This window comes from Glycine max, chromosome 15, assembly GCF_000004515.6.
Source record: "Glycine max cultivar Williams 82 chromosome 15, Glycine_max_v4.0, whole genome shotgun sequence".
Taxonomy (NCBI): Eukaryota; Viridiplantae; Streptophyta; class Magnoliopsida; order Fabales; family Fabaceae; genus Glycine; species Glycine max.
In genome coordinates, this window is record NC_038251.2 from 35,189,652 (window position 1) to 35,261,740 (window position 72,089).

General features: G+C 38.3%; 1 protein-coding gene, 1 long non-coding RNA gene and 1 other non-coding gene across 3 annotated transcripts; 1 reads left to right on the forward strand and 2 right to left on the reverse strand.

The window, feature by feature from the left end:
* The first annotated feature begins 18,580 nt into the window (after positions 1-18,580).
* Positions 18,581-19,838, forward strand: LOC100306358 (uncharacterized). Its single transcript, XR_005888702.1, has 2 exons — positions 18,581-18,720; positions 18,802-19,838. It is a non-coding gene; the product is annotated as an uncharacterized lncRNA (long non-coding RNA).
* Positions 19,839-23,990: 4,152 nt separating this feature from the next.
* On the reverse strand, positions 23,991-24,335 carry LOC102668179 (uncharacterized). The gene has a single exon (XM_006598445.1). It carries the CDS (start codon positions 24,333-24,335, stop codon positions 23,991-23,993), a length of 345 nt encoding a protein of 114 aa, XP_006598508.1.
* Positions 24,336-49,151: 24,816 nt separating this feature from the next.
* Positions 49,152-49,258, reverse strand: LOC112999700 (small nucleolar RNA R71). The gene has a single exon (XR_003264909.1). It is a non-coding gene; the product is annotated as a small nucleolar RNA R71 (small nucleolar RNA).
* Positions 49,259-72,089: the final 22,831 nt, after the last annotated feature.

Sequence of the window (72,089 nt, forward strand, 5' to 3'; positions counted from 1 at the left end):
TTGGGTACCGTTGTGCTGGACGAGAGAACAACCATGTTGGTTTTAAGCACAGCGCATGCTACATGGACGATAGTTGTGGGTTTTGTTTATATTATAATTAAAATCATTTTATAATTCTCATAGTGGTGCCTTGGTTGTGACCTTAGTTTATTTTTATTTTAGATATAGAATATGTGCTATGATTTATTTTATTCCCTTTTGCAGCCTACATGTCGTAGTTTAATTTTGGGCGACCTGTAAGTTGTATTGGGTTGCAATTTTAAATACATCCTAGATGTCATGATTTGGCTTTATTTGTTAGAGGTGATAACCATATCATTGCTACTTGTATGTTTTATATATATGCGATGTATGGGTTATATGTTTTATATATATGATGTATGAAACATATGGGTTATGTTCTATGTTTTATATATGTAATGTATGAAATATATAAGTTGTACGTCTTATGTACGAGAGGAGAGTAATGCGTGTATTGGGAGTCGTGGGGTTCTCAGTCTCTGAGTATGCGATCATTTGCTTTGTTGAAGCTTGCCCAGTCTGTTATACTCTTTTTTCACCGTGATCCCTTCGGTTCTAATCTAGTTCTTGTGCTTACTGTATTCTTCCATCTGGACGGTGACTAGGTGATGCATGGCAACTACCGGGTCTAGATTACAGATGTTCGAAGACACCTTGCCAAACCTTTCCATGAAGGTTCGAAGAGGTTCTTTATTCTCTGGCCTAATATTTACCAATGCCCCTGAAGTTAGATGGTGAGGTCAACTGGTAGCGAGTGGCTAAGGTTTCAAAGGAATCAATTGTATTTGTCCTTTTACTAAAGTAGGGAAAACGTGATCTAAGACCACATTATTCATGGTATATAGGGTGATTTGGGTGACGTACACGTTGATGTGTTCATCCAGATTGGTGGTTCTATCATATTTCTCGATAGTTAGATTCTTCCAATTAGAGGGTAATGTGGCTTCCATGATGTCAAGGACAAAAAGGTTTTTTTATACTATTGCAATTGTTTGCCTAGGGTGGTAGCAGATAAACATTGTGTTTCTTGTCAAATGTTGATGTTTAGTGGCTCGAGGGCCAAAATATGTTGTAGACTCGTTGTCATTATGATCTTGATTCACGTCCCTTAGTCTCCAAGATCTGTTGAAGCTTCAGAGTTCAACATTTTCTTGTCGAAGGGTTGAAATCTCTTGAGCGTGTTGGCGACGCATCTCGAAAAGTTGTTCTTGCAACTGCCACACAAACGAGGACAAATTGGTCTCAACATGTACTTCATCATCGTTATCTTGTTGCTGCGTTGGTTGGGTTGAGGTTGTTGTGTTCATTCCGATTTGAGTAATTGCCATAACAATTGGGATCAGCAAATGGTGACACTGGGACACCACGGTGGGTGTCAAATTGTTCTTTATCTTGCAATCTGTTGAAGGGTGGGATATCTACAAAAGTTACTCCAATGCTCAAATAAGACTTCAGCTCAAAATAATAAACATCAGTAATAAATAAAAATAAACAGTATCCTTTTATCTGGAGAATCTAACTGATATTTATACAAACCTTATTGGACTTTGAACCTATGGACTTTTAGGATGATTACCATCTTAGATAATCTAATCCTAAAAGTAATTAGGAAGCTTAATCCACATTACTCTTTCAAGTGTACCATCTTAGTATCTGGCGACCTAGGTATTTGGCATATATATGGTTAATTTTTTTTATAGCTAGGATAAATCTAAAATATTATTTTAATAGTGTTCTATTTTAAATTTTAACTTTCTAAAACCAGATGATAACATGAGTATGATTGTCATTCATTATGGACTACAATTTAGTGTAGGGTCTGCATTGTACATTGATCAACATTTTATTATCATTTTAATATATTTATGATATTTTAAATATTTATTATAATATTCCTTTACCTATCATTAATAGATAATTATTTTGTTTTATATATGGATAATTTATTCTCTGGTGTAGGGTCTGCATTGTATATTGCAAAGTTCAACGCTTAAAATATCCCAATCCTAAACCCATGGCAAGAATCAGTAACAAATTCACCGTCTTAGACTATTTGAATTCCACCCAACTGGTTCCTAATTAGAGACTGAACCGTCATTGCTACAATATTATTCTGAATGCTTCACGATAATTAAGGACTGTAGTAGTTCAAAATTCCATTATTGAAAACTAATGTTTCTTTTTGTTAGACAAATGTTAGTTTATTAAAAAAAATTTAGAGGAGGATTCGAACACCTATCCCTCTCTCCCCCACTTTTTTTTATTATCATGTCAATCTTATATTTTCTAAGAATTTCTCACAGTAACAACCAGGCTATGTTTGGAATTTTGATCATAAAAACAAAATATTGATGAGGAAAATGAAACAAAAGGTAGCTTATGACACTTAAAGCTTTGTCGGCCATTATTTAAAGAAACATTCAATTAGTTAAATTCGATGGCTTTCTGCTGTTAATGCGCTACCCTTTATAGCCCTGTAGTTTGGAGCTATACCCAATAAGTTGTTTCCAAGTTTTGTTGTGTGTTGGTGAATTTCTTTCAAGTTTCAACTTCATCTTTCAATCGTGTAAGCAACTGATCTTATCATCAATGGAACAACGAGTAATCAACTTTTGTCTACTCTTCCCTCAATTATTGGGATAAAGAGAACTGATCTTTAGCTTTTCTTCAAAAAGAAAAGGTTAGCTAAAATTACAGACTACCTGGAACACGTATGGTGTTAGGGAAAGGAAATCTGAAACTTTAAAAAGTAAAAAGTTAGCAATAATTTAACTCCTGCACTTGACGTTGACTCTGGTCAATGGCCATAACTCTCTTACATTGCTGAAATAACGACAAAGCTTTGCTTGAAATTGGATTGTTATGTTACCAGTGGTGTTGCATATTTTCTAGCCAACGTTAGCGAGTGTTCTTGCAGTTTACTGTTTTCATATTTTGCGTATTCTAATAATAATATGCATTACGTGGTAAAAATAATAATGATATCTTTACATTATTAAATTCATAAACTAGTTATTTGATACACAATCTATCATAAATTAAATTAAATTTGATAGTCGCTTTCCACCTCCTAGACACCAGCCTTACATGATAGTAACAAATTCTAGGAAGTCTAGCAATAATCTGAAGGGATAAGTCATCAGGGAGATTAGGAATAAGTCTTGGACATTCTTCAACAGAGGCAGGTGACATTCTTTGCCTCTTGCTGGTCTCATTTGGAGAGATTTCACTAGACTCACTTTGATTGGCCTTGGTATTAGCCATATTAAACAAAGAACCCATAAGCTCAATATCTGCATCAAATACATGTTAGAAAATTGACTTCAGCCCCTAGCTGCTGTAAAACTAAAGGCATAGGAAGCATCTAGCATGTGTAGGATAACAAGCATGCTCGGTGAGAACTAGAAGTTAACATAAATACACTATCTAATGAGCATAACAATTAAGTCAATAACTGCAAAAACAACTCAGAATAGGAAAATTAGAAACATTCATCCACCAAATATCTTTAACACTGAGAGAAAGCATGATAACAACAAAAGAGCCAGAAAGTCATATATAAAAGCATGCAACAACCCCATTGCTTGATACAATAAAATAACAAAACATCAAATAGTCCCTCCTTGACATGGCTTTAAATTGCAGAATTTCCTTCCTAAGGCTAAGAAAATACATACAATTGCAAGAAAACATAGTTGAAGAACACAATATAATCTTTCGTGAAAAATAAATAAATAAAAACACCCTCCAATTAAAATGACACCTGCACACCTCAAAATGACAAAAGCAGAGATAACCAAATTACATGGGTGTTAGGTACACTCCAGCCCCTCCCTCTTTCACATGAACCACGTTTTTCACCTTTTTATGGCTTCATGAGTGTGTTTTTCCCTCTCTTTCTTGATTAGTTAATTCAATTTTAAAATATCAGATATGTTGATGTAAGCTCCATTGGAGCTTGTAGGCCTAGGATCTTCTTCATCAATGGATTTCTTTGCTTCTTGGAAGATGAATGGCAGCGGAATGGAGAGGGAAGAGAGAGAGGAGACGCCTCTTCAAGGAGAAGATGAGTCTAGAAGAAGCTCACCACCATAGGAGACCATGGATAATAGCTTGGAGGAAGAAGGAGATGAATGAAGGGAGAGGAAGAGAAGAGCACAAAATTTTATGCTCTAAAAGAGCTCTTAAATCTGAAGTTTAATTTTCAAATGATCAAAGTTCAAAAAATGCACACACATGACCTCTATTTATAGCCTAAGTATCACACAAAATTGGAGGGAAATTTGAATTTCAATTCAAATTTCACTTGAATTTGAAATTGAATTTGTGGAGCCAAACTTTGGAGCCAAAATTTCACTAATTATGATTAGTGAATTTTAGTTATGGTTCAGCCCACTAATCCAAGATCAATTCCAAGATTCTCCACTAAGTGTGCTTAGATGTCATGAGGCATGTAAAGCATGAACGACATGCACAAAGTGTGACTATATGATGTGGCAATGAGGTATAGTAAGCAAATGCTCACCTCCCCCTCTAAAATTTAATTGGATTGGGCTTCTACCAATTCAATTTAATTTATTTCCCAACACACACATCAAATATTCACTTAGTGCATGTGAAATTACAAAACTACCCCTAATACAAAAACTAGTCTAAGTGCCCTAAAATACAAGGGCTAAAAAATCCTATATTTCTAGGGTACCCTACCTACATTATGAAACCCTAAATACAAGGACCAAATATAATGACTTCCTATTCTAATATGTACAAAGATAATTGGACCCAACCTTGGCCCATGGGCTCAGAAATCTACCCTGAGGTTCATGAGAACCCTAGGACCTTCTTCAGCAGCTTTAGCTCAATCCTCTTGGAGCCTCTTGCTCATAGTTCTAGTGATTGGTCCCTTCCTAGGGAGGATTGCATCATCCCTTCCCCATTGAAGAGGATTTGACCTTAAATCTGTTAGTTCCTCCTCCTCAATATCAGCTCCACTTGCAAAAGGAATTATATCAGAAATGTTAAAAGTGGTGCTGACTCCATACTCTTCTGGGAGGTCCAACCTATAGGCATTGTTATTGATCCTCTCCAAAACCTGAAAAGGTCCATCCCCTCTAGACCTAAGCTTGGATTTCCTTTTAGTAGTGAATCTATCCTTCCTAAGATGGAGCCAAACCCAGTCACCCTCATTAAGAACTAGCTCTTTTCTTCCTCTATTGCCTTTAGTTTAATACACCTTTGTTTGGTTCTGTATTTGGTTCTTAACCCTCTCATGCAACTTCTTTACAAACTCTGACCTAGATTCCCCTTCTTTATGTATAAAAGAAGTGTCCAGTGGGAGGGGAATAAGGTCTAACGTTGTTAGGGGATTAAACCCATAGACAACCTCAAAAGGGGACTGCTTGGTGGTTCTATGAACCCCCCTGTTGTAGGCAAATTCTACATGAGGAAGATACTCATCCAAAGAATTATGGTTGCCTTTCAGAAGAGCCCTTAAAAGGGTGGATAAAGACCTATTTACTACCTCTATTTGCCCATCAGTTTGTGGATGACAAGTGGTAGAGAAAAGAAGTTTAGTTCCTAGCTTAGCCCATAAGGTTTTCCAGAAGTGGCTAAGGAACTTAGCATCTCTATCTGACACAATGGTCCCAGGCAAACCATGGAGTCTCACAACTTCCCTGAAAACGAGTTTTGAGATGTGGGAAGCATCATCCACCTTGTGGCATGGTATAAAGTGTGCCATCTTGCTAAACCTATCCACCACCACAAAGATAGAGTCTACACCTCTTTGGGTTCTAGGAAGCCTAAGGATAAAGTCCATACTAATGTCTATCCAAGATGCAGAGGGGATGGGTAAGGGTGTGTATAGCCCATGAGGCATCACCCTAGACTTGGCTTGTAAACAAGCCACACACCTAGTGCAATGCTTATGGACATCTTTCTTCATATGGGGCCAATAAAACTTTTCTTTGAGTAAGACAAGGGTCTTGTCTATCCCAAAGTGGCCCATGAGCCCACCCTCATGGCTCTATTTCACAAGTAATTTCCTAATGGATCCTTGGGGTATGCAAAGCTTTCCCTCTTTGAACAAATACCCCTCAGCCAAATAGAATCCATCTTGGGCCTTTTTCCCACAATTCTCGTAAATGGGAGAGAAATGTTCATCTAAAGCATACAAGTCCCTAATATTATCAAATCCTAAAATTTGATCTCCTAGGAAGCAAAACAATGTGTGTCTCCTAGAGAGGGCATCAGCTACCACATTTGTTTTTCCCTTTTCGTATTTGATAACATATGGAAATTTCTCTAGGTACTCTACCCACTTTGCATGCCTTTTGTTTAACTTGCTTTGCCCTCTAATGTACTTAAGTGATTGATGATCACTATGAATGAAAAATTCCTTGGAAACAAGGTAATGTTCCCAAGTTTGGAGGGCTCTTATTAAGGCATAAAGCTCTTTATCATAGGTGGGGTAGTTGAGGGTGGCACTAGGAAGTTTTTCACCAAAATAAGCAATAGGGTGCCCACCTTGTAACAATACAGCTCCAACACCTACTCCAGAGGCATCACATTCTAGTTCAAAAGTTTTAGAAAAGTCAAGAAGAGCTAGAACAAGTGCCTTAGTAAGCTTTTCTTTGAGCAAAGCAAAGGCTTGCTCTTGTTTTTCACCCCAGGTAAATGCCACATTCTTCTTCACTAGCTCATTGAGAGGTGATGCAATTGTAGAGAAATTAGGAACGAACCTTCTATAGAATTTTGCTAACCCATGGAAGCTCCTAATATCTCCCACACTTTTTGGGGTGGGCCATTCTTGGATTTTCTCAGGGTCCACTTGGACCCCATTTCTACCAACTACAAACCCTAAGAAAACTATATTATCTACACAAAAAGTACACTTTTCTATATTTGCATAGAGGGTGTTTTTCCTAAGGACTGAAAGAACTTGCCTGAGATATCCTAAGTGATCATCTAGGCTCCTACTGTACACTAAAATATAATCAAAATAAACAACTACAAATCTACCTATGAAATACCTTAAGACATGATGCATAAGCCTCATAAAGGTGCTTGGTGCATTAGTGAACCCAAAAGGCATCACTAGTCATTCATACAAACCAAACTTGGTCTTGAAAGCGGTTTTCCACTCATCACCCTTTTTCATCCTGATTTGGTGATAACCATTTTAAGATCAATTTTTGAAAAGATATTGGCACCATGCAACTCATCAAGCAAATCATCAAGTCTAGGAATGGGGTTCCTATACTTTACAGTGATGTTGTTGATGGCCCTGCAATCTGTACACATTCTCCACGTACCATCCTTTTTCGGCACCAACAACACTGGCACAACACATCGGCTTAGGCTCTCTTGGATCCAGCCCTTCTCCAACAATTCTTTAACCTGGGACTCTATCTCCTTAGTCTCCTGAGGGTTAGTCCTATAGCCTGGCCTATTAGGAAGGCTTGCTCCTAGGACTAAATTTATTTGGTGTTCTATTTCCCTTAAAGGAGGTAGCCCAGGGGGTATCTCTTTGGGAAATATATCACCAAATTCATGTAAGAGTTCTTGGACCTTTGGTGGTAAGGTCTCAAATGTAGGAATTGTGGCAGTGCTAAGAGATGTTTCCCTTGATAGGAGAAGTTAGAAAGATTGTTTAAGAAGGAGTGCTCTTTTAATATCACCTTTTGTTGCAAAATGATTTTCCTTCTTAACAATCTTCTTGGAGGAATCTTTTTCCTCTTTTTCCTTCCCCTTGGCCTTTGAAGACAAGGCCTTACTATCCTTCTTTTTCTTTTGTTTTTCTAGTTTGTCTTCCTCAACCCTCTTATCTTTCATAGTTATGGGACATTCCCCATGCTCATTGAGCCATTGAAGTTTATAAGGTTTTGGGTGGGGAATGATAGTGATGTTCAACTTGGAAACTAATCTTGTGCTACAACAATTGCAACAAGATCCACTATCCACAATGAGAGAACAAGTTTTATCTAAAATTTTGCATCTTGTATGAAAGATGTTCTCTCTTTGGGATTGAGATAGATCACAAGATTGACCTCCAAGGAGCCTTATAACCATTAAGAGGTCACCTTCTTCATGGGGGTAGACTTCCTCACTAGACTCTTCATCCCTTACTTCATCTTCACTTCCACTAGAGGAAGGGCAAGAAGTAGTCTCCTCTTGACTACTATAAATGTCTTGACCCCTCACGATCATGGTTTTCTTTGTGGGGCATTGAGTGGCAATGTGACCTCTCCCAAGACATTTGAAGCATTTAATGTTGCTAGTCCTTTCTTGGGAACTAGTCTTAGGGGTGTATTTCTCTATGGTCTTACCCTTATCTTCCTTGGGTTTTGAAGGTGCAGCCCCCAAAATTCCATGGGCTTGGTCCTTCCTTGGATAAGAGTGAGAGCCATAAGATTTTGAAGAAGGCTTTCTTTTAAGTTGTTGCTCCACTCTTATACAAAGTTGAACTAGCTCATCTAGGTCCCTATATGGAAGGAGTTCAACCTTGTCCCTCACTTCCATATTAAGTCCACTAAGGAACCTAGCTATGCTTGTTCTTTCCTCCTCCCTAAGTCCAGCTCTTAAAAGGAATAGTTCCATTTGTTTTCTATATTCTTCAACACTCATACTCGCTTGTCTAAGCCTTTGGAGCTTGTCCATAAGCTCCCTTTCATAGTAGGAGGGAATGTGCCTCTTCCTAAGGGCACTCTTAAGGTCATTCCAATACTCTATCGGAGGATCCCCATGAATCCTTCGTTCCCTAACAAGGGAAGTCCACCAATAGAGGGCATATCCTTGAAAGCTAAGGGTAGCTAATGGAACTTTTCTCTCTCCGCTAATATGATGGCAAGCAAAGAGTTGTTCAACCTTCATTTTCCAATCTAAGTAGGCCTCAACATTATCTTTTCCATGGAAATATGGGAGGCTAATGTTAACCTCTTGAGGCCTTCTATCCTTTTCTCTTCTTTGGGAGTGATGTATAGTATGTGAACTATGGCGCCCTCTATAATAATCGCTAAGATGTTCACTTAAACTCTTGCAAGAGTCATGACTACTATAGGAGGCATGTTTTTCTCTTTTCAATTCTTTCATTATTTTTTTTCTTTCTTCCTCTCTTATTTTCTCTCTTTCATCTTGACTTATTTCTTCCATTCTATTTTTACCTTTTTCTTTTCTCTCTTGTTTTTCTTTCCACAACTTAAGAGATCTCAACTCCTCTAATATCTTATACAAGGGGTCCTTAGGAGTAGAACCCTCACCATTAACACTACATGAAGAATGAAGACTCGTGTTGGTTCCTAAGTTATGGTTCTTTCTTGTTGGGAGTTTCAAAACAAAAGGTAAAAGAAACTATGGTTGAAACTAGCCAAAATAAACACTAAAAGAGGTGTGAAAGATAAGGTAAAAACTAATTGGTAAAAGGTAAGCTATCTAGGCAGTTTGACAATGGATAAAGGAAATAAGCTATGAAAGTAAGCAAGAAATTAAAGTGCAAGAAATGCAAACTAGGCAGATCCTAAGAGTGTTTGGATGACCTCATTTAAGGTTCTCAACAAAACACTCACTATCCTAAGGGAAAATTGCCTAAAATTATTACACACAAATGGAAGTTGGGTGACCTATTGGAGGCTCCCAACTTACTTCCAATGAAAGGCCTTTTTGTTACAAAATTTGAAAGCAAAGCAAATTGCCAATTACAAAATTACAAAAAAAAAGTCCTCAATTGTGGTGGCTATTCTCTCTTTGGTGTTTCACTCAATTTGGAGTGCTTCGTAATCCAATAGCTCTTAAGGTGGTTGACCCCTTGCTTCTTGACTCAAATTCTTCAAGGTATGGCACCAATCCTCCTTTCCAATTCCCTATATGGCAACTCACAAGCAAGGAAACAAAGAGACAAGCAATAACCAAAGACCAAAAAAAATGAAATGAAAGCTAAACCAATAGAGTTTCAACAAGACAAATTTTCAAGGATTATTCAACAATTAAAGCAATGAAAAGCACACAAAAGCAAGCTAGGACTCAAAGTGAAACCTAGAATGGCTCTAGAGTAGAGTAGAAAAACTATAAAAAAAAAAAAAAGACTCAAGAAACCTCTAGTTTTGGCACTTGTTTTCATAATAATTTTCAATTGAAATTTCAGAACTAGGATTGGTATAAAATAGGCACCAATTATAGAACAAATTTTCAGCTAAAACAACAAGCACACTTCCCTTTCACTTTTTTTTTCTTGGACACTGATTTTTCTGCCAATTTGTGTGATTTTTCTTATTTTTTCCTTTAATCCAAATTGCTTGGTTCTTTTTTCATATTTTTGTTCCAGATGTCTAGAAAATCCAGTAAAAAAATTCAGCTCAACACACGTAGTGACCAATTCCCAGTAATTTATACAAGCTCGTATGTTCAAGCTGCCAGCACCAGCGATTTCAACCTAGAAATCAAGAGTAGTGTTTATGTTGCTTAAAGCTTGGATAGTTACAATTTGTGTTTGCTTATGCTCAATTATCATGAATAACACAATTCAAGAGAGCTTAAAACTTATTTTGATTCACAAATCCAGCCACAACTCAGCACCATAACTCAACTTCATCATAGGCATCGTATAGGAAACTTAGAAAACAAAAAAAGAGTTCAACAACAAGACTATTTCTAGGAATTGATTTAGAACATGTTAAGAACTAAATAATATGCATGAACTAGACTCAAATTCAAAAGATAGGCTAAGAATGACAAGAATACATGAACAAATGTATCTAGAATTCAATCAACAAAAATAAAAATTCAACACAAACTTAGAACATAATGTGACAATTACTATGACTAAACATGACTCTAAGACAACATGGATTAAGTGATTTACACTTAGATTTTTGTGTTTTTTTTTCTAATCAATATTTTGGAAGAAAATTTAGATCTAAGGTTCAGCACAAGAATATTATGAATGAAAAATGATAGAACCGAAAATCAACACAAAAACATGATTCAAGAGTAGATCTACAAAATTTGAACCATAGAAATCCAAGAACAAGTGTAGATCTAAGATTTAATCTACTCTAAATAGCACCAAACCACAAGACAATGGAGGATATACATAGAGAATAAGATGAAGAACAAGAAATTAAAGAGAATTCACCGAACAAAAAGATAAAGGAAGCAAAAGAACATCACCTAGATGAAGATGCTCTTGATACCACATGATGTAAGCTCCATTGGAGCTTGTAGGCCTAGGATCTTCTTCATCAATGGATTCCTTTGCTTATTGGAAGATGAATGGCAGCGGAATGGAGAGGGAAGAGAGAGAGGAGACGCCATGGAGGCCATGGATAAGAGCTTGGAGGAAGAAGGAGATGAATGAAGGGAGAGGAAGAGAAGAGCATGAAATTTTGTGCTCTAAAAGAGCTATTAAATCTGAAGTTTAATTTTCAAATGATCAAAGTTCAAAAAATGCACACACATGACCTCTATTTATAGCCTAAGTGTCACACAAAATTGGAGGGAAATTCAAATTTCACTTGAATTTGAAATTGAATTTGTGGAGCCAAACTTTAGAGCCAAAATTTCACTAATTATGATTAGTGAATTTTAGTTATGGTTCAGCCCACTAATCCAAGATCAATTCCAAGATTCTCCACTAAGTGTGCTTAGGTGTCATGAGGCATGTAAAGCATGATGAAGGACATGCACAAAGTGTGACTATATGATGTGGCAATGGGGTGTAGTAAGCAAATGCTCACCTCCCCTTCTAAAATTTTATTGGATTGGGCTTCTACCAATTCAATTAAATTTATTTCCCAACACACACATCAAATATTCACTTAGTGCATGTGAAATTACAAAACTACCCCTAATACAAAAACTAGTCTAAGTGCCCTAAAATACAAGGGCTAAAAAATCCTATATTTCTAGGGAACCCTACCTACATTATGGAGCCCTAATACAAGGACCAAATATAATGGCATCCTATTCTAATATGTACAAAGATAATTGGACCCAACCTTGGCCCATGGGCTCAGAAATCTACCCTGAGGTTCATGAGAACCCTAGGGCCTTCTTCAACAGCTCTAGCCCAATCCTCTCGGAGCCTCTTGCTCATAGCTCTAGTGAATGGTCACTTCATAGGGAGGATTGCATCATATGTATTAATGTGTTGATTCAATTTTAGCTTTATTTGTGCAGGTAGTTTCACCCACCAAATTAATAATGCGAAGGAGGAATGTGGAGTTGGGGGCGGTGGAGAGATGACATTGGGAAGGGAAGAAAGGGAGAGGGAGAGGGAGAAGAAGAAGATGAAGGATGATGAAGAAGAAGCACAGTGGTTGAGTGAATGAAAGGGAAGAAGGACTATTTTGCAACACTGCCAACAATAGTGCCACATTGGATAGTCTACGTGGCACTATAATTGCCAACAATGCATCTCACTAACGACGTTACCTTCGAATGTAACGCCAAGGATATTTTACAACACTTATGCAAAGATAGAGACTATTTTTATCATTTCGATAGAATAGGGACTAATATGCAAAAGGACTACAAAGTCAGGGACTAAAATGTCTATTTACTCAAATTAAATTTGTGGGGACTTGTGAAATGATATTGATCCTACTCATTTTGTATTGGCTAAAATATATTTTAGATCTCTCATAAATGAATGAATTTTATTTTAAATTCCTAATAAAAATATTCACGTTGGATTCCTCATAAATGAGTGAATTGGGTGCTCATACAATTTTCAAAGTTTGAAAACTCCCTCCAACAACAATAAACCACTAGCTCCAAGGATTATTTAAAAGGATCAATTTGAAAGAGCTCATTGCAAGGAAGAAATGTCACAAAGAGAAGGTAAATTCTAAAGAGTCGAGCTGCTTATTAAGATATATCATATATTACTCTTTAGCCAAAGCAATCTAGATTCAAGTCTAACCTTGTCTATACCAAATTTAAGCTCGAAACTAAAAAAGGCATCCCAAAAGGTGTAGTTTGTCTATAGAGATAGAGTGAACACACCCATCGTTAATTATTATTTTGGATTTGAGCCTAGAGAGTTTTGTACAAGAATACTTGGGTAGAAAATCATGCATAGACTTAGAGAATACTAGTGAATTGACTACAAAGGCTTAAAGAATAGTGAGTGAAACCTCTAGAAGTTTGGAATATACTGGGTCGTCAATCAACCTAAAATGCTAGCAAAAAATACTAAGTTGAGCTTGCAAAAACTTAGAATATTGTGGTGTAGCGAGCCTCTTGAGGTTTCAGAAGAAAGAATACCTGTTGTAAAAGTTTTTTTTCTTAGTGAAAAATCCTACAGGTAGAGGAACAAAACTGGATGTAGTCCAAGTTGAGATCAACCAATATAATTTTTGTGTGTGTTGTATCCTTCTTTATTGCTTCTTATGCTTTTGTAATTGTTTCATATTTGTAAGTTTTGAAGAACATCATTTTATAAAAGTATAACATTGATCTTTGAGCAAAAGTTTTTTACAAAATTGTGTTAACCTTTAGAAGCAACATTTGATTTTCACTTGAAACAAAAGTTACAAATTGTCATAACAAATTTTGTTGTGTTCAAAATAAATTTTTAGTAGAAACATTGTGTTGCTATAATCATGGAGATCATTTATTGGATTATCTTTTTTTTATCGAAGTACTTGAGAAGCAAAGCCTTGCTCCTAATCAAACGTTTAATTTCCAAGCAGTAGCTTGAGAAATAATCAGAAGCAAGTTTTGTTTCTGTACAAAAGGCCAAGTGATCAGATTGTGTGTCACTCCTTTTCTAGTGACAAACTGATGCACTTCAAGAAGTTAGAGAGAAAGAGGAAGAGCAGATAATTGAGGACCGATTACCTAGAACTAAGCTCCCCAAGTACTTAGAGTTGAGTGCTTCCCGCGCCTTCCTTTAGTGGTTTACTATTCTTTTCCCTAATTGTCCTTGCCCCCCTCTATTGTTAAGGTTAGGATTTAGAGAAGGTTCGGATTAGATGTTTAGGTGGGGGCAGAGGTGTTGATCCTAGACCTTAAGTTAGTTTTTCATGCCTATGTTTTGATCTCTTATAATTATGTTTTAATTTAAATAGACGATTTGTGAACACCCCGAAGCACTTACGTACTCCTATTGTTTATGAATCTATTTTGCGATGTTTAAATGGTTGGGGGACCGTGGGAAACTTTCCCTTTCACAATTTTGCGTTTTGCAAAATTATGCAGGTTTTGTAGTAAGCGTTAGGGATGCCTAGTTTGGTCGTTGGGTAGGCAAAGAGCTGCTAGCTCTTTGACGGTTGGGCGCTGAGTCCCTAGTTTTGGGTACAAAGCATCCAACGCATCACTATTTTATATTATTATGCCATATCATGCTTGTGTCGTGTGATTATGGAATTGTCTTGAAAACATTATAGTTTGATTATACGCATGTGTGCATGTTGTGTGCCAGGTGAATATTGATAAAATGTTATAATATAATATGTTGATATGAGTGAAGTATGCATGCTTAGGATGGCATGGTGTATATGATGAAAAATGAGATGAATAAGGACCTAACCTTTGTGAGGTATATCCTCCGTGTGATAAGTTAGTGAAACCATGAGCATCTATGTGAACCATATATCATGATATTTTTTAAAGTATAGCTGTGACCCACATTATAGCTATTGAGATTTGGCCATGAGGGTGATACTTGGTGTGGGAGTCCTGCAAGGCCCGTGATTAATCCCATGTGTCAAGGTACACCCTTGGAAACCTTATAACCCTTACAAGCTACAAGGGGTATCATTGTAGTCAAGAGTGTCAGTGTCAGATCATGTGAATTTATCGATTGGATATTTTCTTAGGTTACTTTCACAAAAGAGTTGTGAATACTGCAAGAAAAATGCTAATTACTAACGGATAAGGTACTTTAAAGTTACCAACATATTAAGAATCTGCAGGTAAATTTAAATTACCGACAAAAAAATTTCAACAGATAAAAATCTGTCTGTAATTTAAATTTACAAACAAAAATTACCGAACAATTTTTCGGTGGGTAACTAAATCCGTTGGTAACAAGAAAATGAAAAAAAAAAAAAAAAAAGAGAAAAGAATGTGACGATGATTTGGTCATGCCACATCACATAAAAAAGATCAATAAAATCCTTAATACTTAGGCAGATGTGCATACTTGACAATGTTAATTATGACTATATATATATATATATATATATATATATATATATATATATATATATTCTTATTATTGATTAAAAAGATTTTTAATTAATATGTTTTAAAATAGAAAAATTAAATAAATATATAGAAATTTAAATAAATTGATGAATATATAATAATTTATTTTTTAATTTCTACTCTTAATTATAGATTTAAATAAATTACTGTAAATGATTTTTTCTTTACATATATATTATTTAAAAAATAATAAGCGCCTATACATGTTTTATTTATTAACATATAAGTGTAGTTCACCTCTAATTAATTTAAACCCTTCCTTAATCCACGAAGAAATTCGATGAGCTTTGTTAGTTCATAAAGAATAGTGCAAGAGTATTCACACCTTTTGGATAATGGATAAATTGTATTTTCATGAAGAAGGAACATTACTAGAAAAACACTAAATAACAACAATTGGTAATTGATCAAGTGCAACATTGATGATTGACCAAAGTCTAATAAGACCTAGGTGTAGCATTCATGATTGACCAAGACCTAGTAATATCTATATCTAACTTTAATGATGGATTAGGACCTAATAAGACCAAAGTGTAACAGTGATGATCAATTATGTCCCAATAAAACACAAAGTGTAACACTAATAATTGATTAAGATCTAAAAGACCCAAGTATAATATTAATGTTTGACTAAGACCCAATAAGATCCAAATACTTATGATTGACCAAGGTTCAATAAGACACAAAGTGTAATACTAATAATCAATTAAGACCCAAGTATAATATTAATAATTGACTAAGACCTAATAGGTTCAAATATAACACTTATGATTGACCAAGGTTTAATAAGACCCAAGTGTAACACTAATGATTGACCAGGACCCAATAAGATTTAGGTTAGTACTAATGATCGATTAAGGATGAATAAGGATCAAGTATAACACTGATGATTGACCAAGATATAATAAAACCCAAATATATATATATATATAATACTAATAATTGACCAAGGTCCAATAAGATCTAAATGTAATACTTATGATTGAGCAAAGTTCGATAAGGCCTAGATGTAGCACTGATGTTTGGTCAAGGTCCAATAAAACTAAAGTGTAGTACTAATGATTGATTATGATCCAACAAGACTCAAGTGTAACACCGATGATTGACTTAGACCGAAGTATAACACTAATGATTGATAAAAAGCCCAAAAAAATATAAAAATGTCTAATTAAAAGACTTAGGAGAATGAAAGTCCCACACTTCAAAATTTTTAATTTTATTTATACTAAGTCCCACACTTTAAAAATTTTAATTTTGTTTATACTATATAAGTAAATATAAATATTTAAGAGTTTAATGGTAACGTACTGATAGTGTAAAATAACTTTACATTATCATATAATCATAAATCATTATTTGTTTGACTTTTAAAATGAGTGAATAGGCAATTTAGTCCCTAAGATTGTACTCATTTTGCATATTAGTCCCTAACTTAATATTAAATGCAAAATAGTCCCTATCTTTGGATACGTGTTGCAAAATAGTCCTTCCGTTAAATTTTAAAGTAACATTGTTAGTGAGGTCAATTTTAGTGTCACATGGACTATCCAACGTGGCACTAAAGGATGACGTGGCATGACACGTGGATGTGCCTCTTAAAAGATGTCACGTCATTTGATGATAACAAAACGAGTAAATAGGCAATTTAGTCCTTGACTTTGTATCCCTGTTACATATTAATCCCTAACTTAATGAAAAATTCAAAATAGTCTCTATCTTTGCATAAGTGTTGCAAAATAGTCCCTAACTTAAAAGATGCCAGAAATCGTGCTTAAAGTGTTCATGCATTGCGAAGGTTGTGCCTTGCATGATTTCTGGCGGTGCATATTCCTCCTTGGATTCCTTGTCATCTTTTGATTCCTCTGGTTTTTTCTCTTCTTCTTTCTTTTCTTCTTCCTCTGCTTTTTTCTCCTCCACTTTGTTTTCCTCTGGTTTTTTCTCTTCCTATTCAGAACACACACAAAAAAAAAATCAGAACCCGGAATGATACATTGATGGTAATTGAAGAAAAAAAAAAGAGGAAAAGAGAATGGTTATGCAAACCTCGCCCATTGGTGTTGACGATTGCAAAGATAAGGTTGTTGCTGTGGATTTTTGATTCTTTTTTATTTGTGCAAGTGTATGTGGGTTCTTTTTCTTATATATGCCTCAATTGGTTCAAAACCATCAGATTTGAAGAAGTCACTCATTCTATCATCATCAAATGATGTGGCACTAAATTAACGGAAAGACTATTTTGCAACACTTATGCAAAGATAGGGACTATTTTGAATTTTTCATTAAGTTAGGGACTACTATGCAACAAGGGTACAAAGTCAGGGACTAAATTGCCTATTTACTCGTTTTGTTATTATCAAATGACATGACATCTTTTAAGCGACACATCCTTGTGTCATGCCACGCCATCCTTTAGTGTCACGTTGGATAGTCCACGTGGCACTAAAATTGACCTCACCAACAACATTACTTTAAAATTTAACGGAAGGATTATTTTACAACACTTATGCAAAGATATGAACTATTTTGCATTTCACATTAAGTTAGAGACTAATATGCAAAATGAGTATAATCTCAGGGACTAAATTGTCTATTCACTTCTTTTAAAATAGTTATATAAAAGTTAACAAACTTAACATAGATGATAATTTGTGCTTTAGATAGTATTTTTTACACTAATAGTTGATAGTATTTTTTTTTCTTATAATTGCAATGTTTTTTCTTTTTAATTTAAGATAAAGACTTCTATGTTTGCTATCAAACGAGAGTTATCTATTAAATTATTTTATCTCTAAGGTAAAAAAATAATTTATTTAGATAATATGTAAATTTTTTAAAATAAGATAATATGATAATTATAATTCGTTATATGGTTATTTATTTTTAAAATTACTTTAAAAAAATTATATGCTATGTGGTATTTTAAAATATCATGCAAATTTAAACATTTTATAAATCAACAAGATTATATTGCTATTTGTTAGTATTTTTGTTAGGTAAATCGGTTAATTTTTTATTCTTATCATCTAATTAAATCATGGCTATTATTAAGGCTTTGATTACTCTGTTTGATCTTGAAATAAAAATTAATGTGAGACGTGGAATTAAAATTAAAATAGTTTTCTTAGTTCCAGGTGCGAAACCCCCAAATTCACGTGTTGAATTTTTTCACACTCCCTCTCCCTGATTGAAACTTCCTCCCCAGTTGCCACCATTGACGACAAATCTGGCCACCATGTGCATTATCCCATCAAACCATACCCAATACGACATACTCTTCTTCCTCTTCTCTAATAGCCCTCAAACAATTTTGAGATGCAACCATGCTCCCTATGATGGCTTTCCCTATGGCTGCCACAACCTTTCCTCCAGAACGAGATCGACCCGCGAGCAGTATTCAAACTTGTAAATGGGTAAGCGTGAGTCTGTGTGAGGTTTCAGTTAGTGGAACACTCTCTTCAGTGAGGTTTCACTTGCTCTTCCTGATGCCAACAGGTTTTGCTTCTTTTCCCTTTTACAATCTTTTCATAACCTTTCTTTAGTGAGTTGATGATTCCAATTTTCTCCTACAACAAGAGAAGTGTTCGTTTTGGGCATCGCTCCAACATTGATGATTTCAATTTTCTCAAACTTCACCAAGAGCCTCAAGTTGGTTTGTGGTTTATAGAGAGAGAAAGGTTGAGCAAGCTCGGTAAGCAATGGAGCCTATTGAGTGTTGAGACAGGTATTGATGTTCCCAATCCTCTTAGATTATCAGCCTTTATTAACTAAGTTTGAGTTTTTTGTTGAAGCTATTGATAATAAACATGAACTGGCGTTGTCAGGCCATCAACAATTTTGGTACTTTTTTTTTATTTCTTTTACTTACTGTTTATTTCTGCTTGTAAATTCGTTATTACAGATAGCTTAAACAGCGAACTCATTTTTTTCCAGTAGTTTATGCATTACTTCCTTGCAAGAGAAGTGTTTGTTCTATGGATATCACTTGTCACGACATATCAATGGTAAAAGTTGAGGTACTTATTGTTGGTTGGCCAGAAATTTCAACTTCACTGATTATTATTTCATATTTAAGTCGATGATACCTCATTGAACTTGGGTTTTCTAAAAGCAACTTCTCTACGTCTATAAATACCTAAAAAAGTATCTATATCTTTATGTTGTCTCAAAACAAGGCTATTCTTTTATAGCATATTACCATTGATGCATCATGGAAAAGAACCTCATTACTTTATATTTTCTTCATCACTGTGTCACATCTAGCTTTCTACTGTGAGATACATAGAAACCTTTCAGCCTTTTTGATATGATATATATGTTTGTCTATGTGTAGGAGAGCAACAGACTTGAAACCTTGAAGAAATTTTTTGGTTGTTTACAGGTAGATGCTTTGCTAGTGTCTTTGGAGAACTCAACACCGAGAATTGATACTCTTATTGTTTTAATGTACGTAATTTTAATTTTGAATTAGAAGTAAGTGGTTTAGATAGGTTTTTATAATAGACTATTGTCTTTAAGTGTATGCACTATTATATTGCGTGCATGTTCATTTGGATTTTGGACAAGAAATTTATATGCCATATATTTAGAGTGGGGGTAGAGACCACCATATATACTTCTCACCTGAACTAAGAACATTGTTAATTAACATATACTTTATAATATTTAAAGACCACCAGTGACTAATGATAGAAAAAGTTGGTTTTAGCAATGTAATAACACAGATTTGCCAAAGTTCCAAGGCCAAAAATTGAATCTCAACATTTTCTACTTTACTCTTGTTCATATTCTGTTTCTATGTTTATTCTATTTGATAAACCGTTTTACTTTTTTTTCCAATTAATTTGCCAATATTGCAAAATTTCCCTATTTATGTGTACATATAAACTTATGTGGCAGAATAACACATCTATCTCATCCTACACTTTTAAGTAGCAAGAACAACACCTATGGACCAATTGTACCTTAATAGTTTTCATTCTCTTTTCATTTTCCATGATAAAAGTGAACTTCCTCCGATGCCACCGTGATAGAGGGGGGAATGGATGGGGAAATGTTTATGTTAGAAAATATCCTTGAAAGAGTTAGAGAGCTCTTAGTTGTAGGACAGTTAAGATATATGTTAGTTAGTTATAACTAACAGTTAGTTAGTTAGTTATAACCAATTGTAGTTAGATAAGAGGCTATAAATAGCTTTGGGAGGGGTTAGTCAGGGGTTGGACAAAAAATTGGAGAGAATAGGAGGGTGATGAAACCTTAAATCCATGAGAGTGTGTAGTCCTTAAGTTGTAGCATTCTAATTCGAATAAAATGATTTCCCCTGTTCTGATCTAGTTCTATCATGCCGCCGCAACATTGACAACACAACTCTGCCAACATTGACACCTGTTTACGCTGAAATGTGGTAAACAATCGCTAGTCTAATCGAGTTGCTTGCGAGATCGACTAGTGAATCTCAGGAGCATGTCAATTGTGTGTTCGCTTTAGATGTAAAGCTTTGAATGTTCATCATTGCAACGAGTTCATTGAAAGAATCGAAATGCTGGAAGTAAACTGACAAGGGAAAGGTAAATTGCAGAATTTAAAGGATCAACGAGTTCATTCGATCGAATGAACCATTTAAAAGACAGGCATTCTAAAGTGAAATGAAAAATGCATTGCATTCGAAATGTAAAGTTTAGAGAAACTTAAAATGGTTCACAAACATACATTCTCCTTGCGTACTCGTTTCTCTCTGTGCTGGGTACTTTGAGTATATAAGGATTTGTATAAATGATTTGCGACCTCGAAATCTGACTAACAACTGCTATATATAGACATTTAAAAATAAACTGCCCTAACGGTCGAACATTATCCTAACGCCAAGTGTCCTGCTACGTACACCTTGCATGCACATAACTGCTCCTTAGAACGGTTATCCACATTGCTCGAAGTCGAACTGATTTTGTGAAGTTTTGTCAAAAATTACGCTAAGTCCAGAAATCTTGCTGCATTGCCTTCGACTCGACCATACGCCCGCTCGACTCGCCCAATGGTTCGAAGCCCTCCTTCTTGTCTTTTCGATTCGAACAGTATCTAACAAAATTCGTATTTAGAGCATATTTTTAGCTCATCAAAAATATGGGCTAACAACACCTCCATTGAACATAGAATTGAAAATGAAAACAAAAATCACCAATGAAAACCTATCTAACTAGTAACTATGACCTAAAAATGAAAATCACAAATCATAAACCATAGCCAAATACACAAATTACTGCCACAAAACACCACAAATCCAATCAAAAGAAGAGTGAGGGGAGAGAGGGATCTAAAGCTAGAGAGATTGGATTTTGTTAAGCAATTGTGTGCTTGTGATAGTCGTTGTGTCGCAGGGGTTATTGGTGGCCATGAATTCGACAGAACCTGTTGGCTGCGAGGTCTATGTCCATCTTGGGGAAGAGGGGAATCAATCTATCCATAGCATTGAAGTAGTTCAAGTCTACCTTGTGACAGTGACTAGAGTGCTTCTCTGAGTGAAGGAAGGAAAGCAAGGAGACAAGGCAAGAAGATTTGAATGTGAAGAGTGAAGACAAAAAGGGTTTAGTGTATTTTTAGAAGAAGGGGATGTTGTACAATTTGAAATGAGAGAAGAGGGATCACAAATTTGGGAACCTTTTGGTGTTTGAAGATCGCCAGTGACGATAATCATGGATACCTTAAAACCACCGAACACTTGAGGAGTGTTGGTGGTGTGGCATCACTAACATTAATATGGAGAAGGAAAAGAGACGGAGACGGAGCAATGTTAGTCAAAATTGATAGAAAGGCTAATGTTGATGCATTTTAAAAAATTTGAGGACCTAATTGAAGTCTTTTAAAATATGGGGACCCAATTGAACACTAATAAAACTTGAGGATCAAATTGAGCGATAGGCCTTTTCAGGTTCAACGACTGTGATCATTGCCGCATCCAGCAATTCCCTTATGCCTTTGTCGCTACTTAACTATTTAGAATCTCACATGTCACAACTCACTAGCTTCATCTCTGCAATTTATGACTTAATTTTAGTTTATTTATTATTTACGACATCAAAGTCGTTAATTACTTTTTATTTTATTTTATGACTTTGAAGTTGTAATGCTTTTTTTTTCATGCTATTTTATTTTCTTTTGTTTTCAAGTTTTTTAGAAATTGTAAATAATTTCATTTATTTAATTATTAAATAAATATTTTAATTTTACTTGTTGTTTGTTTTATTTAATATGTGATATATATATTTTTAATGTTTTTTATTTAAAATATACTATAGTTTTTAATATTTTTTATTTAATATATTTTGTATAATTAAAAATTAGATAATCTTTTAATAACGTTATTGAATTTTAGTTTTTTTAAATGAAATAAAAAATTAAGTTAATGACATTTAATATATTTTTTGAATTTTTTATTTTAAATACTTAAATTTTAAAAACAAAAATTTGAAAGCAAATATTAAAATTTTTTGTTACTAATATGAAGTTATAATTTACGAAATAATATTATTTATTGTGTAAAGGAATTTACTATTAACAATATCTAATAATTTAGTAATAAAAGTAGTTGTTAAATTAAAAACAACATAATACATCAATATAAAATGAAAAATACAAATTAAAGAGAGACATAAAAAGTAGAAATTATATTAGTCATCTATTTGTTTGTATCGACAATTACTACGATTCACTTTTACACAATAAGCATTTTGTAGGTCTATTTGGAATTCGTTTGTCTATCTCATTATGTATACGAGTAGTGGCTGACCTTCTCGATGTGTGTCCTTGTTTCGAAGGATCAGACATAAAATATGAACCTAAATATTGAGGTAATTTGTCTTCACTTCCAAGGGAATGAAAGTGATGCAGATAAACTTTGAAAATGGTTTCCAACTTGTATACCGGTCAACAAAGTCATCATAATTTAAATTGCAAAAAGCACATGTGACCGAGGAATTTGAAGTGCTTGAAATTATCCATAATCACACAATCATTCATTTAATTTGGCAGTGCATGCCATTGCTCGTCGACTAAGCCATATATTTTCAATTCCTTGAACCTCAAATTCTCCTGTTTCTCGAACATGCATGGGAACATAATGCGAGGTAGCACTATGTTGATTTTCTTGCATCATGACATATATGTCTTCAGAGTACGTATGTCCTGTCTTTATCATACCCATGATTTTCATGCCATTAATAACAAATGAATCGTTTATTTTATTAAATATTTCATTGACTAAGGCAGCAATAGGTAATGCTCGAGCACTTTCCAAAACAAAATTCATACTCTCGGCAAGATTGGTAATCATATGGTCATACCGTTTTCCTTCATCATAGGCCTAAGTCCATTTACTGTTGGAAATTTGGTCCAACCAATCCACTGCTTGTGGAAACTCTTCTCGCATTGCGAGGGACTTTGCCTCAAATCGTGATTTCCTGATCTCATACCCTATGGAGAAAGATAAAACAATAAGTAATAAATATAGTGAAAATGTAATAAAGCAAGAATTTGATGCATGAAATGGTTAGAAGCATACCCATATTGATGACTTGTTTTTTTAAGTTGACATTTTTAAATTATTTGTTGAAATTTGATGCAATGTAGCGAATGCAATACACGTACGAAACATTCGGTCCATTCCACCTAACTTGTTCTGATTGCAAAGTTGCTAGCAAACCGGTTCCCCTGTCTCATATAATATACAAATTTGGTTGAGGTGTAACGTATCTCCTCAAATAATGCGAGAATCACATCCAAGCTTCTTTGGTCTCACTCTCAACAATTGCAAAAGCAAGTGGATAATTGTTCTTACTACGGTCTTGTCCAATGGCAGTGAATAAAGTACCACGATATTTTCCAGTTAAAAATGTCTCATATACTTGCACAATTGGCTTGCAATATTGAAAGCCTTTAATGCATGGCTTAAAAGCCCATAATACACGATTAAGAATCATCCTAGGAGACTCATCCTCACAATCATCCATTGAAGATGGAGTTTTGTATGTTACTATTGTACCTGGTACAAAGTGTTGAGCAGCTGTCAACCATAAAGGTAGATAATTGTATGATTGTTCCCAACTTCCAAATGTCATTTCAAGGGCTTTTTGTTTAGTTGTCCATGCTTTTTTTGTATGAAACAATATAACCAAACCGTTGTAGCATGTCTATAATCAAGGTTTCAATTTCGATACCAAGATTTATTTTCACTAAATGAACAATATTATGAGCAATTACAGATAAGTCTAACTTAACATGATCTTGTGATATGATAGAAGTTGTGCAAATGTGAATACCATTTATTTTCTTCAACTCCTACCTCTTGTGTTTTTTGCTGAATGATAGTCTCACCCTCCAATAACATCCACGACCATATTGATTACACATGACCACATACTTATCACTCTTGTTCTCTACCACATCAAAATTAAATGAATGCATAAAATGAAATTGTTTAATGGCATCCACAACTGCTTGTTTTGATTCAAATGTCAAGCCTTCGTACAAGTCATTTGTACTAGCAGTCCCTCTGTTCTGATAAGGATTTGAGTACTCTTGATTTTCTAAAAGTAGGCTACTGTCATACCCTAATTTCGTCCGAGGACTTTCATTTGCTAACGTTGATTCTTGCTAGACGAATTGAGTTGATAGACACCAGTTGTCACATAATTCGAAAGGTTTTTCGACGTTTCAAAAAAGAATACAAAAAATACCCAACAGGGAGGGCAAAAGGGTCATTTGGAAGCTTTTTCTGGTGAAGTAACCAACTTGCCTGGGCGAGCTGTCATGACTCCAAATGCTTTGTTTTTCTATAAATAAGCGTGAAGAAGGGCTGAGAGAGAGGTTCTGAGGTCCAGAGGTGAAGGGTTAGAGAAAAAGAAGAGAAAAGAAGAAGGAAAAAGAGAAAAAGAAGCTAAATCGCTGCCGAATCGCGACTTTAATCGTTCTTCGTTATTCATTCGATTTTGAACATGATTCATGAACCCTTAGGGGTCCTCTTTATTGTTTTGTGCATCTTCATCTCCTTTACCTACCATCAATAATCTCATTTCTTTATATAAAGCGATTTCAACTGATCTTTTTTGTCGTAATCTCACTTTATCCTTGTAAAATAAAGTTTCAACCGATCAATTGAGCCATAAGTTATCTTTTAAAAAAAATTAAAGGGTAATAAGCAAAACCAAAACCAACTCATAAACTTCTTCATTTCATCAAATATCGCTTGAAATCGTTTCAAGGTCCAACGCCTTAACGATTTTCTCCGCCTTTCAATCTTGACAAAATCGTTTCTAGGTCCAACACCTTAACGATTCTCTCTGCCTTTGAAACTTGAGAAGATCGTTTCAAGTTCAAACATCTTAACGAATCTCTCCTCTTTTCAAAAATCAAAAGGTCGTTTCAAGGTCTAGCGCCTTAAACGACTTTTGTTCACAATTAAAATCAATCTTTCAAAAAACATAAAAACCAATTTAACAAACAAACATTTAGACTTAAAGAACTATGTAGGTCTGAATTTCTCATCGCACCTGAGGATACGTAAGAGCAAGGGCAATGTTTGAGCTCTGCACAACCCCGAACTGATGTAAGCTCCATTGGAGCTTGTAGGCCTAGGATCTTCTTCATCAATGGATTCCTTTGCTTCTTGTAAGATGAATGGCAGCGGAATGGAGAAGGACGAGAGAGAGGAGATGCCACTTCAAGGAGAAGATGAGTCAAGAAGAAGCTCACCACCATAGGAGGCCATGGATAAGAGCTTGGAGGAAGAAGGAGATGAATGAAGGGAGAGGGAGAGAAGAGCACGAAATTTTGTGCTCTAAAAGAGCTCTGAAATCTGAAGTTAATATTCAAATGATCAAAGTTCTAAAAAATGCACATACATGACCTCTATTTATAGCCTAAGTGTCACACAAAATTGGAGAGAAATTCAAATTTCACTTGAATTTGAAATTGAATTTGTGGAGCCACAATTTCACTAATTATGATTAGTGAATTTTAGTTATGGTTCAACCCACTAATCCAAGATCAATTCCTAGATTCTCCACTAATTGTGCTTAGGTGTCATGAGGCATGAAAAGCATGAACGACATGCACAAAGTGTGACTATATGATGTGGCAATGGAGTGTAGTAAGCAAATGCTCACCTCCCCCTCTAAAATTTAATTGGATTGGGCTTCTACCAATTCAATTAAATTTATTTCCAACCACACACATCAAATATCCACTTAGTGCATATGAAATTACCAAACTACCCCTAATACAAAAACTAGTCTAGGTGCCCTAAAATACAAGGGCTGAAAAAATCCTATATTTCTAGGGTATCCTACCTACAATATGGAGCCCTAAATACAAGGACAAAATATAATGAGATCCTAGTCTAATATGTACAAAGATAATTGGACCCAACCTTGGCCCATGGGCTTAGAAATCTACCCTGAGGTTCAGGAGAACCCTAGGGCCTTCTTCAGCAGCTCTAGCCCAATCTTCTTGGAGCCTCTTGCTCATGGTTCTTGTGACTGGTCCCTTCCTAAGTGATCATCTAGGCTCCTACTGTAAAATAAAATATCATCAAAATAAACAACTACAAATCTACCTATGAAATCCCTTAAGACATGATGCATAAGCCTCATAAAGGTGCATGATGCATTAGTGAGCCCAAAAGACATCACTAACCATTCATACAAACCAAACTTGGTCTTGAAAGCGGTTTTCCACTCATCACCCTTTTTCATCCTGATTTGGTGATAACCACTTTTAAGATCAATTTTTGAAAAGATATTGGCACCATGCAACTCATCAAGCAAATCATCAAGTCTAGGAATGGGGTGCCTATACTTTATCGTGATGTTGTTGATGGCCTTGCAATCTGTACACATTCTCCACGTACCATCCTTTTTGGGCACCAACAACATCGGCATAGCACATGGGCTTAGGCTCTCTTGGACCCAGCCCTTCTCCAACAATTCTTTAACCTGAGACTCTATCTCCTTAGTCTCCTGAGGGTTAGTGATGGAAGCTTGCTTGTGGGGCTTCTATGGAGGCTGGATCTTTGAGCTTCAATGGGGTCCTTTAATGGTGATTTTCCACCATGGAGATGCAGCGGAAGACAAAGGAAAATAGGTGAGAGGAGGCGCCATCCATTAAGGAATAAGCCATGGAAGAAGGAGCTTCACCACCAAGATGAGCCTTGGATAAGAAGCTTGGAGAGGATGCTTCAATGGAGGAAAAGAAAGAGGGAGAGAAAGAGAGAGGGGGGAGCACGAAATTGAAGGAATAAAAGAGGTATAGAAGTGGAACTTTGAAGTATGTCTCACAAGACTCTCATTCATCAAAGTTACAACAAGTGTTACACATGCTTCTATTTATAGACTAGGTAGCTTCCTTGAGAAGCTTTCTTGAGAAAACTTCCTTGAGAAGCTTCTTTGAGAAAACTTCCTTGAGAAGCTAGAGCTTAGCTACACACACCCCTCTCATAACTAAGCTCACCTCCTTGAGAAGCTTCCTTAAGAAGATTCCTAAAGAAGCTAGAGCTTAGCTACACATACCTCTCTAATAGCTAAGCTCACCTCCTTGAGATGAGAAGCTAGAGCTTAGCTACACACCCCCTATAATAGCTAAGCTCACCCCCATGACAAAAAACATGAAAATAACAAAAAAAGTCCTTATTACAAAGACAACTCAAAATGCCCCGAAATACAAGGCTAAAACCCTATACTACTAGAATGGCCAAAATACAAGGCCTAGACGAAGGAAAAACCTATTCTAATATTTACAAAGATAAGCGGGCTCATACTTAGCCCATGGGCTTGAAATCTACCCTAAGGCTCATGAGAACCCTAGGGCCTTTCCTTGGATCTCTAGCCCAATCTACTTGGAGTCTTCTAGCCAATGCCCTTGCGGGGTAGGATTGCATCAGTTAGTCCTATAGGCTGGCCTATTAGGAAGGCTTACTCCTGGGACTAAATCTATTTGGTGTTCTATTCCCCTTAAAGGAGGTAACTCAGGGGGTATCTCTTTGGGAAATATATCACAAAATTCATGTAAGAGTTGTTGGACCTTTGGGGGTAAGGTCTCAAATGTAGGAATTGTGGCAATGCTAAGGGATGTTTCCCTTGATAGGAGAAGGTAGAAAGATTGTTTAAGAAGGAGTGCTCTTTTAATATCACCTTTTGTTGCAAAATGATTTTCCTTCTTAACAATCTTCTTGGGGGAATCCTTTTCCTCCTTTTCCTTCCCCTTGGCCTTTGATGACAAGGCCTTACTATCCTTCTTTTTCTTTTATTTTTCTAGTTTTTCTTCTTCATCCCTCTTATCTTTCAAAGTTAGTTGATCTTTGGCCACCTGTGAAGGTGTTTGAGGATGCAACACAAATTTAGTGCCAAGATGGGTGAGGGTAATGTCATTAGTTAGGCCATTGTAAATTATCTTCCTATCAAATTGCCACGACCTTCCTAAAAGAATATGTCCTGCCTCCATGGGAACTATATCACAATTAACTTCATCCTTATATGTCCCAATGGAGAAATGTACCTTCACTTGTTGGTTAACTATCATTTCCCCTTGCTCATTGAGCCATTGAAGTTTATAAGGTTTTGGGTGGGGAATGATAGTGAGGTTCAACATGGAAACTAATCTTGTGCTACAACAATTGTAACAAGATCCACTATCCACAATGAGAGAACAAGTTTTATCTAAAATTTTGCATCTTGTATGAAAGATGTTCTCTCTTTGGGATTTAGATAGATCACAAGATTGACCTCCAAGGAGCCTTCTAACCATTAAGAGGTCACCTTCTTCATGGGGGTAGACTTCCTCACTAGACTCTTCACCCCTTACTTCATCTTCACTTCCAGTAGAGGAAGGACAAGAAGTAGTCTCCTCTTGACTACTATAAATGTCTTGACCCATCATGATCATGGTTTTCTTAGTGGGGCATTGAGAGGCAATGTGACCTCTCCCAAGACATTTGAAGCATTTAATATTGCTAGTCCTTTCTTGGGAACTAGTCTTAGGGGTGTATTTCTCTATGGTCTTACCCTTATCTTCCTTAGGTTTTGAAGGTGCAGCCCCCAAAATTCCATGGGCTTGGCCCTTCCTTGGATAAGAGTGAGAGCCATAAGATTTTGAAGAAGACTTTCTTTTAAGTTGTTGCTCCACTCTTATACAAAGTTGGACTAGCTCATCAAGGTCCCTATATGGAAGGAGTTCAACCTTGTCCCTCACTTCCATATTAAGTCCACTAAGGAACCTAGCTATGCTTGTTCTTTCCTCTTCCCTAAGTCCAGCTCTTAAAAGGAGTAGTTCCATTTGTTGTCTATATTCTTCAACACTCATACTCCCTTCTCTAAGCCTTTGGAGCTTGTCCATAAGCTCCCTTTCATAGTAGGAGGGAATGTGCCTCGTCCTAAGGGCACTCTTAAGATCATTCCAATACTCTACCGGAGGATCTCCATGAATCCTTCGTTCCCTAACAAGGGAAGTACACCAATAGAGGGCATATCCTTGAAAGCTAAGGGTAGCTAATGGAACTTTTCTCTCTCCGCTAATATGATGGCAAGCAAAGAGTTGTTCAACCTTCATTTCCCAATCTAAGTAGGCCTCAACATTATCTTTTTCATGGAAATATGGGAGGCTAATGTTAACCTCTTGAGGCCTTCTATCCTTTTCTCTTCTTTGGGAGTGATGTTTAGTATGTGAACTATGACGCCCTCTATAATAGTCGCTAAGTTCTTCACTTAAACTCTTGCAAGAGTCATAACTACTATAGGAGACATATTTTTCTCTTTTCATTTCTTTCATTATTTTTCTTCTTTCTTCCTCTCTTATTTTCTCTCTTTCATCTTGACTTTTTTCTTCCACTCTTTTTTTACCTTTTTCTTTTCTCTCTTGTTTTTCTTTCCATAACTTAAGAGATCTCAACTCATCTAATATCACCTTCACCATTAACACTAGATGAAGAATGAAGACTCATGTTGGTTCCTAAGTTATGGTTCTTTCTTGTTGGGGGTTTGAAAAAAAGGTAAAAGAAACTATGGTTGAAACTAGCCAAAATAAACACTAAAAGAGGTGTGAAAGATAAGGTAAAAACTAATTGGTAAAAGGCAAGCTATCTAGGTGGTTTGACAATGGAGGGTAAAGGAAATAAGCTATAAAAGTAAGGAAGAAATTAAAGTGCAAGAAATGCAAACTAGGCGGATCCTAAGAGTGTTTGGATGACCTCATTTAACGTTCCCAACAAAACACTCACTATCCTAAGGAAAAATTGCCTAAAATTATTACACACAAATGGAAGTAGGGTGACCTATTGGAGGCTCCCAACTTACTTCCAATGAAAGACCTTTTGGTTACAAAATTTGAAAGCAAAACAAATTGCCAATTACAAAATTACAAAAAAAAAGTCCTCAATTGTGGTGGCTATTCTCTCTTTAGTATTTCACTCAATTTGGAGTGCTTCTTAGTCCAATAGCTCTTAAGGTGGTTGGCCCCTTGCTTCTTGACTCAAATTCTTCAAGATATGGCACCAATCCTCCTTTCCAATTCCCTATATGGCAACTCACAAGCAAGGTAACAAAGAGACAAGCAATAACCAAAGACCAAAAAAATGAAATGAAAGCTGAACCAATAGAGTTTTAACAAGACAAATTTCCAAGGATTATTCAACAATTAAAGCAATGAAAAACACAAAAAAGGAAGCTAGGACTCAAAGAGAAACCTAGAATGGCTCTATAGTAGAGTAGAAAAACTCTAGAAAAAAAAGACTCAAGAAACCTCTAGTTTTGGCACTTGTTTTCGCAATAATTTTCAATTGAAATTTCTGAACTAGGATTGGTATAAAATAGTCACCGATTATAGAACAAATTTTGAGCCAAAACAACAAGCACACTTTCCTTTCACTTTTTTTTCCTGGACACTGATTTTTCTGCCAACTTGTGAGATTTTTCTTATTTTTTCCTTTAATCCAAATCGCTTGGTTCTTTTTTTATAATTTTGGTCCAGATGTCTAGAAAATTCCGTAAAACTTTTAGCTCAAAAAATGTAGTGACCGATTCCCAGTAATTTATACAAGTTCGTATGTTCAAGTTGCCAGCACCAGCGATTTCAACCTAGAAATCAAGAGTAGTGTTTATGTTGCTTAAGGCTTGGATAGTTACAATTTGTGTTTGCTTATGCTCAATTATCTTGGATAACACAATTCAAGAGAGCTTAAGACTTATTTTGATTCACAAATCCAGCCACAACTCAGCACCACAACTCAACTTCATCATAGGCATCATGTAGGAAACTTAGAAAACAAAAAAAAGTTCAAGAACAAGACTACTTCTAGGAATTGATTTAGAACATGTTATGAACTAAATAACATTGATGAATTAGACTCAAAATTCAAAAGATAGGCTAAGAATGACAAGAATACATGAACAAATGTATCTAGAATTCAATCAACAAAATAAAATTCAACACAAACTTAGAACATAATGTGACAATTACTATGACTAAACATGACTCTAAGACAACATGGATTAAGTGATTTACACTTAGATTTTTGCGTTTTTTTTTAATCAATATTTTGGAAGAACATTTAGATTTAAGTTTCAGCACAAGAATATTATGAATGAAAAATGATAGAACCTAAAATCAACACAAAAACATGATTCAAGAGTAGATCTACGAAATTTGAACCATAGAAATCCAAGAACAATAGATCTAAGATTTAATCGGTTTATTTTTTTGAATCTTCTCTAAACAGCACCAAGCCACAATACAATGGAGGATATACATGGAGAATAAGATGAAGAACAAGGAATTAAAGAGAATTCACCGAACAAAAAGATAGAGGAAGCAAAAGAACATCACCTAGATGAAGATGCTCTTGATACCACATGATGTAAGTTCCATTGGAGCTTGTAGGCCTAGGATCTTCTTCATCAATGGATTCCTTTGCTTCTTGGAAGATGAATGGCAGCGGAATGGAGAAGGAAGAGAGAGAGGAGATGCCACTTCAAGGAGAGTATGAGTCTAGAAAAAGCTCACCACCATAGGAGGCCATGGATAAGAGCTTGGAGGAAGGAGATGAATGAAGGGAGAGAGAGAGAAGAGCACGGAATTTTGTGCTCTAAAAGAGCTCTTAAATCTGAAGTTAATATTCAAATGATCAAAGTTCTAAAAAATGCACACACATGACCTCTATTTATAGCCTAAGTGTCACAAAATTGGAGGGAAATTCAAATTTCACTTGAATTTGAAATTGAATTTGTGGAGCCAAACTTTGGAGCCAAAATTTAACTAATTATGATTAGTGAATTTTAGTTATGGTTCAGCCCACTAATCCAAGATCAATTCCAAGATTCTCCACTAAGTGTGCTTAGGTGTCATGAGGCATGAAAAGCATGACCGACATGCACAAAGTGTGACTATATGCTGTGGCAATGGGGTGTAGTAAGAAAATGCTCACCTCCCCCTCTAAAATTTAATTGGATTGGGCTCCTACCAATTCAATTAAATTTATTTCGAATCACACACATCAAATATCCACTTAGTGCATGTAAATTACAAAACTACCCCTAATACAAAAACTAGTCTTGGTGCCCTAAAATACTAGGGCTGAAAAAATCATATATTTCTAGGGTACCCTACCTACAATATGGAGCCCAAAATACAAGGACCAAATATAATGACATCCTAGTCTAATATGTACAAAGATAATTGGACCCAACCTTGGCCCATGGGCTCAGAAATCTACCCTGAGGTTCATGAGAATCCTAGGGCCTTCTTCAGCAGCTCTAGCCCAATCTTCTTGGAGCCTCTTGCTCATGGATCTAGTGACTGGTCCCTTCCTAGGGAGGATTGCATCACGAACTTTATTGGAAAGTGTACCGAGTCATTAAAGTAATAATAAAATGGTAAGAAATCGAGTATCGAACTCAGGGAACTTGTTTCATTTGGTGAAGCTTCATTCACCAAGCAGACATTGATATAAAGCCATGTAAACAGAATTAAACCAAAGATGTATATGCTGTAAATTTAAAATAACTACAAATACGCTTATCAAAATGGGAGAGAAAACAAATGTAATTGAACACTTGATGTAATTGAAATATTTTTCTCTATTTTATGTTATTTATGTGTTCTATGTTGAGGACTAAAATACCAAACACCGATTTCTCGTGTGAATGGACTAATTCTAATTAAACCTCATTCTTGGATGTCTCGTCAAACTTAGCCTAATCGAACAACATTACAATCACAACATATCAAAAACTAAAACCCTACACTCTATGTCTAGCAATGCGGTTATCTTGTCCTGCTCAATCCAGTTCTAAGGATTAATACATTTTCCAATGCTAAAAATCCTAACTTTACACACCAATGGGTGATTAGACCAAAAGCATGCAATAATTAAGTGCAGATAGAAACATTGAACACATAAAAATAACTTTAAATAGATAGTTAAGAAATTACATCAAGTTCTCAGCAGAATTCCTCAACAAAGGGTTTAGTCTTCCATCACAAGGCAACACCTTTCACCAACAAGAAGGGGGATTTGAGAGAAAATTGCAGATTACATGGTGGTGGGGATGTCTCCTCCACCTCTAGAAACCTAGAAATTACTCCTAAACCTTAGATCCTCTTGAAAGCTGAGGTTTTTGCTTCCTTGCTCTATTTTGCGCTTCTTTTCTCTATTCTTCGCACTCTTTCTTAGCCTCCTATACCCTTTATGCTTGATTTTTTCAAACTTCGGCCTTAAAAAGGGCTTTCTATCCACGAAGGCTCGCTTAGCGCTAATTTTGCGCTAAGCGCGAGTTAGTGAAGATTCGCTAAGCGAGTTGAGCGCGCTTAGCGCATGAAGAGACAAGTGACTCGCTAAGCGAGCTGATGACGTGCTGAGCACATAGATGATTCTCAGATTCTCCTCTTGATTCTTCCAACTCGCTAAGCGGGCTGAGTGCCTCGCTTAGCGCATGATTCTCGCTAAGCGCACAAGCCTCACTTAATGAGACACCAACTACAAGCCTTCATAATTTTCCTCCTTTTTACCTGAAACTGAAGTTAAAAACACATTAAATTCACACTGTTGGGCATTTCTACTGATCAAAAGAAAACTAAACCTAAAATATGTACAATCCTACAAAAAGAACCATAAATTGGGGAAAAGATAAACATTTTATAAAACTTTTCTATACAAAAGTTAGTCGTAAATGACGACTTACAAACTCCCTCAAATTTACAGTTTTGCTTGTCGTCAAGCAAAGAAAGAACAGTCCACTTGTCCTCAAGTGACAAAATTACAGTGGTTATTCAAAAGAGTGTTTGTTTCCAAGCATTGAATCACATGACACAAGTGGAATACAATGCTTCAACCAACAACTTTTCACAAGACATGCAACTTTTCAAAGATATGAACATGATAATTAGGCACACACATGAAATAAGATAGCAGGCAAGATAGATATCAAGGAAGGTTAACCAAACCAATGCCTCACGGTCACTGTTTCACTCAAGCACAGGTGTTTAAGGCTTATTCCTCAATCAACAACCAACATAAGTCTCAATCTTTGCACTTCATCTCATGCCATACAGTCACAAACACACAAATTGAATCCAAAGGACTTTTCTCGGCTTGTAATGGGGCTGGGCTGCAAACAAAATATGGTTTTTCTAGGATGCAAAAATCTTAGGTTTTAAGAGAGCATTCATCCTTAGATAAACCCTTTTTTTCTTTTATTCCAACTTTTATTACTTGCTTTCCCATATTTATAACACTTAGCTTTCAATAACAGCTTTTATGACAACACACACTTAGCTTTTATTCTTGAATCTTCCCTCTTTTTTTTAGCAGCTTTTTCTTGCTGCTTCTTGAGATTACTGTGTGTGCTGTCATCTTGCTTACCACAATTGTTGTCACCCAATAAACTCTCCCAAATTTGGGACAAATTTTCCTTGAACTATGATGCTCTCCTTCAACTTAAGACAAGGTAGATGGAGATAACAATTTGCAAGCTTAGGGTTCAGGTCAATCAATCAATAACAAGCTCAACATGGGTGCAAGGGATAATTCATTCATGCACAAGGTAAGCTTTTTGGCTAAGTGGCTATTTTAGTCAATCATGACCTTCATCATCTTCAAACTCATGCATTTATTCAGTAATCAGATATTCATGCAAAAATTGATACTCAATGTTAGTCATTCTCTCACATTTAAAGATCACACACTCACCAGGTTATGGCTAGTGATTACCTTCACAATCAATCTATCAAACCAACTAACATTTTCAGCCATATTCCTAATTCATGTTCTTTCTCTTCTAATTACTGAATATTCATTCCAAGCATATGATTTACGCATTACAGTTCACTCAATTCATGCCATTGATCAATCCAATTCATACACAAACACATAATTTTCAATCAAACAAACCACTCCATAAATCAATCAAAACTGTAAACTATTCAACAAGCTTTTCAAAATTTGCTAACTAAATAAACTCAAACATAAAAATGAAATTAAAGGCATAAACTAAATGTAAAAATGTATCAAAACCAGAAAAAGTAAATCAAAATCCTGTCATGGCTCCTCATATACTGCAGTAGGCTCATCTTGAGGTGAAGAGGGAGCATCCTGGGCTGGCTGAGGAATATCCTGAGCTGTAGTAGGCCATGGATCCCAGGTGCTCTGCGTTGCCTGTAAATCTACTACGTAGCCAATATCTGCAGCACCATCCTCCTCCTTAGAGACCTCCAAGACTGGTGTGGTAACTGGTGATGTTCGTGGAGTGGTCTCTGGCTGCGGCTGAGGCTCCTGGGCTGTGGAAGCCTGACCTCCTCCCAAAGGAGAAGGCTGGACTCCTGGCCAGGCCACTTGGGCCATGAAATCCTCCATGCTAATGATGGGACGATGTTGAGCCAAGTCGTGAATACTCTGCATCACCAGGCATGAGCCATGGTGGAGGCTCTGCAACATCAGCACCATAAGATCTGAGCTCTGAGCGGAGGTGCCGGTATGAACTAGAGTTGGAGCTGATGATGGTGGTAGTGGTGGGACTGATGCAGAAGGAGCTGAAGGTGTAGAAGTAGTAGCAGATGGACCCTGGCCTGGGCCTTGCGGGTCCCTGGAAATGTGACCGAAGGGTCATCCAGGTTCTAGAAGTTCTTCTTGATGTATGCCAAATTAATGGTAGGGTTGAGAGACTCGAAAGTCAGAGAATCTGAGACTACTCCTCGGGCCACGCAGAGTGCGGAAATCAAAGCTGGGAATCCGAGCCATGAGGAGTTGGACTGGGCCATCTGAGAAATCTGATGTGATATGAGGAAGCCCACGTCTATGTCCATCTTCATAACTAGCCCATAGACTAACCTCGCCCGATCCATCTTCATAACTAGCCCATAGACTAACCTCACTCCAAGTCTGGGCTAGTGTCGTCAGATCCTTCCTCAGGAGCTTCTAGGGCGCTCCTTCAGCATTAAGAACAAATCCGTGCCCTGGAATGCAGAGCTTTAAAGCAAGCTCCTGAGGGTTCATGGACGACTTGCAAAAGAGAGAATATGAGGGGTACTGCTCCCCTGGCTGGATGAGTGGTGGTGTCTCCAGAAAGGCATTTAGTGATGCCGCATTGAACTTAATCAGCCTCCCTCTAACTCGAACATGTTTTGGTGATTTGTCTTCTGGATCATACAGGTTCGAGTAAAACTCCTTGACCAGGGCCACATCAATGTGCTCGTCCATGAACTGGGTCAAGGCCTTGTGCCAGTTCCGCCTTATCAGCTCCCACCGGAATTCGTCGTATTTTGTGACAAAAAGATTAACATTCTTCTCCGGAAGAATATTCCGGGAGTGAATATTCTGTGAATAACGTTCCCAAGCCCCCTCAAAAGTGAATTTGGTGGTATCATAGGGCTCCTGGAGCCGGGATGTTGTGGCTTTCCTCTTCTTGGAGGCCATCTGCATCAAAAATAGTCACAGGAATCAAGTTAGACAGGTTTTTATTTCAACTGAAAGTAGAAAAATAAAACTGAAAAACTGACTAGGCGCTTAGCAAGACTGGCTCGCTTAGCGCGCCTTATGAAAATAACTGCTTGCGCTTAGCGAGCAGGTGCGCTTAGCGCGACAACAAAAAACAAAGACTCAGGCTAAGCTAGACACCCTCGCTTAGCTAAACACTGCACATTGGCTAAGCGAGCATGGCTCGCTAAGCCTATTTTCCAACAGAGAGCTAATTGTGCTTAGCGCACAAGGCGCACTTAGCGTGACACACTAAATAGGCGCTTAGCCCAATTATTCCACTGGAACTTAATTGGCTTAGCAAGCAGGCTCGCTAAGCCCAATTCCAAAACAGAGAAGAAATTGCGCTAACCGAGACTGACTCGCTTAGCGCGTGAACAAAAGCTTAGAACAACTTGGGCTTAGTGTTAGTTGATGAATACGACTAACTTTTGTGTATAAAACCTGTGTCAATTGTATCAAACTCCTCCAATTTATGGTTATTTGTAGTATTGTAATTACTTTTGGTTAAAGATAGGTAATAAATACTTAGTACTTCCATTTTGTGTATTTAATAATCATTTTCTCTCAATTTCAGGTTAATTAGGCGAGTTTGTATAGTGCTGATTCTCACCCTCTAGCTAAGCCAATCTTCCGGCTTAGCGAGCCATCTGCTGAGCGCAACACTCCTTGGTTGAGCGCGAGGAAGAATCTAGAAGAAGATGAGCTGTGCATGTTCACTGAGCAAAGGGTCATCCAGCGAAGCGCACCGCTTCAGTCCATCCGCTAAGCGAGAAGACGCGTGCTAAGTCGAAATTCACTAATGCGCGCTAAGCGGTTCAGAATTAGGCTAAGCGCACGAGCATGAACAAAGCCACCTATTTAAGCCTGAAATCAGATTTGGGAGTGGATTTTTGGCCATTTTCTCAAGAAGCATTTACATGTGAGAGATTCAAGAGAGAGAAGGGTCTGAATTCCAGAGAGTTTGAGAGATTTTGTTGTGTGAAGATCTGCAGAGACTAGAGCTCGAAGAGGTAGCCGTCCTGAGAGCTTGAGATGAGTTTGTGAGTGATTGTGAGGTCTTAGAGGTGGAGGAGACATCCCCACTACTTGTATTTCTGCAATCTTTCACCTTTCTCTTCTTTTTGTTGTAAAAGAAGCTTCCCAGTTATCGAAAGCTAAATCCTTTGTTGGATCTTCCTTTTAGGTACTTGATGTAAATACTTGTATATCTATTTAATGATGTTTTATGTGTTCACTCTGCTATCAGAACTTCATTCTACCATGCCTTTACCTTGATCACGTAGATGCATGTGTTTTTAGGGTCATTAAACAGTGGAAACTGGTCTGATTCTTAGAACTTGATAGGACAGGTCTAGTTTTTCGTACAATCACGAGAGATCGGGGTATGATAACCTAGTTGTTCTATGTTTGTCTTAATGCGGTCCTGGCCAAGTTTAGTCCAACAAGAGGAATCTGTGGACTATTAGGAAGACCAACGTGTCGTCTATTTGTCTTTACACATCATTACTCACGTGATTTTCCTTTTTATAGTTAGGTTACACACCTTTTCATAGTAAACATATCTCTTTTCACACTAGACACCTATTCACTGAAATAGCTTTACCAAGTAACACAAGTTACCTAAGAGTTCGATACTCGGTTCTTACCATTTTATACAACTTATGTGATCCGGTGCACTTGCCGGGAGCGAACAAGTTTTTGGCGCCGTTGCCGGGGAACTTCTTTTTATTTGGAAAGTTAGTTCAGTCTTAGGTGGAAACAGGAGTGAAGTACTTACAATCAACATGAAGAAGAAAGAACTCCTAATCTTGAAAGTATGTTTAAGGAATTTCATGGCATACTATGCTAGCTCAAAAGCCAAACAAAATTCAATGAAAAATCATGAAATTCATTTTGGCAAGAGTTACTTAATAGAAAATTTTCAATGAGGACTCGAGTTACAACCCTACTATCAAAATGCAGTAGATAGAGGTTCCAATCTGGATAATTTGTTGATGCAATTCAAGGAAACAACTGAATTAACTCAATGAACGTTCCAAAGTGCAGAAATCCAGGTTGGTGAGTTGGCAGAAGAATTGACTCAATTTATAGCCAGAAGAGAAGAAGACTTGGTAGAAGTTGAAGCTTAAGAGGAAAACCCTGTAAAAGAGCATGAGTCAAGAGAAAAAGATGAGGAGAAAGATGAGGAACAAGCACAACAACTATGGGAGAAGTACTCAACTATAGAAAACCAACAAGAGAGCATTCTCCAAATCAATAACCTTCCTCATCAACTGATTGTCAAGAAAGGAAGGCAAGGAGAGCATGAGGAAACCTTAAGTGCCATTCTTTCTTTAATCACTAACACCTCTCCTGCAATGATTTGGAATGTACTTCCAAAATACATGAAGTTCATGGAATTTCTAGCTAAAAGGCGAAACTGCAAGGAAGATGTGTTCTATGTAACTTTCATGCCACCTTGAAGGCATTAAGCTATGCGTCAAGCTAATGACGTTAAAGAAGCGCTTCCTGGGAGGCAACCCAGTGTTGAGTTTCTTTTCATTTTGTTTCTCATGCATTGCATATAGTTGGAATTTGCTTGGTGATCATTGAGAAAGGGGGTATATCAGCTTGTTTTGAATTATAGATATAGGGGTTTCTCTTGAAAGAGGACTGATTTTTAACTTAGAAATTTCTTTCTGAAAATCAGTCCTCTCGCTAAGCCAAATTGCTTTGGCTGAGAGCATAGTTGTCATGCGCTAAGCGGACCATCATTGAGCTAAGCCGAATTCAGTTCAATTTGAATTGGGCTAAGCCAGTAGTCATTGCACTAAGCCTAATATGTATGCGGCTTGTATTTGGCTAAGCGAGTAACTTCTCGCTAAGCCAAGGACCCCTGTACTATAGGATGCATTTAATTCGCTGAGCCGGCCTTGAGCACGGCTTAGCAAAAGTTGCAGGAATTTTTCATCTATATAACTCGCTGAGCGCAACACTTTGTGCTAAGCCCTTTTGTGTGCTAAAAAAATAATAAAAAAATAATATTTTGAATTTCAAATATGGGTTAAACGCACGGATCCGCTAAGCGAGCCTGTTTGAGAAATCAAACGTCTCTCTGGCTCGCTTAGCGAGGCATTCCGCCAAGTGAGAAGGTCGAAAACTGCTTAAGTGAGTGTAACGGCAGTTACACTCACAATTGCAAAATTTTGTAAACTCTTCTCCTACATTCTTTCTCTCCAAAAATGTACACCTTGCATCTGTGCTTTCTTTTTGCATTATCTACTTCAAATCAACAAAGGATCAACGATACAAGTAAGTTCCTTACTTCCTTTTCTCTTTTACTTTGTTGAACTTTAGGGTAGAAAACCTTAGATTTAGCTTTAGATTTTTAGGGGTTTAATGTTCTTTTAGAAGTAGTTAAAGATCAGGACTTTATATATGTTTGTACTGTGTACATTATTTGGGATGGCTTGCATGTTTGATATGCCTTTTAGAGGCCTGAAAAATGGAAGAAAACAAATTGCATTTTCTGCATTTTTTCTGGAAAACGTGATGAACTCGCTAAGCGATCATGCTGCACTAAGCGCGTTCATCATTATTCATTGAACATATGCATTTTCGGAAGAACTCGGTAAGCACGCTTATCGCGCTAAGAGAGTTCATCTTTTGAGGATGAACACTCATCCTCTTACTGAAATACCTGTGGCTAAGCGAGGCTGAATCGCTAGGCCCAGGTAACTTAGAAATTTTTTTTATTGATAGCCGCACGCTAAGCCAAGCTTACCTGAGCTAAGTGCATTTCGTTGCGGCAACCGTCAAGCTAAGCGAGCTTCGTTCGCTAAGCTCCCATACTTAGTGTATTTTTTGAACTATATGGTGCCGCTAAGCGCAGCCTCTGAGGAGCTTAGCACAAATCCTTGCGTCAGTTGTTAGGCTTAGCGGGCACTTGCCAGCTAAGCCAATTATACAGAAGCTGAATGGCCTCACATGTCGCTAAGCGAACCATGTCTCGCTAAGCGGCCAGTGCCTTTTTCAGTTTTTGAATTTGAATAACTTGTGTCCTGATTAACTGTTTGGTTCCTTTATTTGCAGATGGCTTCTAGGAAGCGCAAGAGTATTGGTTCAAGACCCACAGTACAATATGATGCAAGGAGATTTCACTCCTTAGATGCCTGGAACCGGTACATGGATAATGTCTTGGGAAGGAATATCTTGCCGGAAAGAAAGGTGGAGATCTACCACACTGAGTTGGATGATTTTAAGACTGAATTGAAGAGGCATAACTTCCATAAACACCTCACCAATTTGGTTGATGGCAGCATAGACTTGGCCTTGGTGAAGGAGTTCTATGCAAACTTATACAGCTCTGAGGGTCTTTCACCAAAGCAAGTCAGGGTCAGAGGCCACCTAGTGAAGATTGATGCTGACAGCCTCAACACATTCTTAGAGACACCTGTGGTATTGGCAGAGGGTGAGACTTTACCCACATACTCTAGATACTGCAGGCTGCCCACAGATTATAGAGAGATTGAGGCTGCCTTATGCATACCAGGCCTAGGGTTCATCTTGAACACTGAGGGCCATCCTGGGAAGATTCTCAGGAAGGATTTGACTACTCTAGCTCAGGTGTGAAGTGTTCTCTTATATTCCAACCTGGCTCCCACATCACATACCTCTTATCTGACAGTGGACAGAGCTAGGCTGATCTTTGGCCTAGTCTTTTGTATGGACATGAACGTGGGAGCTCTCATTTATGGCTAGATCACCTCTATAGCCTAGTCTAACTCTTCTAGACTTGGGTTTCTTGCTCTGATCACCGCCCTATGTAGGGCCAGAGGGGTTGTTTCTGACAGCCTAGTTTTGGAGCACCTAAGCCCGGTCATTAACTTGGCCTACATCAGGAAGAACTGTTGGAATCCTGATGATCTGACAGTTACTATCCGAGGGGCTAGGAGGGCGAGGGCAAGGCCAGCTGAGCTTCCTTCTACTTCTGCAGCTCCTACTCCAGCATCCACTTCAGCAGCTCCTTCTGTCCCAGCTAATACAGATTCTCAGCGCTTTGAAGCCATGCTTTAGAGCATTCATCAGGGATAGATCATTTTATTACAGAGTTTACAGGTGGTGGCGCCTCTAGGATCTATTCCTTCAGTTGAGTAGTTAAGGGAAATGGTAGCCTGGCCTGGGACTCAGCCTTCTCTTCACAGGGAAGATGAAGGTCCCACAACCTAGGTACCATAGCATATGGAGGATGAGTCATCTGAGGCCACCACTCCAGAGCCATTTGCTGTAGGGGAGGAGGCAGGTGACACACAGGTGAGACAGGTAGTTGCTGCCACTCTTGAGAGATCTCTTGAGGCCACTTCAGAGCCTCTTGCACCAGTAGCGGACCTACCTTCACCTCAGCATGCAGTAGACCCCTCCACTCCTATCCTAGAGATACCAGAGGACCAGACCACACCAGTCCTGACTCTGGACACTTCTCCTCCAGCTACTCTAGTGCTTCATCTGACAGATGAGGAGAACGTTCAAACACAGGATACTTAGGACCAGCCACAGGAATTCTAAATTCCTTATGATGTTTTTTTGCTTTTTGGATTATTATTATTATGATTATAGTTTCAGTACAATATTTCTTTATATTTATATACACTGCTAGTTTTGTTTATGGTTAGTTGGTTTGCTCATTCTGAAGCATTTAGAACAGTTTGACTTGACTTTGATGATATTGCAGTGAATCACTTTTATCTTTTTGTGAAAATTGGTGTATGATTTGATTTTGGTCTGAATGCATGATGATGATGAAGCTTGTGTTTTATCATGAGTATTGAGCAAGTGTGTATGCTAGACAAAGAAAGATCAAGAATGTGAGCTTGCAATTACAAATGTTAGTCAGTAGACATATTAATTGAGAAAGAAAAGCTTGAACCATAACCCGGTGAGAGTGTGATCTTAAATTATGAGTGAATGACTAGCTTTGAGTAATGGTCTTTGCATCAATCTCTGAAATGTAGAATGAAATGTATGAATGAGGACATGATGAAGGCCATGATTGTGTATATACAAGCCAATTGGCCAAAAAGCTTACCTTGAATTCTAATTGTGTCCTTTGCACCCTTTGTGAGTTAAATTACACTTTCAAAATTGAACCTTGAACTTAAATGATTATCTCCAGAAACCTTGTTTAGATTCTAGGAGAGCATATGGTTCAAGGCAAATTTACCCCAAATTTGGGGGAGTGGAGTTGATTGGGATGCAGAGTAAAAGGTAAAGCATCAGCACACACAACAAATAAGTTGTATCTTAAAAAAAATCAAAGAAAATATGTGATGTTATAATAAGGTCAGAAGCAAATAAAAGTGAAAAGCTAGTGAGCAAGCTAATTGTATTAAAAAGATCACTTGGATAAGTTTAGGATTTGTACTCTCTTAGAATCTAAGCCTTTTGAATCCTAGAAAAACCAATGAATTTTTGTAGCCAAGCCTCACTACAAGCCTAGGAAAGTCCTTCTGATTCTGTTTATACAATTTTGACTTTATGGCATGAGATGAAGTCCAAAAATTGGACCTATTGCTAGTTGTTATTAATGAATAACTTAAACACTTGTGCTTGAGTGAAACAGTAGCCGTGAGACTGTGGTTTAAGCTACTTTCCTTAATATCTGTCTTATGCCTAACTTCATCTAATTGTATAGGTTGCATTTCATTTTTCTCTTTGAAAAACTACATATTTTGTGAAAGACAACTGATGAAAGCATTTTGCTTCATTCTTGTGTCATGCAATTAGTAACTTTTGCTACATACACCTTTATACATAGTCACTGCATGTTATTGTCACTTGGGGACCAATGAACTGTTCTTTATTTGCTTGAGGACAAGCAAAACTGTAAATTTGAGGGAGTTGTTAGTTGATGAATACGACTAACTTTTGTGTATAAAACCTGTGTAAATTGTATCAAACTCCTCCAATTTATGGTTATTTTGTAGTATTCAATTACTTTTGGTTAAAGATAGGTAATAACTACTTAGTAATTCCATTTTGGGTGTTTAATAATCATTTTCTCTCAGTTTTTGGTTAATTAGGCGAGTTTGTATAGTGTTGATTCCTCACCCTCTAGCTAAGCCAATCTTCCGGCTTAGCGAGCCATCCGCTGAGCGCAACACTCCTCGGCTGACCGCGAGGAAGAATCTGGAAGAAGATGAGCTATGCATATTTGCTGAGCAAAGGGTCATCCAGCGAAGCACACCGCTTCAGTCCATCCCCTAAGCGAGAAGACACGTGCTAAGCGGTTCAGAATTAGGCTAAGCGCACGAGCATGAACAAAGCCACCTATTTAAGCCTGAAATCAAATTTTGGAGTGGATTTTTGGCCATTTTATTAAGGAGAATTTGCATGTGAGAGATTCTAGAGAGAGAAGGGTCCGAATTCTAGAGAGTTTGAGAGATTTTGTTGTGTGAAGATTTGCAGAGACTAGAGCTCGAAGAGGAAGCCGTCCTGAGAGCTTGAGATGAGTTTGTGAGTGATTGTGAGGTCCTAGAGGTGGAGGAGACATCCCCACTACTTTTATTTCTGCAATCTTTCATCTTTCTCTTATCTTTGTTGTAAAGGAAGCTTCCCAGTTATGGAAAGCTAAATCCTCTGTTGGATCTTCCTTTTAGGTACTTGATGTAAATACTTGTATATCTATTTAATGATGTTTTGTGTGTTCACTCTGCTATCAGAACTTCATTCTACCATGCCTTTACCTTGATCACGTAGATGCATGTGCTTTTAGGGTCATTCAACAGTGGAAACTGGTCTGATTCTTAGAACTTGATAGGATAGGGCTAGTTTGTCGTACTATCACGAGGGATCGGGGTATGATAACCTAGTTGTTCTATGTTTGTCTTAATGCGGTCCTGGCCAAGTTTAGTCCAACAAGAGGAATCTACGGACTATTAGGAAGACCAACGTGTCGTCTATTTGTCTTTACACATCATTACTCACGTGATTTTCCTTTTTATAGTTAGGTTACATACCTGTTCATAGTAAACATATCTCTTTTCACTCTAGACACCTATTCACTGAAATAGCTTAACCAAGTAGCACAAGTTCCCCGAGAGTTTGATACTCGGTTCTTACCGTTTTATACTACTTGTGCAATCCGGTGCACTTGCCGGGAGCGAACACTTAGCGAGACTAGCTCGCTTAGCCCAGGCTTATTCAGCCTACAATGGTTGTGTGGCTTAGCGAGAGGACTCACTTAGCCACCAATAGAAGACAAAAAGACTCTAAGAGTCTGAGCTAAGCAAACTAACTCGCGAAGCGCGACATGCCGGCTAAGCGAGTTCATACAAACTGAAAATAAGACTGAAAATTTAAATACTTTCTAAGCCCAAGTGCAGTGGCTTAACGAGTTCATACAAACATTCAAATATATGTACAAAAATGATGAACACGCTTAGCGGGATAGGGTAAGCTAAGCGAGTTCATCCAAAAACCAAGAAAATCAATAGAAATTGATGAACTCGCTTAGCGAGATCATTGAAAAATCCAAAAAAATTGGGATTTCAGCCCCTCAGACACAGACCCATATTAGGCCTCAGAACCTAATCAAATGAAAACAAAATCATATACATTGTGCACGAAATTAAACCCCTAATAGTATAGCATCTAAAAACTAACATAACTGCAACATTTCAAATCACAAACTTGCAACTTTAACATAGCTACAGTAAGTCTTCTAATCCTAAGGTTCAGAGCAAAATAAAAGTGTAAAGTTGGGATTACTTACTTGGATTGCAGTAAGAAATGAGCAAGAGGAAAGCAAGAAGTAGACTGGAAACAATGAGTACAGTGCAGAGAGTGCGAGATGCTAATGATGAGAGAAAATGTTTGTAAATGCACAAAAGAAAACTACCTAAGGCAATTAAGCCATATTTTTTGCAGTTTCGACTGCCGCGCTTAGCGCGTGTGACTCGCTAAGCGAGCACTCAGGCTGACCCGCTGGCCCAATTCACATGAATGGTCCAACAGAGAGGAAATTGAGCTTAGCGCACAGTGGGCGCTTAGAAAGATGCAGCTGTGCGCTCAGGGAGATGACTCGCTTAGCCCAATTTCAAAAGATGAAATTCTAGAGAAGTTTTTGGGCTTAGCGCACAGGACTCGCTCAGCGAGACCCCTTTCAGCCAATGAACAGGGGTTGATGCGCTTAGCGCGAGAAGTGTCTCGCTCAGCGCGTGAACAAGGATTTGCTTAGCGCGTAAGTTGCGCTTAGCGAGTGGTGTCGCAACCTACCCTTCGACAAGAGGGCGACGCGGGACTCACTGGTGCGTCTTCTGATGTGCCATCATTTTCTTCTATTTTCTAAACCCTTTTTGCACCATTTTAATTACTGATAGGTCTTAATTGTCAATTAATCAGGCAGCTTTATTATTTGGGCTCATTTAGCTAATTTGATGTTTTTAATCTAATTTCAGGAATTAATGAAACATTGGGCTTAATCTGGATTTTGGTTATGGACTTGAAGAGGGCAAATAAAGCAGCGCTTACCTTAGTTAATTTCTAATTAGGAAATTTCGCAATTTTATTTTATGTTGTTCAGTGTTTATTTCGTTTTGGACCAGAGTATTGTAATAAGGCCCAGTGACTTTGAGTGACTCTTTTTAAATAGCAGCCTTGGGATTCGTGCGAGGCTATTCTGTTATGCTATTTTATTATTCAGAGCTTTTGTTTTAGGTTTTTACGTTTTTCTGTTCTAAGGCACTGTTTTCGTTCTTAATGCAATTTTCCGTTTTCTGCTTCTAATTACAATTTCGTTCTTGCTTCTTCTTCTACTTTCATTTACGTTTCTGTCTCATTTATGTTTCTATTTCATTTACATTTCTGTTCATTTACGCTTCTGCTTCATGTTTCATTTGCGTTTTCTGTTTGAATCTATGGAAGGCTAGTTTTTCTGGTGTCGTTTCCTTTTGAGGACGAAGCCCAACTCTCTTTGAGGTTTCGTTTGTAATGTGGTTTCCTGGCAGTTTTCCCTTCACCAGTTATCCCAAATTCGTGAACATTAATCAGTGCACACTTCGTGTTCGATTAATTGCCTCTGAGCTTAACTTGCATTCATGCTTAATGGACGAAGGGCTAACTGGTGTATGTGGTGCCTAATCACGTATTGACAACCCTAAGTTGATTTTCGCTTAGTAAATTGAAATAAGGTTGGATTATGTGGTTGACTGTTAGGGACGAATTGTCCATAACCCAGGATAAGAGAATGGCTTCTAAATCAAAGGAAACAACCCGTTTTTAATATTAGTAGTTTGATATTCTAGTTTACTTGTTCTGCTCTTTAATCACAAAACAAACAAACCCCCCCAATCGTTATTGTTATTGCGCAAGTATATTATGAACATTTGGTTTGTCATTGCTCGTTGGGAAATGACCTAGGATCACTTCCTCATTACTGCATTTTCATGTTTATTTGATTCGGGTACGACCTCGATCAAATTTGGCGCCGTTGCCAGGGAACAGTGTCCAAAGGTTCATAATAACTAGCTAGTGTTGTGTGTTTAATTCTTTCGTGTTTTAAGTTTAATTGTTAGTATTGTGTTAGTATGTGTGTTAGTGTTGTTTAGTGTCCTGATATTTTGTTTAGTGTGTGTTATGTTTCAGTTTTCCTATTAAGCGCTTTCCCTGTTTCAGTTTTGGGTGTTTTGCTGTGAATAGTGTTTTGCGATGGACTTAGCGACCACTTTTGCTTGCGGCAAAACAGAGTAGTAGTAGAAATCAAGTAGAGACGGATTTTAGCGACCACCCATGCTGAATTATTTGAGATTTTTTGTTTTAGTAGCTAGGGTTGTTATTTTTGGCAGAATTTTTTTGTGGTAACTTCTTTTAACCTATATTTTGTGGGAAAAATAGCTAGAGCCTTTAGTTTGGTCAGATTTGAAAGTTCCAAAAAAGTAGCAAATTTTGTGTTTGTCGAAACTTCAAACGGCCATAACTTTTGCTCCGGTTATCAGAATCGCAATTATTATATATGTATTTGGGGTAGAAAAAAGTTTCCTACGCCTTGGCAGCTGGCCATAGGCCAAATGAGGTCTCCATCGTCCAAAAATAGTGATTCTGTCAAAATTTTTTTATTTTTCAAGTTTTATTCACTTATTTTTCTTAACCTACCATTTTTAGCTTCCATAGTTAGACTTTGAATTTTTGCCTGAAATTTTTTGTGCTATCTTCTCATCATTTTATAAGGTTGCTCACAAAATTTAAAGTCATTTGGATATCATTTGAGGGTAGCTATAGTTCAAACCTGCACCTTTATTTACATGACAAGGCAACTAGTTGTGCATGCTGAATGTAGTGTATGACTAGAGGCAATCCATCTGACTTACAACCCTTTGATCTTGAGATAGATAGGACATTTCATAGATTAGTTAGGCATCATTTTATACCTTTTGATCATCTTGAGCATTCCATTACTGGTGAATCTGTGCATTCTGTTATTGGTGATTTTGAACATCCTGATTTGGAGCATTATAATTTTGAGCATTCTGATTCTGAGCATTCTGATTTTGAACATTCTGAGAACATGGCACAACCTCCACCCCGTGAGAGGACTCTAAGGGAAATGGTTGCACCTGATTTCACCTATGAAAGCTTGTGCATCCAATACCCTGATGAGGATGTTCCATATGTTCTTAAAACTGGACTGATTCATTTGCTTCCAAAGTTTCATGGCCTTGCAGGTGAAGACCCGCACAAACATTTGAAGGAATTTCATATTGTCTGCTCCACCATGAAACCCCCAGATGTCCAAGAGGATCATATATTTCTGAAGGCTTTTCCTCATTATTTAGAGGGAGTGGCAAAGGACTGGTTGTATTACCTTGCTCCATGGTCCATCACGAGCTGGGATGACCTTAAGAGAGTATTCTTAGAAAATATTTTCCCTGCTTCTAGGACCACAGCCATCAGGAAGGATATCTCAGGTATTAGACAACTCAGTGGAGAGAGCCTGTATGAGTACTGGGAGAGATTTAAAAAACTATGTGCCAGTTGCCCTCACCATCAGATTTTGGAGCAGCTTCTTCTCCAATATTTTTATGAAGGACTCAGTAATATGGAGAGAAGTATGATAGATGCTGCCAGTGGTGGAGCCCTTGGAGACATGACTCCTGCTGAAGCTAGAAATTTAATTGAGAAGATGGCTTCCAACTTGATGCAAGCTCCATTGGAGCTTGTAGGCCTAGGATCTTCTTCATCAATGGATTCCTTTGCTTCTTGGAAGATAAATGGCAGCGGAATGGAGAAGGAAGAGAGAGAGGAGACGCCACTTCAAGGAGAAGATGAGTCTAGAAGAAGCTCACCACCATAGGAGGCCATGGATAAGAGCTTGGAGGAAGAAGGAGATGAATGAAGGGAGAGGGAGAGAAGAGCACGAAATTTTGTGCTCAAAAGGAGCTCTGAAATCTGAAGTTAATATTCAAATGATCAAAGTTCAAAAAAATACACACACATGACCTCTATTTATAGCCTAAGTGTCACACAAAATTGGAGGGAAATTCAAATTTCACTTGAATTTGAAATTGAATTTGTGGAGCCAAACTTTGGAGCCAAACTTTGGAGCCAAAATTTCACTAATTATGATTAGTGAATTTTAGTTATGGTTCAGCCCACTAATCCAAGATCAATTCCAAGATTCTCCACTAAGTGTGCTTAGGTGTCATGAGGCATGAAAAGCATGAAGGACATGCACAAAGTGTGACTATATGATGTGGCAATGGGGTGTAGTAAGCAAATGCTCACCTCCCCCTCTAAAATTTAATTGGATTGGGCTTCTACCAATTCAATTAAATTTATTTCCAGCCACACACATCAAATATCCACTTAGTGCATGTGAAATTACAAAACTACCCCTAATACAAAAACTAGTCTAGGTGCCCAAAAATACAAGGGCTGAAAAATCCTATATTTCTAGGGTACCCTACCTACAATATGGAGCCCTATATACAAGGACCAAATATAATGACATCCTAGTCTAATATGTACAAAGATAATTGGACCCAACCTTGGCCCATGGGCTCAGAAATCTACCCTAAGGTTCATGAGAACCCTAGGGCCTTCTTCAGCAGCTCTAGCCCAATCTTCTTGGAGCCTCTTGCTCATGGTTCTAGTGATTGGTCCCTTCCTAGGGAGGATTGCATCATCCCCTTCCCCTTGAAGAGGATTTGACCTCAAATCTGTTAGTTCCTCCTCCTCAATATCAGCTCCACCTGCAAAAGGAGTTAAATCAGAAATGTTAAAAGTGGTGCTGACTCCATACTCTTCTGGGAGGTCCAACCTATAGGCATTGTTATTGATCCTCTCCAAAACCTGAAAAGGTCCATCCCCTCTAGGGCTAAGCTTGGATTTCCTTTTAGTAGGGAATCTATCCTTCCTAAGATGGAGCCAAACCCAGTCACCCTCATTAAGAACTAGCTCTTTTCTTCCTCTATTGCCTTTAGTTGAATACACCTTTGTTTGGTTCTCTATTTGGTTCTTAACCCTCTCATGCATCTTCTTTACAAATTCTGACCTAGATTCCCCTTCTTTATGTATAAAAGAAGTGTCCAGTGGGAGGGGAATGAGGTCTAACGGTGTTAGGGGATTGAACCCATAGACAACCTCAAAAGGGGACTGCTTGGTGGTTCTATGAACCCCCCTGTTGTAGGCAAATTCTACATGAGGAAGATACTTATCCCAAGACTTATGGTTGCCTTTCAGAAGAGCCCTTAAAAGGGTGGATAAAGACCTATTCACTACCTCTGTTTGCCCATCAGTTTGTGGATGACAAGTGGTAGAGAAAAGAAGTTTAGTTCCTAACTTAGCCCATAAGGTTTTCCAGAAGTGGCTAAGGAACTTAGCATCTCTATCTGACACAATGGTCCTAGGCAAACCATGGAGTCTCACAACTTCCTTGAAAAAGAGTTTTGAGATGTGGGAAGCATCATCCACCTTGTGGCATGGTATAAAGTGTGCCATCTTGCTAAACCTATCCACCACCACAAAGATAGAGTCTACACCTCTTTGGGTTCCAGGAAGCCCAAGGACAAAGTCCATACTAATGTCTACCCAAGGTGCAGATGGGATGGGTAAGGGTGTGTATAGCCCATGAGGCATCACCCTAGACTTGGCTTGTAAACAAGCCACACACCTAGTGCAATGCTTATGGACATCTTTCTTCATATGGGGCCAATAAAACTTTTCTTTGAGGAAGACAAGGGTCTTGTCTATCCCAAAGTGGCCCATGAGCCCACCCTCATGGCTCTCTTTCACAAGTAATTTCCTAATGGATCCTTGGGGTATGCAAAGCTTTCCCTCTTTGAACAAATACCCCTCAGCCAAATAGAATCCATCTTGGGCCTTTTTCCCACAACTCTCATAAATGGGAGAGAAATGTTCATCTAAAGCATACAAGTCCCTACTATTATCAAATCCTAAAATTTGAGCTCCTAGGGAGCAAAACAATGTGTGTCTCCTAGAGAGGGCATCAGCTACCACATTTGTTTTTCCCTTTTTGTATTTGATAACATATGGAAATTGCTCTAGGTACTCTACCCATTTTGCATGCCTCTTGTTTAACTTGCTTTGCCCTCTAATGTACTTAAGTGATTGATGATCACTATGAATGACAAATTCCTTGGAAACAAGGTAATGTTCCCAAGTTTGGAGGGCTCTTATTAAGGCATAAAGCTCTTTATCATAGGTGGGGTAGTTGAGGGTGGCACTATCAAGTTTTTCACTAAAATAAGAAATAGGGTGCCCACCTTGTAACAATACAGCTCCAACTCCCACTCCAGAGGCATCACATTCTAGCTCAAAAGTTTTAGAAAAGTCAGGAAGAGCTAGAACAGGTGCCTTAGTAAGCTTTTCTTTGAGCAAAGCAAAGGCTTGCTCTTGTTTTTCACCCCAGGTAAATGCCACATTCTTCTTCACCAGCTCATTGAGAGGTGATGCAATTGTAGAGAAATTAGGAACGAACCTTCTATAGAAGCTTGCTAACCCATGGAAGCTCCTAATATCTCCCACACTTTTTGGGGTGGGCCATTCTTGGATGGCCTTGATTTTCTCAGGGTCCACTTGGACCCCATTTCTACCAACTACAAAACCTAAGAAAACTATATTATCTACACAAAAGGTACACTTCTCTATATTTTCATAGAGGGTGTTTTTCCTAAGGACTGAAAGAACTTGTCTGAGATGTCCTAAGTGATCATCTAGCCTCCTACTATACACTAAAATATCATCAAAATAAACAACTACAAATCTACCTATGAAATCCCTTAAGACATGATGCATAAGCCTCATAAAGGTGCTTGGTGCATTAGTGAGCCCAAAAGGCATCACTAGCCATTCATACAAACCAAACTTGGTCTTGAAAGCAGTTTTCCACTCATCACCCTTTTTCATCCTGATTTGGTGATAACCACTTTTAAGATCAATTTTTGAAAAGATATTGGCACCATGCAACTCATCAAGCAAATCATCAAGTCTAGGAATGGGGTGCCTATACTTTACAGTGATGTTGTTGATGGCCCTGCAATCTGTACACATTCTCCACGTACCATCCTTTTTGGGCACCAACAACACTGGCACAGCACATGGGCTTAGGCTCTCTTGGACCCAGCCCTTCTCCAACAATTCTTTAACCTGAGACTCTATCTCCTTAGTCTCCTGAGGGTTAGTCCTATAGGCTGGCCTATTAGGAAGGCTTGCTCCTGGGACTAAATCTATTTGGTGTTCTATTCCCCTTAAAGGAGGTAGCCCAGGGGGTATCTCTTTTGGAAATATATCACCAAATTCATGTAAGAGTTCTTGGACCTTTGGGGGTAAGGTCTCAAATGTAGGAATTGTGGCAGTGCTAAGGGATGTTTCCCTTGATAGGAGAAGGTAGAAAGATTGTTTAAGAAGGAGTGCTCTTTTAATATCACCTTTTGTTGCAAAATGATTTTCCTTCTTAACAATCTTCTTGGAGGAATCCTTTCCCTCTTTTTCCTTCCCCCTGGCCTTTGAAGACAAGGCCTTACTATCCTTCTTTTTCTTTTGTTTTTCTAATTTTTCTTCCTCATCCCTCTTATCTTTCATAGTTAGTTGATCTTTGGCCACCTGTGAAGGTGTTTGAGGATGCAACACAAATTTAGTGCCAAGATGGGTGAGGGTAATCTCATTAGTTAGGCCATTATAAATGATCTTCCTATCAAATTGCCACGGCCTTCCTAAAAGAATATGTCCTGCCTCCATGGGAACTATATCACAATTAACTTCATCCTTATATGTCCCAATGGAGAAAGGTACCTTCACTTGTTGGTTAACTATCATTTCCCCTTGCTCATTGAGCCATTGAAGTTTATAAGGTTTTGGGTGGGGAATGATAGTGAGGTTCAACTTGGAAACTAATCTTGTGCTACAACAATTGCAACAAGATCCACTATCCACAATGAGAGAACAAGTTTTATCTAAAATTTTGCATCTTGTATGAAAGATGTTCTCTCTTTGGGATTGAGATAGATCACAAGATTGACCTCCAAGGAGCCTTCTAACCATTAAGAGGTCACCTTCTTCATGGGGGTAGACTTCCTCACTAGACTCTTCACCCCTTACTTCATCTTCACTTCCACTAGAGGAAGAGCAAGAAGTAGTCTCCTCTTGACTACTATAAATGTCTTGACCCCTCATGATCATGGTTTTCTTTGTGGGGCATTGAGAGGCAATGTGACCTCTCCCAAGACATTTGAAACATTTAATGTTGCTAGTCCTTTCTTGGGAACTAGTCTTAGGGGTGTATTTCTCTATGGTCTTACCCTTATCTTCCTTGGGTTTTGAAGGTGCAGCCCCTAAAATTCCATGGGCTTGGTCCTTCCTTGGATAAGAGTGAGAGCCATAAGATTTTGAAGAAGGCTTTCTTTTAAGTTGTTGCTCCACTCTTATACAAAGTTGGACTAGCTCATCTAGGTCCCTATATGGAAGGAGTTCAACCTTGTCCCTCACTTCCATATTGAGCCCACTAAGGAACCTAGCTATGCTTGTTCTTTCCTCCTCCCTAAGTCCAGCTCTTAAAAGGAGTAGTTCCATTTGTTGTCTATATTCTTCAACGCTCATACTCCCTTGTCTAAGCCTTTGGAGCTTGTCCATAAGCTCCCTTTCATAGTAGGAGGGAATGTGCCTCTTCCTAAGGGAACTCTTAAGATCATTCCAATACTCTACTGGAGGATCCCCATGAATCCTTCGTTCTTTAACAAGGGAAGTCCACCAATAGAGGGCATACCCTTGAAAGCTAAGGGTAGCCAATGGAACTTTTCTCTCTTCGCTAATATGATGGCAAGCAAAGAGTTGTTCAACCTTCATTTCCCAATCTAAGTAGGCCTCAACATTATCTTTTCCATGGAAATATGGGAGGCTAATGTTAACCTCTTGAGGCCTTCTATCCTTTTCTCTTCTTTGGGAGTGATGTTTAGTATGTGAACTATGACGCCCTCTATAATAGTCGCTAAGTTCTTCACTTAAACTCTTGCAAGAGTCATGACTACTATAGGAGGCATGTTTTTCTCTTTTCATTTCTTTCATTATTTTTCTTCTTTCTTCCTCTCTTATTTTCTCTCTTTCATCTTGACATATTTCTTCCACTTTTTTTTTACCTTTTTCTTTTCTCTCTTGTTTTTCTTTCCACAACTTAAGGGATCTCAACTCATCTAATATCTTATACAAGGGGTCCTTAGGAGTAGAACCCTCACCATTAACACTAGATGAAGAATGAAGACTCATGTTGGTTCCTAAGTTATGGTTCTTTCTTGTTGGGGGTTTGAAAACAAAAGGTAAAATAAACTATGGTTGAAACTAGCCAAAATAAACACTAAAAGAGGTGTGAAAGATAAGGTAAAAACTAATTGGTAAAAGGCAAGCTATCTAGGTGGTTTGACAATGGAGGGTAAAAGAAATAAGCTATGAAAGTAAGCAAGAAATTAAAGTGCAAGAAATGCAAACTAGGCGGATCCTAAGAGTGTTTGGATGACCTCATTTAAGGTTCCCAACAAAACACTCACTATCCTAAGGGAAAATTGCCTAAAATTATTACACACAAATGGAAGTAGGGTGACCTATTGGAGGCTCCCAACTTACTTCCAATGAAAGGCCTTTTTGTTACAAAATTTGAAAACAAAACAAATTGCCAATTACAAAATTACAAAAAAAAAGTCCTCAATTGTGGTGGCTATTCTCTCTTGAGTATTTCACTCAATTTGGAGTGCTTCTTAGTCCAATAGCTCTTAAGGTGGTTGGCCCCTTTCTTCTTGACTCAAATTCTTCAAGATATGGCACCAATCCTCCTTTCCAATTCCCTATATGGCAACTCACAAGCAAGGAAACAAAGAGACAAGCAATAACCAAAGACCAAAAAAAATGAAATGAAAGCTAAACCAATAGAGTTTTAACAAGACAAATTTCCAAAGATTATTCAACAATTAAAGCAATGAAAAGCACAAAAAAGCAAGCTAGGACTCAAAGAGAAACCTAGAATGGCTCTAGAGTAGAGTAGAAAAACTCTAAAAAAAAAAAGACTCAAGAAACCTCTAGTTTTGGCACTTGTTTTCACAATAATTTTCAATTGAAATTTCAGAACTAGGATTGGTATAAAATAGGCACCAATTATAGAACAAATTTTGAGCCAAAATAGCAAGCACACTTTCCTTTCACTTTTCCTTTTTTTTTCCTGGACACTGATTTTTCTGCCAACTTGTGTGATTTTTATTATTTTTTCCTTTAATCCAAATCGCTTGGTTCTTTTTCTATAATTTTTTTCCAGATGTCTAGAAAATTCAGTAAAACTTTCAGCTCAAAAATCGTTGTGACCAATTCCCAGTAATTTATACAATTTTGTATGTTCAAGCTGCCAGCACCAGCGATTTCAACCTAGAAATCAAGAGTAGTGTTTATGTTGCTTAAGGCTTGGATAGTTACAATTTGTGTTTGCTTATGCTCAATTATCTTGAATAACACAATTCAAGAGAGCTTAAGACTTATTTGATTCACAAATCCAGCCACAACTCAGCACCACAACTCAACTTCATCATAGGCATCATGTAGGAATCTTAGAAAACAAAAAAGAGTTCAAGAACAAGACTACTTCTAGGAATTGATTTAGAACATGTTATGAACTAAATAACATGCATGAATTAGACTCAAAATTCAAAAGATAGGCTAAGAATGACAAGAATACATGAACAAATGTATCTAGAATTCAATCAACAAAATAAAATTCAACACAAACTTAGAACATAATGTGACAATTACTATGACTAAACATGACTCTAAGACAACATGGATTAAGTGATTTACACTTAGATTTTTGTGTTTTTTTTTTAATCAATATTTTGGAAGAAAATTTAGATCTAAGGTTCAGCACAAGAATATTATGAATGAAAAATGATAGAACCTAAAATCAACACAAAAACAAGATTCAAGAGTAGATCTACAAAATTTGAACCATAGAAATGCAAGAACAAGTGTAGATCTAAGATTTAATCGGTTTATTTTTTTTTTAATCTACTCTAAACAACACCAAACCACAAGACAATGGAGGATATACATGGAGAATAAGATGAAGAACAAGGAATTGAAGAGAATTCACCGAACAAAAAGATAGAGGAAGCAAAAGAACATCACCTAGATGAAGATGCTCTTGATACCACATGATGCAAGCTCCATTGGAGCTTGTAGGCCTAGGATCTTCTTCATCAATGGATTCCTTTGCTTCTTGGAAGATAAATGGCAGCGGAATGAAGAAGGAAGAGAGAGAGGAGACGCCACTTCAAGGAGAAGATGAGTCTAGAAGAAGCTCACCACCATAGGAGGCCATGGATAAGAGCTTGGAGGAAGAAGGAGATGAATGAAGGGAGAGGGAGAGAAGAGCACGAAATTTTGTGCTCAAAAGGAGCTCTGAAATCTGAAGTTAATATTCAAATGATCAATGTTCAAAAAAATACACACACATGACCTCTATTTATAGCCTAAGTGTCACACAAAATTAGAGGGAAATTCAAATTTCACTTGAATTTGAAATTGAATTTGTGGAGCCAAACTTTGGAGCCAAAATTTCACTAATTATGATTAGTGAATTTTAGTTATGGTTCAGCCCACTAATCCAAGATCAATTCCAAGATTCTCCACTAAGTGTGCTTAGGTGTCATGAGGCATGAAAAGCATGAAGGACATGCACAAAGTGTGACTATATGATGTGGCAATGGGGTGTAGTAAGCAAATGCTCACCTCCCCCTCTAAAATTTAATTGGATTGGGCTTCTACCAATTCAATTAAATTTATTTCCAGCCACACACATCAAATATCCACTTAGTGCATGTGAAATTACAAAACTACCCCTAATACAAAAACTAGTCTAGGTGCCCAAAAATACAAGGGCTGAAAAATCCTATATTTCTAGGGTACCCTACCTACAATATGGAGCCCTATATACAAGGACCAAATATAATGACATCCTAGTCTAATATGTACAAAGATAATTGGACCCAACCTTGGCCCATGGGCTCAGAAATCTACCCTAAGGTTCATGAGAACCCTAGGGCCTTCTTCAGCAGCTCTAGCCCAATCTTCTTGGAGCCTCTTGCTCATGGTTCTAGTGATTGGTCCCTTCCTAGGGAGGATTGCATCACAACTCCCAGCATTTTAGCGCCAGAAATGATGCCATAGTCATTAGAGGAGTGCATGAGGTAGCTACAAACTCAGCTGCATCATCTGAGACTAAGAAGCTTGAAGGAAAACTGGATGCATTGGTTAACTTGGTAACCCAGCTGGCCTTGAATCAGAAATCTGTACCTGTCGCAAGGGTTTGTGGTTTGTGCTCCTCTGCTGACCACCATACAGACCTTTGCCCTACCATGTAGCAACCTGGAGCAATTGAGCAGCCCGAAGCTTATGCTGCAAACATTTACAATAGACCTCCTCAACCTCAGCAGCAAAATCAACCACAGCAGAACAATTATGACCTCTCCAGCAACAAATACAACCCTGGATGGAGGAATCACCCTAATCTCAGATGGTCTAGCCCTCAACAGCAACAACAGCAGCCTGCTCCTTCCTTCCAAAATGCTGCTGGCCCAAGCAGACCATACATTCCTCCACCAATCCAACAACAACAACAGCCCCAGAAACAGCCAACAGTTGAGAGCCCTCCACAACCTTCCCTCGAAGAACTTGTGAGGCAAATGACTATGCAGAACATGCAGTTTCAGCAAGAGACCAGAGTCTCCATTCAGAGCTTAACCAATCATATGGGACAATTGGCTACCCAATTGAATCAACAATAGTCCCAGAATTCTGACAAGCTGCCTTCTCAAGCTGTCCAAAATCCCAAAAATGTCAGTGCCATTTCATTGAGGTCGGGAAAGCAGTGTCAAGGACCTCAACCCGTAGCACCTTCCTCATCTGCAAATGAACCTGCCCAACTTCACTCTAACCCAGAAAAAGGTAATGACAAAAATTTACCTAACAATTTCTGTGCAGGTGAATCTTCCACTGGCAATTCTGATTTGCAGAAGCAGCACATCCCTCCTCTTCCATTCCCTCTAAGAGCAGTTTCCAACAAAAAAATGGAAGAGGCAGAGAAAGAGATCTTGGAAACATTTAGAAAAGTAGAGGTAAACATACCTCTGCTGGATGCAATAAAGCAAATTCCAAGATATGCTAAATTCTGAAGGAGCTGTGCACTAATAAGCGGAAGCTTAAAGGAAGTGAACGAATTTGCATGGGCAGAAATGTCTCTGCATTGATTGGTAAATCTGTTCCCCAAATTCCTGAAAAATGTAAAGATCCAGGTACATTCAGCATACCTTGTATTATAGGGAATAGTAAGTTTGACAATGCCATGCTAGATTTAGGAGCTTCTGTTAGTGTTATGCCTCTGTCTATTTTTAATTCTCTATCTCTAGGTCCCTTGCAGTCAAATGATGTGGTGATTCATTTAGCTAATAGAAGTGTTGCCTATCCTGTTGGGTTTATAGAAGATATCTTGGTTCGAGTTGGTGAACTGATTTTCCCTGTTGATTTTTATATTTTGAATATGGAGGATGGATTTTCTCAAGGATCAGTTCCCATCATTCTAGGAAGACCCTTTATGAAAACTGCTAGAACTAAGATAGATGTATATGCAGGCACACTATCCATGGAGTTTGGTGATATAACTGTTCATTTTAATATTCTGGATGCTATGAAATACCCATCTGAAGATCTTTCTGTATTTCGTGCTGAAATAATTGACCATGTTGTTGATGAATACATGATTGATCTTTATTCTAATCTACATGCCTCTCACTCTTCATGCATTGAGTCTGAAATTGTACTTGGTCATATGTCTGAATTTGATGCTGAGAGTGAATCCGAGAGTGATATTGATTGCATGTCTGGTGGTGGTGTTTTACCTCTCGAAATTGATTTTATAGAGTCAGATAGGACTAACCATGTTTCAGGAAGTACACATACCTCTGACTTTCTTTATGAGGTAAAGGCTGAGAAACCATCTCCTTCTACCACTATCCAGCCGACTACACCAGAATTGAAGCCTCTACCATCAAATTTAAAATACGCTTACTTGGATGATAGCAAGAGTTTTCCAGTGATTATATCTGCCTCCCTTGCTGATGAGCAAGATGAGAAGTTGTTGTCTGTTCTCAAGAAGCATAAGAAGGCTATAGGCTGGACCCTGGCGGACATTCCTGGTATTAGCCCATCCACATGTATGCATCAAATAAATTTAGAGGATGGAGCTAAACCAGTAAGACAACCACAGAGGAGACTCAACCCGGTGATTCTTGATGTAGTGAAGAAGTAGATAACCAAGCTTTTGCAAGCTGGAATCATTTATCCTATCTCCGACAGCAAATGGGTGAGTCCCGTCCAGGTAGTCCCGAAGAAGACCGGCCTCACAATGATAAAAAATGAGAAGGAGGAGCTGATTCCTACTCGGGTGCAGAACAGTTGGAGAGTCTGCATTGACTATAGGAGGCTGAACCAAGTTACCAAAAAGGACCGTTTTCCCCTGCCATTCATTGACCAGATGCTTGAACGCCTAGCAGGTAAATCCCACTACTGTTTCCTTGATGGTTTTTTTGGTTATATGCAAATTACTATTGCTCCTGAGGATCAGGAAAAGACTACATTCACCTGCCCCTTCGGCACTTTTGCATATAGGAGGATGCCTTTCGGCCTGTGCAATGCCCCTGGTACCTTCCAGCGGTGCATGATTAGTATTTTCAGTGATTTTTTAGAAAATTGCATAGAGGTGTTTATGGATGATTTCACTGTATATGGATCCTCTTTTGATGGTTGCTTGGATAGTTTGGAAAAAGTTTTGAATAGATGCATTGAAACTAACCTTGCTCTAAATTTTGAAAAATGTCATTTTATGGTTGAGCAAGGTATAGTTTTAGGCCACATTATTTCCAATAAGGGTATTGAAGTAGATCCTGCAAAAATTTCTGTTATTTCACAATTTCCTTACCCCTCTTGTGTGCGAGAGGTGGGATCTTTTCTTGGTCATGCAGGATTCTACAGGCGCTTTATAAGGGATTTTAGCAAAGTAGCCCTTCCACTGTCCAACTTGTTGCAAAAGGAGGTGGAGTTTGACTTTAATGACAGATGCAAAGAGGCTTTTGATTGCCTCAAAAGAGTCTGACTACCACCCCCATCATCCAGGCACCCGATTGGACAGCCCCTTTTGAGCTTATGTGTGATGCATCAAATTATGCATTGGGGGCTGTCCTTGCTCAGAAAATTGATAAATTGCCCAGGGTGATATATTATGCTTCTAGGACTTTAGATGCTGCCCAAGCTAATTATATTACTACTGAGAAAGAGCTTCTAGCCATAGTTTTTGCTCGTGAAAAATTTCGATCTTATTTGCTTGGTACCCGCATTATTGTTTATACTGACCATGCAGCTCTAAAGTACTTGTTGAAGAAGGCTGATTCTAAGCCTAGGTTGATCCGATGGAGGCTCTGGCTCCAAGAGTTTGACTTGGAGATCCGTGATAGGAGCGGATCACAAAATCTAGTTGCTGATCATTTGAGTCGGATCGAACGTGTATTAGATGCGGATTCACCCATTCGGGATGATTTCCTGGATGATCATTTGTATATACTGTATAGTATTTCTGACTCTCTTTCTACTCCCTGGTTTGCTAACATTGTCAATTATTTAGTTGCTTCTGTTTTTCCTCCTTTAGCATCTAAAGCCCAAAAAGATAAAATTAAAAGTGATGCTAAGCATTTTATTTGGGATGACCCCTACTTGTGGAAATTGTGCAGTGATCAGGTCATTAGACGATGCATTCCAGATCATGAGACTGACTCAGTCCTGCAGTTCTGTCATTCTTCCGCACCGGGAGGTCATCTGGGTGTTCAAAGGACAGCTCGCAAAGTGCTTGATTGTGGTTTTTATTGGCCCACCATCTTTAAAGATGCGTGGAAGATCTGCAGCACTTGTGAGCAGTGTCAGAGAGCAGGAAATACACTTACATGGCAACAACAAATGCCTCAGCAACTTATGCTATTTTGTGAGGTGTTTGATGTCTGGGGTATAGATTTCATGGGCCCTTTTCCTGTCTCTTTTGGTTATGTTTACATTCTCCTTGCAGTTGACTATGTTTCAAAATGGGTGGAAGCCAAGGCCACTAGAACTAATGATGCTAAAGTTGTTGCAGATTTTGTCAGGTCTAATCTGTTTTGCAGGTTTGGAGTACCTAAAGCAATTGTTAGTGATCAAGGAACCCATTTTTGCAACAGAACAATGCATGCCCTGCTTAAAAAGTACGGGGTGGTACACAGGGTATCCACACCATACCACCCCCAGACCAATGGACAGGCAGAAATTTCTAACAGGGAGATCAAGAGAATTTTAGAGAAGATTGTGCAGCCAAGCAGGAAAGATTGGAGTACCAGGCTTGATGATGCTCTCTGGGCACATCGGACTGCCTACAAAGCACCCATAGGAATGTCTCCTTATCGGGTTGTCTTTGGAAAGGCATGTCATCTTCCAGTGGAAATTGAGCACAAAGCATACTGGGCAGTGAAGACTTGCAACTTCTCTATGGATCAAGCTGGTGAGGAAAGAAAGTTGCAATTAAGTGAGTTAGATGAAATCCACCTAGAAGCCTACGAGAATGCCAAGTTCTACAAAGAAAAGACCAAGAAGTTCCATGATAGCATGATAGTTAAGAAGGACTTCATGGTTGGGCAAAAAGTGCTATTGTATAATTCTAGGCTTGGACTCATGAGTGGTAAGTTGAGGTCTAAGTGGATTGGTCCTTTTGTTGTTACTAATGTTTTTCCTTATGGTACAGTTGAGATCAAAAGTGACTCCACAAACAAGAGCTTCAAGGTCAACGGACATCGACTTAAGCCATTCCTCATGAACCCTTCTTTAGTGGACGTAGTGGTGGAAGAGACTTCCTTAATCCACCCTACTCTTCCTCCACCATGACTTAGGGAGTTCTTCTTTTCCTATCTCCTTCTTTGCTTTTATTACACTTGTCGAATTCTATTTGATGGTTTAATTGTTTTAATCTTTTAATTGTGCTACGTTGAGGACAATGTGTTGTTTAAGTATGGGGGGGGGGGGGAAGTGTTCTTTGGTTTTGCTAGTTTTGTCGGTTTTGTTAATTTGTTAGTTGTGGTAATTTGTTAATGTTGTTAGTTTCGTCGGATTTCTAGTTTAATATTTTGGGTCAATTCTGTGTGCATGTAGGACTTTGCATGTTTTTCTTTGAATTATAGGATATGTTCAAGAAATGGGTAATTGTTTTGAAAATAAAAGTTTTTGACATTTTGTGACTTGAAATCTTTGATTCTCCTCTACATGTCATGATAGTTTTCAAAGCTCAATTTGAAAGTGATGAGTTTACCTTTGTGAGAATTTGAGCCATCCATCATCATAATCATTTGGTGTGTTTTTCCCCATTGATTGCTTGCACAATAACCTTGGCTTGATTCTTATTGATGCTTCCTAATTCACATGCATATTTGGAAATGATTGAGGCAATTTTGTTCTTATAAGCTTCTAGCCAAATGGACTTACCTTGACTTAATTCCTTTGATAGCCCTTTTGAGCCTTGTTTCCCTTTCCTTGTTTTGAAGCTCACTACAAGCCTTAAGTGAAAAACCATGACATCACCATATCCTTAAGGAATTTTGGAGCTTTGGAATTGTTTTGGGAATAAGTGTGGGGGTTTTTGTTTCATTGGATAACATATTTTGTTGGCCATGCTTCATGATATATTTTGAGCCATACTTGATGTACATTGCATATTGGTTAAATGTTGGACATGCTGAATATGATGTGTCGCAACCTACCCTTCGGCGGGAGGGCGACGCGAGACTCGCGGGATGCGTGTTCCACGAAAGGAATACGCGCGGAGTTGCCACCAACGTTTATTTGAGGAAAACGTCGGAAAAACTGGAAAAGACGCGATCTACGAACTTTTAAGTGAAAGGCTCGGGAGTTGTATTTACGCGCGGGGAAGGTATTAGCACCCCACACGTCCGTCACAAGGGACGACAGCCTTTAATCGAATGTGCAAACATGACTTTGATTTTTACGTTCCCTTTTATGTCCTTATATCCTTTATACCCTTTTTATATTTTTTCTCTTTTTGTGGTCGACAAGGGTGTTTCCCTTTGCTCCTACGTATTCCTCAATTGGGATGAGAAAATCAGACCTACGTAGTTCTTTCGGAACAAAGTGTTTGGTTTAAGTTTGTTTTTTGTCTTTTTTGCAAAATATGTTTTTTATTTGAACAATAGGTCATTTAAGGTGTTGGACCATTAAACGGTCTTTTGATTTTGAAAGGAGAGAAACGTTAAGGCATTGGACCATTAACGATCTCTTGTTTTTGAAAGGAGAGAAATGTTAAGGCATTTGGACCATTAACGATCTCTTGGGGTGGTCGACAAAAGCGGGGCTTTTGCTCCTACGTATCCTCAATTGTGATGAGAAAATCAGACCTATGTAGTTCTTGCAAAAGCGGTAAAGTCACATGTTGATTTTATGCTTTTGAACGGTCCATGTTAACCGATAAAAGCAAAGAGGACCGTTTAAGGCATTGGACCTTAAAACGGTTTTTAGTGATTTTTCGGAAAAAAACTTGATTTGTGAGTTGATTTTAGTCTTAGTTTCACTTTGGTTATTAATCAATTCATTCAAGGAAACTTCCAAAGAAAAACGTCCGATTGATTTTTTTTATTATTTTATTCAAAGATATTTTGATTATTTTATTATTATTTTTCAAGATATTTTGATTATTTATTATTATTTTACTTTTTTTGGTTTAACCGAGGTTATAGCGTGAACGATCGGTTAGATTTCGTTTTAACAGTGATTAAACGAGATTACAACACAAATGATCGGTTGAAATTCATTTTATCATTTATTAGACGAGAAAACGGCTTAAATAAATGGTTAAAGCACGTTAAAAACGGAAGAAAAGAAAACTGAAAGTAAACGAAATTAAAGTGAAAGTACACAAAACAAGAAATGAATTGAAAGTCTCGGATTCGAAAACTTACCCGTTGAAGAACGAAGAACGGATGAAGAACGGTGAAGAACGACGAAGAACGATGAAGAATTTCCACAGAATCGCTTACGGAAGCGTTACGGAAGTACTTCGACTTGATTTTTCTTCACGAAAACGTGTTTTTGCCCAAAATAGCCGAAATGCATAGCCAAAGGGGTCTTGAACATTTTGAAACAGCTTCCCCCTCCCCTATTTATAGAAAAAAAGGGAGGTGCTTGCCGCCCAAAGACTTAATGAAGAAGATTTCTAAGCGCACCCGAATTACTAAGTTCACCCCCCTTTTCGTATTTTACGGAAAAGTTACGGAAGCCTTACGGAACTGTTTTCGAATTTGATTTTCATCTTTTTTCTCTTCCCTTTCACCAATGTTAAGTGAAATATGCTTACCCAAGGTTTTCGGAAATTTTACGGAAGTATTACGGAAGCCCCGAAAACCATTTTTCAAAAACGTGGAGGAGCTTGCCGCCCAGTTGCTTCCTCCTTAAGCAACCCAACTTCCAAAATGTTCTAGAAGGGCCTAGATTTGAATTGCTATTTACACCCCTATCTTGATAAGTTCACCCCCTTACCTTTTTTGGTGATTCTTTTTTCGTAAAGTTACGGAAACTTACGAATCTCGTAACGATACTTGTTTTCTTTCCGTAATGTTACGGAACCTTGCGGATTACATAATCATCCCCCTTTTGACTTACGGAATGTTACGGAACCTCACTTAATTATGCAACGATGCTTCCATTTGATTTCCGGTGTGTCACGGAAACTTACGGATTGTGCATCAATATTTTTTGGTTTTCCGGCATGTCCTGGAATTTCACAAATTGCCTAATGATGGGTACCAAGCACCTCACAAGGACCAAAGAAAGGTCGCATGTCATCAAGCAAAGGTCCCCGGACGAAATTAGGGTATGACAGTTGCCCCTCTTTACTTGTCTTTTATTGGAGATAAAAGGAAAGTAAAGATAAGACACTAATTTCGTTCCTCTCGATTTGACGAGAGTCGCGGGTGACCATAAAATCTCCACATGCAAATGACTTGTTGTTCCCAGAATTTCACAAATTACCTAATGATGGGTGCCAAGCACCTCACAAGGACCAAAGAAAGGTCGCATGTCATCAAGCAAAGGTCCCCGGACGAAAATTAGTGTATGACACTAATTTCGCTCCTCTCGGTTGACGAGAGTCGCGGGTGACCATGACTTGTCGTTCCCGGATTTTCACAAATTGCCTAATGATGGGTGCCAAGCACCTCACAAGGACCAAAGAAAGGTCGCATGTCATCAAGCAAAGGTCCCCGGACGAAAATTAGTGTATGACACTAATTTCGCTCCTCTCGGTTGACAAGAGTCGCGGGTGACCATGAAATTTCCACATGTAAATGACTTGTTGTTCCCGGAGGAACAAAAGGTGCAGAAGACTATGTCAGCCTCTGCATGCTATCAAGCGTTCTGTCTTACAGATAGCAAAAGAATGTTTATACGGATAACCACTCGGGTATTTCCGCGTATCATCGGGCCCGCCGCCTCTGGATGATACAAGGGTGCAGAATGACCAAATTTGGTCTCTGCTTGTCATCGGGCCCGCCGCCTCTGGATGAGAAAAGGGTGCGGATAACCGTAAGGTATCTCCGCGTATCATCGGGCCCGCCGCCTCTGGATGATACAAGGGTGCAGAATGACCAAACTTGGTCTCTGCTTGTCATCGGGCCCGCCGCCTCTGGATGACAAAAGGGTGCGGATAACCGTAAGGTATCTCCGCGTATCATCGGGCCCGCCGCCTCTGGATGATACAAGGGTGCAGAATGACCAAACTTGGTCTCTGCTTGTCATCGGGCTCGCCGCCTCTGGATGACAAAAGGGTGCGGATAACCGTAAGGTATCTCCGCGTATCATCGGGCCCGCCGCCTCTGGATGACAAAAGGGTGCGGATAACCGTAAGGTATCTCCGCGTATCATCAGGCCCGCCGCCTCTGGATGACACAAGGGTGCAGAATGACCAAATTTTGTCTCTGCTTGTCATCGGGCCCGCCGCCTCTGGATGACAAAAGGGTGCGGATAACCGTAAGGTATCTCTGCGTATCATCGGGCCCGCCGCCTCTGGATGACACAAGGGTGCATGTCACATGACCTCAGGGTCAGTATGACAAAGATTATGGGGCGGCCGACAAAAGCAAGGCTCTTGCTCCTACGTATCCTCCAATGAGGAACTCAGACCTACGTAGTTCTGGATAACTTGCGAGACTTGAAAAAGTCTCCACCAGAAGATGCCTACATCTCCGGAAAGGGCGCAGATGACCATATTGGCCTCTGCTTATCAATCACACTCGAGGTGCGGATAACCGTAAGGTGTCTCCGCGGGCTACCAGCTCTTGGGTCATGGTAACAGAAAGCGGTGCGGTCGACAAAAGCGAGGCTTTTGCTCCTACGTATCCTCCAATGAGGAACTCAGACCTACGTAGTTCTTGATAACTTGTGAGACTTGAAAAAGTCTCGGTGTTTTCTTTACTAAAATGCAAACATGCTTTAGTAAAGAGATAAATATTCCAACTGATTAGAGCAGCATACGCTTTTTTGAGTGAAAAACAATGCGTTTACCGGGGAAGGAGAGTCTGTTGATGAAATCCCCCCATAACCTTATATGAGATTTTGGATGTTAGCATTTTGTTTCTAAATGACCATTTAGAGGAAACACTGGGTTCGACAAAAATAGAAGAAATCCACTCAAAGTGTATCAATCTCGCACAGGTAAGTGTTTTATCCTAATTCCGAACCATAGATATGTCATGACTTAACTTTGCAAATTATTTCCTATCAAATCAAAAATTACATGTGTGATCATGGATCAATAGGACTTCCCTTGGGAATGGGTTCTTTTGGTGGGTTTTTCGGCTTTTGTGTGTTTTTGGCTTTTGATTTTTTGTTGGCTTTTCCTTTTATGTTTTTGTTTAGTGTGGGGCGAAAAGGTCGCTAGCGCACTGATTTTGGTTGGCAATTAAAGGGAGAAGACCATTTTAGGTCACGGTTTCCTTTCCTTCTTTTTGTTCATTTGGTGACAATTCTGTATTGTTCAGATATTGTCCGGTCTAAAGACCTCTCTGCACATTTCTTCTGGTTTCTTTGACCAAGAGCTTTCTTCTCTTCCTTTTTTACTTTCTCCCATTCTTTGGTTGGGAATTTTCTTTCTTTTCTTTTTGCTTTCTCCCACTCTTTGATTGGGAATTTCCTTTCTTTTCTTTTTGCTTTCTCCCACTTTTTGATTGGGAATTTCCTTTCTTTTCTTTTTGCTTTCTCTTTGATTGGAAATTTTCCTTCTTTCCTTTTTTGCTTCCGAGGGTAAGGATTATAGTGAGTCATGATTTTGGATCAAGGTTTGTAGAATGGCTAGACATGATACATGTCGGGGTTTGGTTTGGCTCAAGGATAAAAGGGGTGCCCCACATTATTTCCATGACACAAATGCAAAAATGATGATTTGGAAACTTTATGCAAAACTAGTCATGCATGCACCTATGCGGACACTCAAGTGTCAAATTTTTATGGTCATGTGATGCTAGGGCTCAGGATTCATTTCCTCTATTTTAGTCAACCCAATGTTTCCAAAATATGTTCTTTTATCCATTTGTGCATTCATCCAAGTCCATTTCGGGCGTCCGAGAAAATTTTCACAGCATTCACCTTTCAGGTGTATACACATTTTTTCAAAAACTAGTTATGATCAGTGAATTTTTTCAAAGAAAAGTTGGAAGTCATCTCTTTTCAAAAGCATATCGGTCTTTCAGCTAAACAATTTATTTTTCTTTTTTCTCTCTTTTTTTTCTTCTTTTTTTTTTATTTGTTTATTTCTTTTTCTTGTTTGTTTTTTTTTCTTCTCCTTTTTTTTTCATGAGGTATTTTGCTATATACATGCATATCCAAGGTATCTTGCTACCTAAACATACATATATATGTTTTGTAAGGTATTTTTGCTATATACATGCATATCCAAGGTATCTTTCTACCTAAACATACATATATATTTTGTGAAGTATTTTTTGTTTACATACATGCATATCTAAGGTATCTTTCTACCTAAACATACATATATATATTTTGTGAAGTGTTTTTTGTTTACATACATGCATATCTAAGGTATTTTTCTACCTAAACATACATATATATATTTTGTGAAGTGTTTTTTTGTTTACATACATGCATATCTAAGGTATTTTCACTACCTAAACATACATATATATGTTTTGTAAGGTATGACTACCTTCCGAGCTTGCGCTTGTTTTATTTAAATTCCCAGGATCATGAGCAACTAGGTGCGTCCTACTATAAAAAATGATCAAATAGCAGGCAGAAATTTAAAAGGTACTAGGTTGCCTCCTAGTAGCGCTTCTTTAACGTCTTGAGCTGGACGCCTAATGATTTGTCGGTCATGGACCTAGTACTTTGCTTACCTTTGGCTTTGGACTTGGTCGCCTATGGGTCGGCCATGTTGTGTAGGCAATACTCAAACCTTTTTGTGGATGAGCAGAGGTGAACTCTAGAGGTGATGGCGGTGCGTCTGTTTCCCGCTGCCGACCATCCCAATGCTGCTGTGGTGTTTCGCCCTGCCCTGTCTAGGGCGCAGTACTTCTTGATGAAAGCTCGATTAGTAGGGGGCCTGATTCCCTTGCTGGAGGTGACAGGTACTCCGTAGAACTGACAGAGACCCGTAATTAGAGCTTGACAATTCCAAGACCCTGTTGGACTTCTTCGGGTCCACTAGGTGTCTTGCAGTCGCGATCCCTGCAAACAATAGATGAAATCAGAAATCAGTTGAGCGATGTGCATACTTACCTATGATGACGTGACCTTGCCGGGGGGGTACGGGCACCCTGTAGGACTGATAGAGGCCCGTAACCAGAGCTGGAAACCCCAGGGCCCTGTTGGACTTCTTCAGGTTCACTGGGTGTCTTTGTGGGTGCGATCCCTGCAAACAAATAAATGGTATCAGAAATCAGTTGAACCATATGCATACTTACCCATGTCGGGACGGCACAGACCAACTGATACTTCCGCAGGGGGAGATTGGCATTGCGGTCGCTGGGCAGAATGTTGCTAAGTAGCAATGTCATCTATATCTGTGTAAGAGTGGTCATGTTGGTGCGCATGGTCCGCACTCTTCTCTTTGCAGCGGCACGGGTGAAATCTTGCCCCAGTATGCATAGTAGCTGTGTGATAGCCTCCCTCTCTGGTTGTGCTCGCACAGTTGGCCCTCCTCCAATATCAGGGGCTGGCCCAGGAACCGTTAAAAGGAAACTACTGGTCCCTTAACCGGGAGTGCAAGTCTCGGTTAAGTATTTAAGGGCAGAGGACCTTAAATTCTTTTAAGGTGTGGATGTCGAGCACACTGAAAATGAGGACACGTAGCCCTCTAAAGGTGAGGGCGTGCAGCCCTCTCAAGGCGAGGAGGTGTAGTCCTCTGGAGGTGAGGGCGTGCAGCCCTCTGCTGGCGAGGACGTGTAGTCCTTTCAAGGTGAGGGCGTGTAGCCCTCTGACGGTGAGGGTAACTAGTACCCAAGGTGAGGACGTGTAGCCCTCTCAAGGCGAGGACATGTAGTCCTCTGGAGGTGAGGGCGTGCAACCCTCTGATGGTGAGGACGTGTAGTCCTCTCAAGGCGAGGACGTGTAGTCCTCTCAACGGTGAGGGTAACTAGTACCCAAGGTGAGGGCGTGTAGCCCTCTCAAGGCGAGGACATGTAGTCCTCTAGAGGTGAGGGCGTGCAGCCCTCTGATGGTGAGGACGTGTAGTCCTCTCAAGGTGAGGACGTGTAGTCCTCTCAACGGTGAGGGTAACTAGTACCCAAGATGAGGGCGTGTAGCCCTCTCAAGGCGAGGACATGTAGTCCTCTGAAGGTGAGGGCGTGCAGCCCTCTGTTGGCGAGGACGTGTAGTCCTCTAAAAGTGATAGGTACAAGTACCCAAGGGTCCACCCTTATGAGAAAGCAAGAGATCGACTCATCGAGAGGGCCGGTCATCCCAAATCCACAAGATTTGGACATTAGATGTAGGAAATCTATGCAGTTAACATGATTTTTAGGGATGCAGATGCATGCAACCTTTGTCGTGAAATTTGGTAAATGCGGACTTCATATGAAACAATGCAATGTAATGGAAAGTTGTACAATGACATTCTTTCCCTATTTTGTGATTTTGATTTTGATTTGATTTTTTTTGGAAAACATAGATTGACTGTCCTTTTGAAAGAGGTGATAATTCATGCGACCTTATCCTATCTTTTGCAAATCTCTCCGGGAACTCCCTCAAAGTGTATGTTCTTTTTGATTTAGTCACTTGACCATTTTGGAGTGACGGCAATGGAGCCATTTGATGTTTAATCAATCCATCGAAATCCTAGGGTTTGTCCCCCCCTTTTTTGTTGAAAACATCGATGGGTGAGAACTTTTGATCGGCCCCTATGTTAACTTGAGGCTCATGCACGGTGCCCCTCATTGCCCCAGTGTAAGGCTTTGAGGTACCAATCGTTGCCTTTCGTCATGACCTTGTAGGAGGGAACCTATTGGGTGAGAACTTCTAATCTGCCCCTAGGTTCGCTTGAGGTTTTTGCATGGTGCCTTTCGTTGCCCTAGTGTAGGGCTTAGAGGTACCAAGTGTTGTCTTGTTTTCACGACCTCGTAGTGAGGAAGAATGAAAGAAGCAGTTGATTCTTGCAAAAAGAATTTTCCAAGGACGAGAAATAGTTGAAGGATCTTTCAGTTGATGGATTAAGTCAAATGACTCCTATGTAGAAGCAAGATGTTTTGATGTCTTGATGATGCTAAAGGATCAAGTGCTTCTAAGTTTTATTCAAGACTAGAATCCAAGAAAATCAAGATATATGATCAAGTTTGATCTCTTTAGAATCTTTAGGAAGAAGTTTCCAAATTGAAACGAACAAAGGTTTGACCAAAGAATTCTATCATTTCAATTTGAGATTTGCTCTCTGGTAATCGATTACCAGTAGTTAAAAATGTTTTTATTCAAATTTTTTAAAACCTGTAATCGATTACGTAAGTCTTGTAATTGATTACCAGAGGGGATTTTCAGAAAATAATTTCCAAGAGACATATCTATTCAAATGTTTTATGAACGGCCATTCAAATGTTTTAAAGAGAGTTTTCATTGCCCAAACAGTTTTATCCTCTCGAAAGATCAAGAATTTTTCTGAACTGAAATGTCTTATCCTCTCAAAAAGATTCCTTGGTCAACCACTTGCATATTCAATAATGAATTTTGATTGGTCTTCATTGTACAATCTATCCCTTTTAAG

What these genes read in the sequence shown, in the direction of transcription:
- LOC102668179 (XM_006598445.1), bottom strand. Translation starts at nt 24,335, where the DNA reads ATGACATTTGGAAGTTGGGAACAATCATACAATTATCTACCTTTATGG.